General features: G+C 44.9%; 2 protein-coding genes across 2 annotated transcripts; one reads left to right on the forward strand and one right to left on the reverse strand.

Annotated features, from left to right (window-relative positions):
* Window positions 1-430: 430 nt before the first annotated feature.
* On the forward strand, window positions 431-11,092 carry CCSAP (centriole, cilia and spindle associated protein; the record flags this gene model as incomplete). Its single annotated transcript, XM_084261296.1, has 3 exons — window positions 431-734; window positions 8,831-9,117; window positions 10,919-11,092. 3 exons carry the CDS (start codon window positions 431-433, stop codon window positions 11,090-11,092), a joined length of 765 nt encoding a protein of 254 aa, XP_084117422.1.
* A 4,934-nt stretch (window positions 11,093-16,026) lies between these two features.
* On the reverse strand, window positions 16,027-35,148 carry RAB4A (RAB4A, member RAS oncogene family). Its single transcript, XM_084261996.1, has 8 exons — window positions 34,994-35,148; window positions 26,858-26,938; window positions 25,613-25,727; window positions 24,047-24,109; window positions 22,714-22,868; window positions 21,838-21,933; window positions 20,632-20,792; window positions 16,027-19,311 (listed from the first exon to the last, which is right to left on the reverse strand). The coding sequence occupies exons 1-7, from the start codon at window positions 35,022-35,024 to the stop codon at window positions 20,677-20,679; spliced, it is 657 nt and encodes a 218-aa protein (XP_084118122.1). The 5' UTR covers window positions 35,025-35,148; the 3' UTR covers window positions 16,027-19,311; window positions 20,632-20,676.
* Window positions 35,149-71,730: the final 36,582 nt, after the last annotated feature.

Raw genomic sequence — 71,730 nt, forward strand, 5'->3', positions numbered from 1 at the left:
GTCCCCAGCCCCTTGACAGGTCTCCTGCTGCCCCCTGTCTTTTTTTTTTTCCTCCTGCGGAAGCGGAGCTTAAATAAAGGAGTTGCTGTTGCAAATAGATGAATTGTGACGCAAATACATGAATTCTGACGCGAAATACACGAATGCGGAACGCATCGCGCTCTCTTGGTTTTGAATACCCCCGCGGCACCGGCGGGGAAGGCGTCCCGCCTCCACGGTGAGGCGGACACCTCCTCAGCAGGAAGGCGGGACGCCTTCCCCGCCGGTGCCGGGGGAGAGGGCGGTGCGATAGGCGCTGGGGCGGGCGGAGGCGGGGCCGGGCCCCTCTGTTTGGATTTAAACGTTGCAGCGGGAGGGGGTCGGGCTTGGCCGGCGGCGGATAGCGGTAGCGGCGGCGGTAGCAGCGGCAGCTCCTCGGCTCCGCCCCGCCATGGTGGTGCCGGCGCGCCGCGTGAAGACGGAGTACATGAAGCGCTTCAAGGAGCCCAAGTGGGAGTCGTGCGGCGCCTGCTACCTGGAGCTGCTGCGCTACCGCCTCAGCCGTCGGCTCCTGGAGCAGGCGCACCGGCCTTGGCTGTGGGACGGTTGGGAGCAGGATAGCAGCGGCGGCGGCGGGGGCAGCAGCACCGCCGGATCGCCCTCGCCACCGAGCGCCCGTAGCCCCGCGGCCGCGCAGGAAGAGGAGGAGGAGGCGCCGCCGCCAGCGCCGAGCGAGGCGGGACGGGCGAGCCCCGGTAGGGAGCGAGGGTGATGGCGGCTGCGGTGCGGGGTATCTCTGGTGAACTCGGGGGCCCGCGGCGGTGCGGCCTGAGCTCCGGCGGGGCCGCGCCGCTCTCTGTTGCGGGCCAGGCAGGTCCTGCCTCCCCTCTGCGGGGGCGGGGGGGACGACACGTCAAAGATGTGTCTGGCCAGGCGACGCCCGGCACCCCTCTCCCTCAATTTGCTCGTCTTAAGGGCCCTCGGGGCGTGGGGGTGCCCGCAGGGGCTCGGTGGCAGGGCCCGGGCGGTGCCCGAGGGAGGGCGATGGGTGCTGCAGGGCCGGTGTTGAGGGAAGTGGGCGTCTGGTGTCGGGCCCGACAGGCGGGGGGGGGGGGGGGGGGGCGTGTGCGAGGCTCCCCGTTTGGGACCCTCCGAACTGAGGCGGGGGGGAGACAGACCAGCGGGGCCTCGGGGGTGACCCCTCTCTTCAAGCGGAGCTCAGGGCCCCCGGTGACGCGCCGCCTTTCCGGCGTGCTGGACCTTCCTCGTGGAAGGCGGCGAGATGCTGTTGATCGGCTCCCGCTGGGCCTGCGGAGGAGCTGTAGCTGCGGCGTCGGAGGCGGCTCTTTAAAGAGCCGAGCGGTGGCAACTCTCATCCTGAGTCACAGCCCCTTATGTAAACTGTTGCCATGGGAGCGGAGCATCCCTGACATTATGTAAGCGGTTTCTCTGGCGAAAGCAGTGGCAAATTGGACTGTGTGCTGGTGTCCGGCTCTTAGCGTGATTGCTTTCCTGGGTCTGTGTGTGTAACCTGCCTCAGCTGGATGTTGGTTCCTAATGCTGCCTGAGGGTTGGTCTCGGGTTTGAGTGCAGATAGCTCTGTAGGCCTAGACAGGTGCACAGCTGAGAGTGTGAAGCTCAATTCTAGCATATCTTGCCTTTTGATGTCTCAAGAGTTAATTATGTAGCTATGGGCCGATAGGTAACAGTGCTGCCAAGCTTCTGAGGCTGGTATATTTTTATCCCATGAACTATTGTCTTTTACCTATAATGAAAGAAAACTTTATCCTGCAGCCATTGGTTGGTGTTTTGCAGCGTGTTGCACAGTGGCAGGGAAAATCCTTGAAGTGTTTGGTTAAGCCTCCTGCTGCCTAGTGTTGTTACAGGGCTGTGTGTGTGTGTTTGAAGTGAGGGGGGGGGAAATTAATCTGCTTCAAAATCCCTTGGGGCCTAGGCTTACCAGAATGATCTGTATTCTGATATTCAAGGCTAAATGGCATTTGTTGTCCTTCAGGATACAAAAAGCTTTAGCTGTGCTGTCATCTCTTCAAGAGGCCTGGTGTTTCAGATTGTGCCTGTGATGCAGGCTCTTGCAGTGAGCAGTAGCCATCGTGGCTGGGTGGGCCTGTGGTACCCCATGCAGGGGTGCACAGAGCTGCTGGCTGCCAGGGTAATGCACTCTACCTCTCCGAAGCTGTGCAGGGGTGGAAGCATCCCAGTTAACCAGCATGTAACAAAGTGTCAGTGGGTCTAATCTTGCTTTCTGCAAGCAGGCCTTGAAGCTAAGGTGTGTGTCAAAGTACCTACCTAGCATCTTTGTAAGAGTCAGCACTAAGGTACTGCAAAAGAGCAGGGAGCGGTTGCATGGGCAGAGGCTGTGTTCTGATGAGCAGCCTTGAGGCCTGGCTTCTAGTGAGAGGAGGGTGTAAGCTGTTGAAGCTGTACTTGGAGCTTGTCTTCCCACCTTTTCTGATGCAGTTTGAATGCGTGCCAATCTTGAGCAGTTGCAATAGGGACTAGATTTTTGTTCTGCTGCTTCCTGAGCTGGTGTGGTGGAGCAGGTAGCCTCCTGCCATCTAGATGGGGCTGGCAGTTGCCAAGGCTTGAGGCTGCTGGCCAGGGCACTCTGCTCAGTCCTTGACCTGTTCCCAGCTGCTCCCCATGACTCCTCTCTGAGATGAGATCTGGTTGGAGTTATTTGGTAACCTGGTTCTGGTGCAGTCTGTTTTGTCAGTGGATAAAAGCTTGATAGCTTTTGATGTCCTGCTCATGCAGGCACTTCCCTGTGGTCAGTGATGGTGTGTGTGGCTATCCAGTGAATGTGTGGCTGTGTCCTCACTGTATCCCAGTGGCAAGAAGATTGTGGAGCAACAGAGGCTTGCTCCAGTCTGGGTTTTTTTGACAATTGTGCTGATGCAACTTTGCCATGAATGTTGTATGTTGTATTAGTTCCTTGCTAATTACACTTAGAAGGAGAAAAATCTCTACCTAACATGCATTTCTCTGACAGGTCATTTAGGATAAATATTCTTCTAAGTTCTGCCAGTCTTCAAGGGCTCTGCCAGTCCTTAGCAAAAGGACTGAAGGCAACTCTGCTTAGGCAGCTGGGTTAAATGGAAATTTACTGTATGTTAGTGTACACACTAATATGTAAGCAAGCAACTCATTCAGTATTGGACAATTATAAGGATGTGTTTCTTTTGTTTAGTGGCGGGCTAATAAAAGGTGTGGAGGAGATAACATAGTAACTACCACTGACTCTCCCATTATTCAGCTGCTTTTTTTCTCTGGAAGAACTTAATTACACTGAAGTGCTGTGGGGGTAGCTGAGTGTGCTCATGTTGATGACATCTTTTGTCTTCAGTCTGACATCCACCCACATGCTGCAGCATCCTGATTGTTACCTGGCTACTGCACCTTCCCTCTGTTCTGTGGGGAGCCCAACTCTGCCTGAGTGGTATCAAGAGAGCTTGTAGCCAAGTATGTTTGGCCAGCACTGATGCTGCCCAGTATCTGAGGTAAAGCTGATCTGTAATGGTGTGTGTGGCCACAGCTGCTTCTTTCCCTCATTAAGATGAGCCTGTGTGCCTTTGTAAAGCAGTTTGTAAGTGCTTCTGGTGTGTGCAGAGAAAGGTAATGCATGTAGCTTGACTTCAAGGTTTAGTGGTGTTGGTCTAAAGTACTACCAATGGGAACACATGAGCATGTCAGGCCAATGCTTAACCTATAGCTGGGTGACACTGGCATGCTTCGTGGCAACTTTGGGTTAATGTTACCTTACCTCTCACTTGCATCAACTGTTTGTGGGACTGCTCTGTAGAACATGCCCAGGCACAGATGTGCTTTAAACATAATCCAACAACATCTTCACCTGAACCAGCTGGTCTAGTTGACACATCCTCAAAACTGTCAACAGAACCCAGTGGGCTGGTGAGTGAAAGACAGGAGCTCTTGGCAGCAGCACTGCTGTCAGACCTGTTGCTTGTGAAATGATACTGCTGCACACACATGCAGGGTGGAGGCATCTTTCAATCCTTATTGCCATTTTGCCTTCAGCATTTTGGTGCAGAGGTCTTAAATGACAGAAGTGACAAGCTGGTATCAAAGCAGGAGTTGGGAAGTGACTGATCTGGATTAGTGTGGCTCAACAGGAGATCTGATTTCAGACTTGCTCCCTGATCTTGTCTGCCATGGTGTTGCAGGTCTATTTGCTGGCCTGAGAACATGGGAAGGAGTAGCTTGTGGTGGGGGAAGAAGGCAACAGTGTCAGCTTTGGTGTTTATAGAGCTGTAATTCAGAGTTGCTCTGATTTTTTTTTTTGTTGTTGTTTGGAAACAAACTTTGCTCTCAAGCCAAGGCAGCCTTTGCTTTCTGAGCTCTGTTGCCAATGAAGCTTGTGTGACTGTAAAACTCTACTGCTATGTTGCTGGCAGCTCCAATACTGCCTCCCATAAGATCTGTCTTGAAGCAGTGATGTTGCAGCCTTTCAGCTGTAGTCAGCTCATACCCACAGCTGAGTGTGTGCCCCTTTGAAGAGGCCTTGCAGGCCTGCCCTCGTCCTCTTGGGAGAGCTGTTTGTAATAAGGTGGGAAGCTGGGTGCTGCCCATGGCAGTTCAAGCACAAGGTGCTCCTGCTGTACTCAAGGTAGTGCTGTAAGGAGCAAACATCTCTGCACAGAGACAATGCTGTGATCCCTGGGACCTGTGGGTCTAACTAGAAGGTTGTTGATACTTCTAGGAAGTCAGCAGAGCCTTTGATTCTGGTCCACTCTGTAGAGCATGCAGTACTGTGGGAGGGAGGTACATTCCCCTGGAGCTCTCTGGGCTTGAGCCCCGGAGGGGAGCTGCTATGCAAGCTGGGCAGTGCAGCAAGGGTAAGTGACCTCTCTCCTGGGCAGCAGCTTTCAACAGCCACGATGGGTGGGCCTGGCAGTGTTCTGACTGATAAGCACTTAATCCCCTCCTGTGTTCTCTGCTTAGCATCCATGATGCAGTTTTAAATGTTCCTAGCTTTCCCCCTCTCCTGTTTAATCCCTGTAATGCTGCAGCCAGTCAGTGCCTGTGTCTGTGTGAGCTGGCGTGCTGCATGGGGAGGAGGTGGGCAGGTGTTGCTGGTGGTTGGGCTCACAGAGCAGCTGGCCTAACTCCCTCCTCCTTGCTGCTCTTCCCTTTTCACAGGAAGGGTAGGTGCCTAACAAAATGGCTTGCATATAAGCTTGTAGCTGAAGTAATTTAAATCTTCCAAATAAAATTTATCTGCACTGTATAAATGCACTTGTAGGGGTGAATTCACTGAAATACCCACTCTGATAGCAGGTGCTCAGAAGGTGCCACAGCATGCTCCTGCATACAGCACTTGCTGTAAGGCTGTGTGCAGGACGCTGTGTGCCACTTACCCATATGCTTTCATTGCTATTTTGGGACAAGCTGGCTCAACCATTCCTGCACCAGCTGGGACTGTATCCTCGTGAGCAGCATCCCCAGGCATGGCTGCTGCCTCAAAGTAGCATCTTAGAGCTGAGTATCCATGCAGTGGCAGAACCCCCACTTCTCTGAATTTAAGTCTCTAAATGCCACCTCTGTTGCACATGAACTGTGTTGCTCTCTTTTCCTTTTTAGAGAAGGAAGATGCCACTTTCTTCTGAACAGAGGATGGGACAGCTTCCCAAAATAAAAGCACTTGTGTTTCAAGACTGACAGCAATATGTCCCCTGTCAGTGTTTTATTTTCTAAAAACAGTGCTGCTTTCTGATAATGGCCTCCCTTGCACAGAGGGTGTCCTAGCCAGCCCTGGATGATATTTTGCAGGGGGGATAGCTCCCTTCTGCCTGTGGCAGCGGTGGTGAATGAGCTGCCATGTTACCAGTGAAGCTCTATGTCCCAGAGCCCAGGACACTGTGGACAAGGTCTCTTGCTACATTGAGGTTATTGCTGCTTGCTTTTCTTCCTGCCTTGGTTATAATGTGTGTACCCAATATTTAGGTATGTGAAATTTGTCTGGACTTTTTTTGATCTGACTGTTACTCTCTTTTGTCCCGGACTACTACCCTTGGCTGTTTTGTGGGGATACTCACTTGAATTCTTAAATACAGCTCCAACTACTTCAGGGCTGCTGGATGCTCTTAACCAAATAGATGGTCTGGCAAAAACCTGCAAGTTCACCATATTTGTCAGCAGAATTTGAATGTATTGCTGTGTGTGCCGAGCAGAAGGCAGTATCTAATGCTCAGAAGTAGGTACTTGAAGGGAATCACTCACTAGTGGACTGCTGTGCTGTTAGGTTAATAAAAGGCTTCAGCTGCATCTTACAGAAAATGAGATGGTTGCCCTAAAAATCAGACTACAGTACTTAGGGGTCTAAGCATTAGCATACACCTCCAATTTGCCCACACTGCTGTTGAGGATTTGCAGGATGGAGAACAAGAACAGGGTTCTATATTTACTTTTTTTCCAAAGTCCTAATTCACTAATGTACTGTAAATGATATATTTTATTAGAATCAAAATCATTTAGGGTGGAAGAGACCTTTAAGATCATGGAGTCCAACTGCTGACCATGTCCCTAAGCACCACATCCACATGTCATGTAAATACCTCCAGGGATGGTGACTCAATCACTTCCCTGGGCAGCCTGTTCCAGTGACTGACAACCCTTTCAGTGAACAAATTTTTCCTAACCCCTTTGCAACCCCCCACCCTACCCCTGCCTTGGTGCAACTTGAGGCCATTTTCTCTTGTCCTATTTCTTGTTACTTGGGAGAAGAGACCAACACCCACCTGGCTACACCCTCCTTTCAGATTGTTGTAGGGACTGATAAGGTCTCACCTCAACCTGCTTTTCTCCAGGCTAACCAACCCTGGTTCCCTCAGCTGCTCTCTAGACCCTTCACCAGCTGCTTTGCCCTTTTCTGGGCATTCTCCAGCACCTCAATATCTTTCTTGTAGTGAGGGATGGAAAACTGAGCACATTATTTGAGCTGTGGCCTCACCAGTGCTGAGTACAGGGGGACAATCACTTCTGTAGTCCTGCTGGCCACACTATTTCTGACACAAGCCAGGATGCTGTTGGCCTTCTTGGCCCCCTGGGCAGGCTGCTGCCTCACATTCAGCTGCCTGCTGACCAACATCCCCGGGGCCATTCCTGGCAGGCAGGTTTCCAGCCACGCTTCCCCAAGCCTGTGGTGTTGCATGGGGTGGTTGTGACCCCAGTGCAGGACCCAGCACCGAGCCTTGTTGAACCTTAAACACTTGGTCTCAGCTCACTGATCCAGCCCATCTGGACCCTCCCCTAAAGCCTTCCTGCCCTCAAACAGATCAACACTCCTGCCCAACTTGGCGTAGCCTGCAAACTGACTGAGGGTACACTGATGCCCTTGTCCAGATCATTGATAAAGATACTGGTTTAGATTAGATTGGTGTTAAGAGAGCAATTCAAGACTTCTTGTCATCAGTTTGTGATGATAAGAGACCTTACAGTTCTCAGAAGTGGGGAAATTCTTTGGCCATTCTTTTCCAGTCAGTAATTGCTGGGCAATTCACAGAATTACGGAATATTTAAGGCTGGAAAAGACTTTGAAGATACCAAGTCCCAACTGTCAACCCAGCACAACCCTGTCTACTAAACTGTGTTCAAGAGTGCCACATCTACATGTTTTTTAACATGTCCAGGGATAGTGACTTCAACACCTCCCTGGGCAACCTGTTCCCATACCTGACCACTCTTCCAGTGAAGAAATTTTTCCTAATACCCAATGAATTTTTCCTATTATCCAATCATATCACTTGACTGTATTTAATGATATAAACCAGGCTTGTTCAAAACAACTTACAACTTTATTGTAAGGCTTACTCACAGCCTTTCTTACATACCAGCTTTTCCTCTTAGGTTTATGAAGTATTGCACTGCTATATCAGATACTGGCTTCCTTCATCTGAAATCTAAAAGCCATAACTTCTGTATGCAGGTAGTAGTATGCAGGGAACGTGACAAAGTGCTAGTTGTGAGGCACTGCAAAGGAAACCTAGTTTTTCTATAGCTCTATAATGCAAAAAGATTGGGTCTTGAAAGGTTGTTTCCCAGTGGTTTATTGTTTAATGCCTTGCATAATGCTGATTCAGCCTTCAGTGTCACTCTACGTCTGCAAATTGACAATAACACAGACCAAGTTCTACCTCAGACACCCCCCTCTGCGTGATGGATGCTGAGCCTTTGCTGTGGAAGGTTTCAAAAGCACATGTGGGGGATGTGAGAGTATTGCCTGCGGAGTGTGGTGCTTTAAATGTAAAACACCTCACAGAACAGACAGCAAGGGTGGTGCCTACCACTTCGCTTTGTATTTCCCTCTCCTCTGTAGCCAGGAATCCATACTCAAGATGTATGTATAACCAGGGAGCTTGAAAATTAATCACTTTTTTCTTTCAGTTGAAGCTTAGAGCATGAGGAATGGTGTATCCTCTTATCAGACTTCATCTCTGGCTGGCAGCATCTACATGGCATTCAGCAGTCCATCTGTCTGCTGTCTGGAAGATGGAAGGATGAGAGTAAAGGCAGAGTATCACTGGAAATAGTCTTCAAAATGCTGACTGGAGCTATTTGGTATCTGTAGCCTCACTAGTGAAAGGCCTGTTTAAGTATGTCAGAGCTGATGTACGGAGGGAAGAGCTTGGAAACATAGTCACTAGAGAAAGGATGAAGGCATTTAGGCGAGGTATACATCTGTTGCTAAGGAAGCAATTACTCTCATTTCTAAAAAAAGCACAGCTTCAATGATGCATTAGGAGAGGCTGTGCAGATCAGACAATATTATGCTTTAAGCTCCCAGTGACCACAGCTTTCTTTTTTTTTTCTTTAGAAAAAGAAAGAGAAGATCAAGAAAAGCAGCCACAGAGGGAAGAGCCAGAGAAAACTGCTGAAGACCCTTCTGCAAAGGAAGCCGACAAAGCCAGCCGTGCGGGACGACGCCCGAGTCGAAGTGCCTTGTCCAGCCGCAACGATCGGAGATCAGCCAAAAGTCCTCAGAAGACAGAAGCACCAAAGGAGAACAGACACCCCTTTGCTCTGTATGGGTGGGGGGAAAGGCAGACGGATACTGGAAGCCAGAAGACTCACAATGTCTGTGCTTCTGCTTCAGCCAATGAAGTAAGTCCAAGCTGCTGCTGCGCTAAAGTGCAGTGACTGTCTAGTGCCTGGAGGTCACGCAGGTCTGAGATAAAACTTCTCAGGGATGCCTTTATTTGCATGCATGGACATTCTAGCAATAAATCCTAAAAAATTCCCAGATTCTAGCAATAAACCTGAAGAGATTTAACATGTTCTAATCAAATAGCTCTTACCTGTTAATTGGCTTTGAAATGTCCCGTATTTGATTAATACCTGCAAGCTCTGATTAAAACTTGGCTATCTGGTTTCTGGCTGTTAGAGCAAACTGGCTGTTGTAAATGTTTCTGCTTTCTGAATTCCATGAAAGCAACAGAAAAGCAGCAGGCAGTTAGCACCAGGCATGCCACAGTAGGCAGGTATATAAACACTGAGGGTCTCCCCTTCTCTAGGGGCAGGAGATGCGCTGAGAAGGATGGATAGTTTGCTGCAGAGATGTCTGTCTAGCAGCCTGTTACAGCAGGCTGGCAGCAGGGAACTTTCTGATGACAGCAGAATGGTCTATAGGATGGCTGATGGACTGCAGGGGTGATGTAAATATTAGCAAAACAGCACAAACAGAACACTCATAGTCATGAGCAGCACCAGAATTCTGCTGTCATGGGTCTGGTTTCTGTCTCGGCAAGAAACGCTAAGGTTAGTGTTACAACAGATCTATTTTTTCTTTTACCAGTGTAGGAATGTTCTAGAAGACATGATCATTAATGTATCTTACTACTAAGTCTGAATCTATGACCTATACCTGAGGATTAAGGTGGGTGGGGGATTCTTGATGTACAAGACAGAGCTGACTTCTGATGGGCTGCTTTGGAAGGGTTTTGAAGTGTAGCCTTTTCCTGGACAGCTCAGTTTTTTGAGGGAGATGAGGGACTTGGGCCTTGCAGCTCTTGAAAGCAGCAGCTCCTCCTGATAAAGGATGATCTCACTGGATTGCTAAGCTTTGGTCAGCGGTGGAAGTAGTTGACTGGTGCTTTATGTTGAAGCCTAACAGAGGCTGATGCTTGACTTCAGCAGAGATATTTATACTTTCCAAGACTTCCAAAATTTCTTGTGCTACAAACAGTTACAGAACCACTAAGATCAGGTCTTGAGTTTGGGGTGTTGCTGAAACACTCACAATTCTGTGGTGCTTTGCCATTAAGGATGCTTCCATTGAGCGTGAACTGACTACGTACTGCCAGCCTAGGTCACTTACCTTTCAAACATTTAAGAAATTACTTTCCCCTTGTTGAGATGAGGCAGGATTTTAAAGCTGGGAATAAAAGCAAGCAAACATAGAGGCTAGCTTGTAAGATTAAATTTTGGAGAAATACGATGATTTACTAATATTAAAATGTATATATGTGTGCCTGCAGCATGTTGTCATAATTAAGTTCTTCAGTCCCTGGTGAGGAGTGTCTAGGGACTGGTCTGCCTACTATGGCTTACATTTTAAGGGTGCCTGGGCATACTGAGGGCTTTTTTTTTCTAAATTTAAAATGTAGGAATAATGTTAGAAATGGGAGAATTGAGGGCTTTAGAGTATATCAGAGTAAAATTGGGGTTTTTTTGGGAATCATTTAATAGTTTGAAGCAGACAAGATAATGCAGAATAGAATCTGAGGTATTTTTAATAAAAAACTGTGCTTCTCTTCTGTTAGTGGTACAAATTACAGAAGAAAATGTTTCTAGAAAACTCTGTTTCTTCAAGGTGGGCATTGAGGGAAGTACACAGTGACCCTCAGCTTTCCTGGGGGTGTTCCTAGGCTGTTTTCCTGCTGTAATACAAACTCTGGTCTCTTAGATTCACGAATCCGCTCTGCGAGCGAAGAACAGGAGACAGGTGGAGAAGCGGAAGCTTTCTCAGCGGCGAGTGCGATCGGCAGAAGCAGAGCCAGCCTGGCGAGCGAAGCCCTCCCCACCGGACAACCCCTGGATGACAGAGTACATGAGATGCTACTCAGCAAGAGCTCGGTGAGCTTGGGTCCCCTTGGGCGTCTTCAAAAGAAGTGACGCATATCAGGACACTGGTGCAAGGAACCAAACTACTTATGCAAGGTTTTTATAGGGAGTTTCCAGCTATTAAAATATTTGTTACAGTATTTTTATCTTGGCTACCTACCTCACAGTGGGGTGTATTGTTGGAGCCATAACATTTGAAGAGGCTTTTAGATATAGCTACCCAAACTTTTAACAGTTCCCCTTTTGGGAATCTTTCTAATGCTTCAGATGACTTGTTTTGGGGAGGGGTGTGGTGGGGGGGGGGAACATGAGCATACAGGGAGTGAAAGAGCAAATGCTTTTTTGATCTTGGTTACAAATAGTCTGTTGTCCCTTATTTTAAAAGTCCAAGTCACAGGGAGGTGGTGTTGGGGAAAGATCTTAAAGGTGTGATGGAGGTGCCTTTGCATTTATAGTACTATTTGATTTAATACTTCTACCAAAATAGATATATTAAGACAGGCAGCAGGAAAGCCAGTGGGTCTGGTGAATGGCACTAATAAATGTAGATGCTTTAGGCAGGCCAGTACCAAGTACTGTCTGTATACAGAAACTTTCAAAAAACCTTGTTTGATTAGTGACTCTGCCGATGCTAACTTTCATTGCTGTTTCTAAGGTCATTAGAATAAAATCCTAATTTTTCAGGGCAAGAAACAGCTACAGGATTGTTCTGCTGTTGCTGTGCCTGTTGTACCAAATAGCTGACGTAGACAATCATTATCTGATAGCTGCTGCACAATAAGCAGTTGGTTGTTCCACCAGTATCAAGTTGTACCACTGTGTTAAGCTTTTGGTCACGCTTACTCTACGCTTAATCGTGTAAATGCCAGTTAATTGAAGGAAGGGGCTGGCTCCTGTCTCGTGAAGTCTATTTTTAAACATTTAAGAATATCTGTTATACTGAGTGGGGGTCAGAGTGCAATAAGCATTCAATTTGCTGGTACCAAGGGAGCATACTGTTACAGGTTTTACACTTGAAAATCATGTTGATGAAACTTGTAGACAAAGTCCTGAGAAGCTTTCTGCCTCCCAAAATTGGTGCAGAACTCACTGTAGGGGGGTGAGTCCTAGGGAAAGAAAGAGGTGTACTCTTCAGTAAATGAGAACATACAGTGCAGTTTGAACACTCTTGCTTTGTAGGCCCTACTTCTACATAGTAAGACAGTCCCTGTTTGTGAGATCCTCAGTGGTGTTTTCCTTAGGCTGCTGTAAATGATTTTTCTCAGTTTGATAACTAAGCTTTGGGCAGATTATTGCTGTAGCCGTGAGCTTCGAAGTTGTGTTCCGGTGTGTTGTGTTAGTTACATGTGTTGGTTACCTCAGTTTAACCCTTCTGAAGCTTGTGATTCACAGACCTGCTCACAGGAAGCACACTTGCACTTCTGCAGCAGAAACCTGCACTAGTCTTAGCTTCATTCCACGACCTTGGTGAGTAAGCAGGACTCCAGAATTACTACTGCAACGCAGACTAACGTGCTTAGCGAAGTTTGATTGTGTTTTTGAGTAATCATGCAAAGGGACCAAGCACTGCTGCCTCCTAGTGTTAATTCCACTGCATCAGTAAAGGTTTCATTACTCTCAATTTAATCTTACACTAAGATGTCTTAGAATCCATGAAGCTATCATCTTAATTCTACCTGCCTTCTACGGACAAAGCTATAAAAATACCCACTAAAGCTCTTACAGCTTTTAAGTCTGGGTATGCAAAATATGATTAAGTATTTTTATATATAGCAAAATTACTATATTCCAATTTTTAAGTAAACCACAGGCTAGAACTTCCTAAAACTTTAGAGCAGCTCCCAAAACTGAGTCAAACTATTCCAGAGTATGCCTTTATTCCATGGATTCCTTTAATTTCCTTTTATGCTGTTTTCTTCACTACAGAGCAGCTGTAAATATGCTGGAATAGCATCCAATTCTGTTTCGGTGCTGAAATCCACCTTAGCTTTGAACAGCAGTGCTAAAGCACTCATTCAGAAGTGTTTAACAGCCTTATTCAATAAAAACTCTGCCAGATCCCGTTGCCTGCAGGCTCTGTAGGCTTTTTGTAACTGCAGCAGATGGACTGTGCCCTTGGTGCATTTTGCCATAATAAACCATTTCCTTGATTGTGTAGGGCAGGACTCATCTTGCCATGCTTTCAGGCTCCTGCGGTTCTCTCTTCCCACTGAGAACAGAGGGGCCAAGATGACTCTGTGCCTGACTTAAGCACCCATTTTTGGGTAAGATGGATCTTCCATTAGATGTTGGCCTTTCCAGTAATTCTGGAAGGCTTAAACACCTTCAGCTTTGGATGCTGGGTACCAAATTTAAGACGTCTCAAACAGGCTTCTTCAGGTGTTGCACAGAGCATGAGAATCTTTACACCACCTAGGTGTACTGAGGAGATGATCTAGTTCTTATTCTTCTCTAGTCAAGAGCTGTTCCCCACCAAAACTATTTGGTAGAAGACAGTAGCGATGCTAATCAGCTTGTGTGAGTCACTGTCATGCTTTTTCAAGTGGTCTGTAGCTAAAAGTAGTCCTGGGTGCTATGCTGGTTCTGTCTTGATTAGGTAGTGTAATGCCTCAAGCGAGGGGTACGTTGTTCTGCAGTCAGGTAGCCTTCCTGCATCTGGGCATGATTTGACTAGAAAAAGGCTAGTAAGTTTGCTTGGACTGTGTGAAACGGTATCGTTCTGACAACTGCAAGCTGTGTATGCAAAATATTTGGCATGTGCTAGGCTGAAGTCTGGAAAACTGTTATTTCAGTGTTTTGATGTTAAAAATGAAAAGCCAACTGACTTGGAAAGCAGAAGTTTTTAACTATATTCCATAGATGCTTACAGGAGGTGGCTGGTTTGCATCAAATTGGACTCACTTAAAATGGAAACCCCAGTGAATCTCACCCTGTCAGTTGAGGAAGTTCTGAACTCTGTCTTGCATGGACAAGCCGAGTGACGGACACTCCTCATTCCTGTTTCACAAGTAAAACCTTGTTGGTAAGAACACAGAACACACTCAGCTGTCCAGAGTCTTCATTGAAGTAACTGGTTATTCCTCTTCGTTTCCCAAAGCACTTAGCTAAGTGAAACAAGACTTTTACAATGTGTAATGCTGCAATGTAACTATAGTGTTGTGAAGACTAGTGGTTACAGTGTAAAATGTTACAATGAAAACTGTGTAAGAATGTCCCTGTAAACTACAGTAGCATGCGTGTTCTGTCACTGCTGTCACATCTTTGCAACTTAATTAGACTTTGTCACTGGAAGCTTGAGATAGACAAGGCAAAGCTTTTTATAGCCAAATTTAATGAAAAGGAGGGACAGACCTGAATTTGTGGTAAGGATTTTATCTGGGTAGCAAATGTACATTCTAATCACATTTTTAACCTGTAGGAAAGTGTATCTCTTATCTTTTTTTGGTTTTTTAATGGTATGATGCAGTGCCACTGAACTATGAAGGCGCCTCTGACATTTTTTACTGTGACAGGGACCAAAAGCTAGCAATCTGAGGGCCTTATGTTGATAACCTGGTTGTTCCAGTTTATTTTCCAGCTCAGTTTGTGCACTCAGCAGAAAGCCATATACGGAGCCTGATTCAACACCTCGACAGTAGCCCTTATAAAATTAGGGGTACAAGTGAATGGGAAGCTGCCTCAGCTATTGTTAGCACTGAATTCACTTTAAAAATTATAGGGAAATACCATCTAAGCTTGAAGCAATATGTGTTTTTTAAAGTTTTTAAACAGTATTTGTTTTTAATGCTTCTGTATTGTCTATAATAGTGTAGTCTCAACAGGTAATGTGAATAAAAGGAGTTATACCAAGTGCCTTGACTGCTTGTCCTGTGTTTTGAAGTCTTGGGATTTCCAGTCATAGTGCAAACTGGAGCTATGCTTGTCCCACATACTCTCTCCTGAAAACTGACAGGCTTCTCTAAGGACTGGTGTTGGATACAGGGTGGGTGACAGATAAGCATCCTGCTGAGAGCTGAGCATCTGATAGGACAAACTTGCAACTCCCACAGATGCTTAATGCCCGTTCCCCATCTGACTGGCTTTTTCCTGCCACAAAGAGGGAAAAAATGGAGCCTAAATTATAACAGCAGCTGTCTCAAGTGTGATGTGTGCTGAAATCTTTGGGCCTCTATTCAGAACTCTGGAAGAAGAGGGTAATAGAGGATGAAATCAGGAAGCTGCCTCTTGGAAATGGGAGAAGTTAAGCTATTAAAGGATGGCTATGCTGAAGTTCTGTATTGTGCTGGTTCTACAGTAAATGAAAGAGACTCATAATTTGCTCTTCATGCATTAAAGTATTTCTGTGACTGCTTGAGATCCCTATGGAGACAATTTTTTCAGTGTAAAGGACATAAAAAGCAAGTAAGTTACACAGAATAATCAGGGCTTTTTATAGCATCCATTTTCAGAGGCCATGGGGAGCTGTGTACTCCTGAGCTAGAAGGTATCCAGTTGAAAATAAAGAGTAGATGAGATTGCATTTACGGTTGACTTGAGATGCCTGATAGTCTGGAGAAACATCTTGCTTTGGCTTTCTTAAAAGCATTAACTTGCCACATTCTTCTCCAAGAGACCCAGACCAGTCATTAGTGCAGAAAGCCAGGAGGAGCTATGTGGAGCCATCACCTCAAGGACACACAGAAGGGGAAGAGCAGGGTTGGGGCCCTTCTATGCTACAGGTAAAACCAGCAGCAGAGGGTACAAAAGAGCCCTGCTCCTAGGAAATACACAGGAGCACTTTGGCACCTTCTCTCCCAGCCACACATGGACTTTGCAATGAATTTAGCAGAAGTGTCTTTTTTGAGTCATCTAAGGTTTGGCATTGTTGGACTTAACAGATAAAATCTGTACAGGCAAACAAATTGCTGTAAGAGACCTAGAAAATCAAGAAAGATTCTTTATTTGGTGCTGGATACAAGCATTAAATGAAACAGTATAGGCCAACAGACTCATTAAAAGGCAAGATATAGGCTTTAGTAAGACATTGGAATCTTTTGAAGGTTTTAACAACTAAAGCTCCACATCCAATAAATCCTAGGAAGTAAGTACTCAGTATTACTTCATGTAAAACTCCAAGCCATCTTGCTTTGGTAAAGTACAAATTTTACAGTAAAAACATCCATAATTTAACCTGTTTACCACTTACTATGTAGGTGAGCTACAATGCTAAAGCTAAACTCTATTTCAGGGCTGCTATTGGCATGATGTTTATTTTTAGAAATAAAAAAAAACCCTCAGGGAGAAGTAGATATCACTTGCACTGGTGAGAGCTATTGCTTCCAGCACTATTTCCCTCCCCAGTCACCATTTTAGAAAGTTTCTTATTAAAGTGTCATGGAGATCCGCAGCATAAAAGGTTGCAATACTACAAAACATGCCCATTAACCTGGTTAATGTGGATACAGTAAGAGTATGCATTAAAAAAAAGGTAAAAACATGTCAAAGCTCATTATAATGACATTATTTTTTCCTTCCAGATAGGAAGGGGATAGCTTAAGACAGCTGGTTACAGAAAGAATTAAGAGTGTGCTTACTGCTTCCTAGCTACAGACACCTGACCAGGATGGGTGTAAGAACTGAGTATACAAAAGAGGCTGCTCTTGTACATAAAGGGAAGAGCACAGGAAGCAGTGTAAGAAAATCCCTGCCAAACCCCTAAAATTTCTGTGTTAAAGCAACAGAATTAACTAACAGTCAACTGCTCCTTTCAACTGCTACTGTAGTAAGGGAAAGACAATTTGATCAACAGCCTGTGCCCCCTCAACACTCCTAACAGAGACAGGAGAGAGACTTGAAGCTTTACTTGGCCCAGCTGACCAGTGATCAGCTTCCACAATCTAATCATGTTTCTCAGTGTCTGTGTGGGGGAGTAGACTCCCCCAGATCCACCCTCATTTCCCAGCATTGCAAAATTGGTTTGGGGTATTGGAACCAGCCCCTCTCCCTTCCCTCAACTCTGGTAGAAACACAGCTCAGTTGAATAATATGCCACTGGGACCGGTTTAAGGCAGCTACATTCAACATCTGCTTCAGAGGACTTACTTCCAGTTCAGAGTAGTGGAAGCCAAAGTAAATGGAGTGAGGATTAAGACAGGTAAGTTTCTGTGGAGTCCTTTGATGTTCTTGCAAATGTACCACTAAGCTGCTGCAAAAATACTCTATGCTCCACAAAGCCAATCCTACATATAACAAGGTGTACAGGACAGACACACAAAGTCTTTTTTTAAAACTAAACCCAGGCTTTTTGAGTCCCAAGCAAACTTCATTCCTTTAAATCCAGAAATGACCCAAGGCATAGAGTTCTCAGGTGCACGTCCATTTGAACCAAAATGTCAGGACTCAGGAAATAGTTTTAAACATATACAATTCTAAACCCATGAGAGATGGATTTAGATGGATGGACCTCTGTGCAGGGCTCTGTTTTTGTGCTTTACCTACTCTAAAATCAGTGTGTCAGGTCAGTTTTCTGGTGTAGTTTTTAAGTGTGCATTTGACAAGTGACCCTTACATAGAAAAGATTCATAGCCATAAAATAATAAAGTTTTGAATTTCCTGATCAAATTAATTATTTTGTGTTAATTTGTACTTCCAAACAAACACCTTATTTCTAGTTATACAAGTAACTAAGTAAAAAACATCACCAGTTACTGCTCTCAGTGCAAGTGACACTGTCCCCCCTCAATCTGTGGAATCCAGCCCCCTCCAGAAACACCAGCTTAGTTTTGCAGCCCCTTATCTGTCAAAGCAGCAGGTCTCTTACCTGATCAGTTGTCACAGGACTGTAAAAATGACATGCAATGTGTAGCTCAGTCCTCCCTCTCTGGGCCTTCTGCAAGTCTCTTCCCCCAGCTGGGGGATGAGGACAGGACTCCTGATCTCTGGGCCCACGCCTCTAACCCACAATAAAGAGAGGGCAGTACAGAAAGTCTGTATTGTGTCTTTTAACATGGGGCAGAGGGCAAGTCAGTACCAAGGCTGAAACTCCCCTTGATGAGTGTCACAGGAAGAAAGAACTACGTAAGTAGTACAGTGCTATGCTTGTTTTTTTCCTTCCACCACACAAGCCTCCTGAAGCAATGTGGACACACAGCACACTCAAGTGCAAAGGTCCAAAGGTAGAGGTCCAGCAAGACAGACTAAGTTCTTAATTTTAAAGTTGAATTTTAAAATTCATGTTCTTAATTGTACTTCATGAATGTTTAAGAAAAAAGACATTAGTATTTTAAATGTTATACATTTGGGAGACTTTAGAACCACCCATTTGGTTTCAGTTTGTACCTCATCAGGTGTGCTTCAACAGAGGTCCTGTTTCCACAGCTGACTGCTCTGAGATAGGAAAACTCCTGTGATAGTTCTCCATAAGCCCCTGCCCCAGAATCATCACGTACACAGGAGATGCATAGTTCTGTTCACACATACATCCCACCTGCGCCATACCAGTGCTATACAAAACATCAGGACCAAGACACAACAGAATCAGTCAACAGCCATTGGAGAGACTCAGAAATAATTGTTTTTTGGAAGTTTGATAAAAGAGCTTCAGAAGAACTGTGATAAAATAGGATATGTGAACATCCACAAAAATGTGTTGGTTGTTGGGGTTTTTTCCAACTTGACATATTAGCCAACGTGAGTGGGGTCCGAACCACATGCTGAGAACCAGTCATGTCAACAGCATGTTAGGAGGTGGCAAACCAAGCAGGAAAAAAAACAATCCAACAACCCCTCGCTGACAGCGTCAGTGGTTTTGTAATTCAGGTCATAAATATGAACTATTGTGCAACAAACAAACAACGTGACAAAGCCTACCTCAGTTAAACTTGTTTATATGATAAAAAAATAAAGTATTAAACTGCTCATAGTGCAACATTCTATCAGCATACATCAGTATACCATGCTCTGTAAATTCACCGTTACGTTATTTACAGTATCTAGCGATGCTTTAAACTAGAGGTGAGAGAACCAAACTAGGCCATGGGGAAGGTTTACATACAGGCACGAGTCTTAGTATTGTCCACCGAATGACGAAGCTTGCTTTGCAGACCTGTGCCACGTGGACACTCCTGCCCCACACCACAGGATACTCCTTCCTGTCAGCAGTGCTCTGCTCTGGTTGTAGGTAGTGGAAAGGGGGTTTTAGAAATGTCAGGGCCTTCAAGCTTTTTCTGTTTCTTCAAACACCATTTGCAAGAACAACTGTAAACAACACAAGAGCTCCATCAATTATTTACATCTGATCAATCTGAGAACTCAACGCCTGAAATAAGATCAATATTCATGCCCACAGTCTTACCAAAGCTGGAGTAAATCCATGCCCTTTTCCAGCAGCCTCTAAGTTGAAGGATGATATTTTATAGGAGGAAAATATGGAAAGAAAGCAGGTCAAGGATTCCTATCTATTATTTAAAATTCTGAGCTTTAATTGGGAGCTAAGCTCCCAGAATACAGAACGAAACATGAGAACGTAGAATCATATGCAGCCTTATTTCAACATTCTGTAGGGCTGCTGCTGCTGTGCACTGCTCAAACTGTCAAAAAATGAATAAAGATCCTGCAGTAATCATGCCTGCAGTAATGGTTTAATTTGATGTCGCTGTCCTCGTGTTAGAGAAGTAAGGTTTAATTATATCAGAATAATTAACTACACAGGGAGAAAGGACTGTCCTAAGAGGCGCACACACGCTGGCAAGGAGTTAAGTAAAATCCACAAATACCGAGAGTTGTCTTGAAGACAGCTGTTTCTAAGACAGACTAAGGACCAAGCTGTTCTTAGGAGTAGGCTACATGACACTTCCCTACAGCTGCTGAAGGGAAAAAACCCCTGTTCCTCACTTTCTCTGAAGAACATCTTAGAAAGACTTCTCGAAGCCTGCACTCCTGTTCCACAGGCTGCAACAGCCCCAGGAAGAGCTACTTTAGATGACAAAAATGCTTAAGCAGCAAATACTTCTCCACTTCCGTTCATAGCAGACAGAAATCATAACTTCAGGCTGTTTTTAGGTAGGGGGAAAAAAGTTCAAACCTCTCAGTGGAAGTTTGAAATCCAGTGGTATCTTTCGTTTTCCCAGTCTCCACCTCTAAACTTTGTGTTTTCAGAAAAGATGACACAGTGGCTTTGGACAAGATGCTGCACTGTACGTTTTATGAATTCTCATTCCTAGCAGCATTTGTCCATGACACAGCAGAAATAAGTCACCTTCTCTACAGCGCATCAGGGAACCATTAGGGCTGTAATGCCTTTCAGGAATACAGAATCTGAAGATGTTTTCCACAGCATTACTCAGAGTCAGCAAAGATCTAGAAATACTTCAGCAAGAGCACAAGTCTTGCTCTAGTAGGCAGATGGTAGAAGAAAAAAATCAAAGTATGAAAGAATTAATCTGTTCTACTGTGCATTATTTCCCTAGATTCTATGTTACTTCATAGGTTAACTGTGAAAAAGCCAAGCACTAGATACTGCTTTTCATAAACATGCTGCAATTTACCCAATACCATTAAGATTTTTTGTAACCTTACCTTCTGTATCTAAAGTAAGTATTTGGGATTTTGTGTTTTGTTTCTTTAACACCCACATTCCTGAGCACTTTGTGCTTGTGCTCTACGTGGTGATCTCAGCTGTCTCAAGGCAGCGTCTCCATACTGAATACCTGAGCCCATTCTTTCCGGATCCAGTTCTCCTGATGAGAAACAAAATGGTCAGAAGGAGGTAGATCACTGGCAACATTAGATAAAGAACACATAATGATATTCTGCTCTAGTTACGGAGAGCTATTGCAATTCTGCCTACTTTTAGGGAGTTCCAAAGCTGTATCATTTTCTCCTGTGATTTCACCCACATATGCCCTTAATCAGGATGACAAAGTGGTTTGTCTGCAAATGACACTGCACCAAGAAATGCATTTCCACTGACTACTTCTAACACAGGAAGCATCCAAAATGTTTTCTGCTGACAGTGCTGAACACTACCTGCTTCCGGAGGCTAGTTTGCAAAGAAAGTAGTACATACCCTTTTAATCTAAAAATTTGTGTTTGGCATTCCAAAGTGTGTAACTAGGGTCTGAGACAGACTTCTCAGTACAGCCAACACCTAAAACTTTGAAGATATGGAACAACTAGGAGAGAAGAAAGACTGGAGTACAAATTAGCTGCAATGACAGCTAACACCTAGGAGCCTCGTCACCAGCAGGAACCTGCCCACTTGCACGAAGAAGCTTTGGGTATATTCCTAGGTCTACAAAAGTAAAAATGGCTTTAACCTAGAGGCAGGAAGGCTGCTTCATACAAACACGGTTGCTAGGGAACATTCCTGAAACATTCTGTGTTCTTGTTCAAATTTGCTTGCCTGTATTTCCTGCTACATACAAAAAGTGGAATTTAAAGTTACACCTGCCCTGATACCAGCCTTTTATTCTGCACTGCTAAACACCTAACGCTGGGCTTGATGTGTGTAGGGATACAGCAACCCACAGCCCACACTCGGAGCTGGCAGTTAAGGTAAACCCTGTGCCAAAACATCCATAATTCACAGCCCCACCTCTTTTAGATACACAGATCTGACTTAGATGTCCATTCCTATTAGAGCATATGGGAAGCAGCTATAAACCGCATGTGGCTCATTGGGTTGATTCTGTTAGAGAACTTTGGCAATATTTCAATGGTGCTTTTAGTTTTCGGGGGGGGAGGGGGAATCCAAACACTGAAAGAACATAAGACTCAATTTACCTGATTCAATTTTATTGAGTATTTTTCTTGCACACTGTACAAAGGCCTCTTCAACATTTTCTCCCGTTAGTGCACTTGTTTCCAAGAACATCAGCTCTGCATTTGACACCAGAAAAACAATCTTAAAACAAGTCTAGAATATCTGATACAGTAATTCAATGCACGAAAGCTAGGTTAAACTTAAGGAGAACTATAATCAAATAAGATGTTCTGGAAAAATTAGCTTTTGACCTCAAAACTCCCAAAACCAAATCAAAAGTTATATGCAAAAGGGCAGACAGCAGCCACAGCTGGTAGAAAAGACTATTAATAAATTGATATATACAAGTGAGACTGGATTTTACTGATGACAGGACTGCAGCACAGAAAGTCAGACAATCTGGCTTTAGCTGCCACAGAAACATGTCCTCAAGAACTGGATATTAAAGACCAGGTAACAGTCCTCTGGATCCATGCCATGCACTGAACTCATTCTCCACGAGTAAAATGCATTGCTTCCAACTGCAACGCACCCCATCCAACCTTGCCTATAACCCACAGAATCTGTAAGACACTGAAAACTAGGAAATTGGACTCTTAATTTTTCTTCTTAGCCCTTTGCAGGCAAGGTAATACCTGAAGTTGTATCACAGTCCCTAGGGAACGTATCTCCACAGCAAAGGTATTCCTTAAGTAGCAGCTATGGCTGGAAGAGTCACTGCTAATGAGGCAGTTCTCACTGCAGGCACTGTCCTCTCTCTATGCCTTGCATACTGACAGAAGTCTCTCTTCTGGAGCTATTTGACCTGGTACAGTGAGCACAGTACTCCCTAACTGCACACAAATATAAAGTATTAAGCATCTTTGAATGCTACATGAAGATTCTGTACGACTTACCATTTTCTTGTGCAAACCGGGATGCTTCTAAGAAAGTAACTTCGCGATCTGCATCAAGATCCTTCTTGTTTCCACACAGTATTATCACAATATTTTGGCTTGCTAACATTCTTGCATCTGTCAACCAATTAGTGAGCGCATTGTAGGTTTCCCGGCTATGGAGGCAATGACATCCCTCATGAGAACACACTCCTGTCCAGGGAACGGATCACTGAACTAACACTCATAAGGCAAATCTGTATTTGTGGCAAACCACAAATTGCTGAGTCAGGCAAGTTACCTACACATCTCAGCATGCCAGCTACGAACTGGGAAGGGTATCAAGTTCCTTCACGAAAGCTGAAAGTTTTCCAAAAGCAAAATCAAATCGACAACAGTATATATATAAACATGCACAATTACAGAACACTCGATGTGAAAAGCTGAAGTTTTAAGCACTACCCTAGTTTCAACCTTTTGTGCATGAGATTTTGGAATAAGAGTGAGTTATTTTTGAAAACAGAATTCAGCTGGCACTTAAGTTTCAGGTGGGACTGTAAGAATGTATTCCACCTGTAGAGCTGTGTGCTTGAATTTTCTCATTTGTGTCCAGACCAGTAACGTCAGGGGCAGTTAGTTACCCTGCACACACTGCTAGCCATTGTAGCAGTGGTCAGAGATAAAGCCTTCAAGCTGTAAGGCTGACAGGTCAGCCCAACCGACCTTAGGCACAAAACAGAGTTCAAAGACTGCTCAGAGGAGAAAAGCCCGCTCACGAGAGGAGAAGCAACAAGATCAAGCAAATCGCCATTAACAAAGACAAAACTTCTCAGACAAGCATCAGCCAACGGTGGCCAGGAAACATGTAATGGTAAGGTATTCTACTGGCTGCCTGTAATATTCAAATATTAGAAGATGCAGAGATGAATGGCATTCTGGACTACAGTTAAGGAATGTGTAGGTAGAGTCTCCAGAGAATGACTTGCTATACCAGCATACTAATAAGCAGTTTCCAGAAATAGTGGTGTACTACCTTGTGGCTGAAGTCTGCTCTTAATTTTTGTTGCAAGGCTTCCCAAGCCACTGGTTGCATGTATTCCACCACAGTTAGAACAGCTACTGGTGGGCCCATGTATTTGTCTAACCCTTTGAGGCTGTTTACATTTAAGACATTCACAGTATCTCATGTAGGCAAGTTTCAATACTTAAATATGCACTAAACCAGAAGTACATTTTATGTGTATGTTCTTTTCTTCCTGCCCATTCTCTATTAGAGGATTAGGCACTTGGGGAGATCGTTATGCATTAACTGTATCTGGCTGTCCATAAGCAAAAGCGCTGCTAGCCTTCTTACCTGGTAATGTCATAGACAAGCAAAGCACCTGCAGCTCCTCGATAGTAGCTCCTTGTTACAGACCTGAAAAAGAATCACAGGCACACATTTCTGCAATACCTTCACTGTTTCAAATCTGGGTTAATATAACGCAATCTATATTATGAAACAGAATTGTCATTTACATATTGAAAATAAAATGTGGGGTTTAGACAACATTATCAGCTGTGCAGTAGCAGACTATTTACTACTCGACTTCTGATGAAGCACTTTCACTAAATATAGCTGTACAGAGATTCTCAAAGTCCATCATGACCCATGTCCTGCTGAAGCTACACACACGATGATACTATACGGCCTGATACAGAACTGGAAGCTAATGGTAGTACCCAAGGCATGAAAACAGCACAATTAACTTATGTTTGGAATCTCAGCAGTGAGGAGGGAATGAGCAAAGTAGCTGTAATTGAATAACTTAAGACTCCTGAAGTTGAAGGGAAGGAGGCAAGGAAAGCAAAGCATCCTTTAAGAGGCTGAGGAAGAAGTAAAAAGCCCACTAAGTACGCGGAGGTCTGGTCAACCATAAAAAGAAAATAATTAAATTATAAAAAACAACAGAAAAAGAAACCTGCAAGTCTGCAAACACTGTGGACTTGAAAGAGGAGAATTTGCACATGCTCTGAAAGCACAGAGTCTCCAAGCTCCTCAGAATCCCAGGATGTCTGGCCAATGCACTGAAGGTATCTCAGTAATGGAGACTACATAGCACCGCCCAGCTGTACCCAGTCACGATGTATTCAAACGGCTTGTCCAGAAGAGGACATTAACCTGCGCTGCTGCCCGTTACTCAGACTTGTACCACCATACTCACCTTTGTCAACCCCTGCTCCTCTACCAAACAGAAGGAACCCCACACACATAACACTACCCCCCAAAATGATAAAAACTTGATGTCCTATTTAATGGTAAATGTACTCAGTAATACATTGGACCATTACTGAGTTTACGCCTCTGATGTATGACACAGTTAAAATGCAGCATTACAAGTGTACACTGGTAGTTCTAAGCTAACAAATACATTGCTTTCTCTTTAACAAAGATCTCAGTCTTTCTAGAAGTGTATTTAGCCAAGTGAACTTGACAACTGGTCTTTTTTCCCCCCCCCCTCTAATAAAATACGAAATTGTTCTCATGCAGATTGAATTCGAACAGTTTAAAACTTCATACTTATTCAAGCCAACAGAAGTCTTCTAAACACAGAGTTAAGCACAGTTTGTTAAAAACTATTCTGAGTTTGGCTGATGAACAAACTTTTAGTTGTATATTCTACTCATATACTTTCACTATCACAGAAGATACCCAAGGGAAGAAAGGGCAGAACCTCAGGTCCTGCGAGGCAGATTTGCCCCATTGGAATCAATGGGTCTATGTTGCTGTGTCCAAGTTGGAAGATCTGGGTTAGTTAACACGAAAGTAAACAATTGTACTGACCAAGAAGCTATGCCTACTTATAAGCAGGGATAAGTAATACCCAACACCCACAGCAACAATTTAATATACATTTAATAAAATGATTGAAAAGGTTACCTGAATCGTTCTTGTCCTGCTGTATCCCATATCTGCAATTTTACATATTTACCACCAACATTTATGATCTTTGAACCAAATTCCACTCCTATAGTATGATTTGAGTCATCTTTGACTGCAAAATAAAAGAATAATGGTGTTCTACTACTTCCTGAAGCACCAAATTCAGTACCACTCGAGTCCACTGGCACCATGCAGAAAAACACATTCTTAGAATATCTGAACAGTTTATGCAAATCAAAATTTGATTTTCAAAAGGCCTGCTGTAATCAAGTCATTCCCAGCTCACATCAATAAATGGCAGAATAACTTTTGCACACTTCCTTTCCCCCTCACCCCTGAGTGTGCTCTCTCATACTGATACACAATTTACAATTAAAATTCATGGCAAAGCAGAACGCAAAAGATAGAGTTTTGCCCATGAATAAGAAAGAGCAGCTGCTTCCTTACAGCAAGCACCTTTGTGCTTTATGTATGCTGTTGGTATCACAGATTCTCAGCAATACACAAGTGCCCTTGCTAGGAAGCAAGGTCACGGTTCGAGTTCAATCGCGGAATCACGTGTTCCTCAGTGATTATACTGTGGTACTGCAGAGCTGTTCCTCAAGAGATAAGGTGAATTACCTCTCAGCTGAGAAAGACACCAGTCACCTTGGGTTTACAAATGCTTCTAAATGTGTATTATTTTTGCTGAATCACAATGCTACATGCAGTACCCAACAGGAAATTTCCTTTTTTATCATCTCTTTATCTCTAACTGGTACAATGGAGTCTCTACCAGTATTTATCATAGAACACAGCCTTAAAGAACAGTGTCTATTTAGGAGACTAGATGTTGGGAGATACTGGTTCTGTCTGACAAGTTTTTTAAATCTACTCAAGCAGCTGAGCTTCTCTTTCATCTGCTCCCTATTTGTTTCTAAAAGTTCCAATTGTCCCGTATGTACCTAGCAAAGCTTACCTAGCAAGTTATAATTCTCACAAAAATTAAGCCCATATTTTCATCACCATCCTATTACATTTATTTGAAACTAACAGAGAATACTGCTCAGGCTTTTGATTAGAGGCAAACAGTGAGCAATAAATATTTACAGCATGGTTCCAAACCATGATAATTCTCAAAAGTCCTCATCTATACAAATAAGAGAATTACAGGGCTTCCATACAAAGAATATTCATGCAGGCAGAGTCTCCATCAGTTATACAAAGCAATGGAGAACTCTTACTGTGCTCACACATACTTACATTTCTTTTCAATAAACTGGTGTAGTAAACAGGATTTTCCAGTTCCAGCATTTCCTATGACCAAGAACTTAAACAGGAAATCTGAAGATTGAAAGACACACACAAAAGCACATTTTAATATGCACTCACATTTTTGTCACAAGACCGAGCACACAAGCCAGCTATTCTCTAGCAACTGTTATTTCAAAGAGAAGGAAACAGATGACAATGTTAGCAAAATAACAATAAATCTGAAGAGTAACCCAGCATATTCAATAGTAATGCTACAAAGTAGGAGCTAGAAACCCTGTTCATTTGTGGAGATACAAGAAGGACAAGAGATAGGCAGGGATGAATTTTAGTTCAGTTCAAATAGGCTGAATTACAGGCATTGTAATTGCTTATATTCCAGCAACCTGTTTTAAAGGTATGTACGCTATTAGCTATACAGGACATTTGTACTAACTATAATGATGCCATTTCTTAAATTCTATGGGTTTGTACTTTTTAAAATGCTTGGGTTTGGTTTATCCATATTAATTTCAACTTCTCTACATTAACTGCTTAATACTTATATTTTTAATACTTGTGAAGCTGGAACTAGAATAATTTTCTACAAAATTTGCAGGCAACAAGTAATTTTTATTCTGGAATGTCCACTTCTACACTTCCTCCAGCTGGTAAATTAAGATAGGGATACTTCTGGCACTTTATCTGTATATGAGACGTTTACATCAGTGTTCACAGAATACATCTATTCAAGTTTTACGGTCCATTTGTATTGTTTTAAGTTACAAATAATGCTTTGGTACTACCTCCCAAGATCTCCTTTCAGTTCAGCTAAACACTGAGGAAAGCTTCCTTGTCTTGCCACTCTGAAGCATATACATGGATAAACTGTGATTAGAAAGTTTACAGTTGCTTCTCCTAATGTACAGGCACTAAAGCAACCTTTACAGTTTAGGTAAGATTCACTGTTTTTCTACCAGCAGCAGTTTTTTGGGTGTTTGGTTTTGGTTTTTATTTTACAGTCATCTTTGCAACTTTATTGCACAGCTTCTTTTTTAAACGTAGCAGGTATCCAGAAGATACCAGGTAAGTGTACAGTGAAAAGGATTTAACATGACTTCATTAACAGTGTTCAGAGCTGTCAAATGGGAGGGCAGAATAATAATAATAAAAAATAAAGACTATGGAAAGCAAGTCAAAGCACTGATACGTTACTCTTACAGAACCTCAAGCTTTTACTTTTACAAATTAAATTCAACATGCACACCAATCTACATGCTCATTCCACTTCATGCAGGAATTGTTTGTTATGGTATATCATAAACACCCCCTAGCAATGGTAAAAGCAACAAGCAAATTTCTCATAGGGTAAGAAAATCTGCACTGTTGACAAGTCAATAGCAAAAAAAAAAAAAAAAGGCTGTTAGCCATGAGAATGTCCACCATCCTTTGCCGTCACCTTTGAAATCTGCCTCCGAATTGTATTCATATTTAAAAGGAGGTAGTGGATTATCATGGACTGGAGGGGGGGGGGGGGGGGGAAGGGTGGTTTACATTTTACCTTTGCATGTTTTCTTGTTTCAAGCGCTGTAACAGGCTTGATATAGATTCTATAGTCCACCCTTCTCAGGAAGGGATTGCTGTTTCTTGCTCACAATCATGACCATTTACATGCTCAAAACATTCTGTTCCAAGCTCCTCTCATTCTTCACGCCCCCACCCAGCTGCTCATGCTTTCTGGATGATAAAAGCAGTTACAAAAAGGATTTTGCTTCAGGTTGTGAAAATTTCGTGGGTTATGTCCTGTAAAGAAGGGCCCTTCATGTCATCTCAACTGCAGAACAGGCTGAAGCTGAATGCTTCATTGTATCGAAGCCTCACTGTTTGTATGAAATGTAGATATCAAGAAAAAAATTAATCTCTGAAAGAAAGCCAAGCTTCAGTACTTTTTATAGGCCAAATACCACTAGTTTGCTGCCTTGTGTTCCTTTTTGTATATTTAACCTACTGTGGGTGTGTGCAATCTCACTGGTTCTACCACTTTCAGAGTTCCTGAAAATGTGAGATGTTCTGAGATACTGTTGTAATTAAAGTAGTCTGCTTCTGGTCCCTGCATTTTTTTCCTAAAGAAACCTGAAATCCAGTTAAAACTGGTTCTCCTACGTATCTAGTGAATGCTGTTTATCAGATCTTGTTAAAAACCATCTCAAGAGTCAAGCCAACCTCTCTTTTTTCCCATGGAAGACTCCTATTATTGAGAGCAGTACAACAGCTGCGGTCAAACTGAATGTGGAAAAGACTAAGCCCAAAAGCTACTCCCACCCTGACTTGCTCTGTGACTGCAAGCGCTGGTTGGTAAGATGTGGTTGGGGAAGCCACACTTGGGCAACCCACAGGCCCGCACTGAACAGCATGTCTAACGCACTGCTCCCCAGCCCTGCACAGACAGGCTGCAGGCCAGGGAGAGAGCCTAACATCAGTGTCACTGTCAGGGATGGATCTGGAATAGCTTCAGCAGTGTGTTTTTTCCTGAGGTGTTTTGAGGGCTTTATATTTTACTCTGAAAGCAAATGTGAAGTTTGGGATTTTATATTCACATCCAAGTTGATAACATGTTCTAGCAGCGCTTAAAAACAGACTCCCAATCCCTGTACAGATTCTATTGTACCAGGCAACCTAAGGAGGGTCTCTTTCCTACAACATATCACTTCCACACCGATGCAATGTGCCTGCCTACTTAGACAGACAAAATACGTGTTTCCCTTTGGCAGGATAGCAAACAAGTTTTCTAAGGTAAAACTTGCAACTGTAGTTACAACTCCCTTGTTCACAGCATGAAAATAAAAGAAACGTGCTTTATTCTACCACAGAATGGAAATATCAAGATTTAATAATAATAATAATTAAAACCCCAAAACTTTTCTGCACCAAAGGCAGCAGCAATGTTTCCAAACACACACAGACTCGTAAAACAGATGACGCTTTGAAGTTACATTCGTAAACGCTTCCAGAAGTTTAAACTCCAGTTTTATGTAGATTGTTCAAAATAACAAAAGGCTCTGAGAATTACACTGACAGTTTATCCACAAGCACTGGATAACATATTTCGGGAAACATGGAATACTTTGCATATTTAATCAACTGCAAGGAAGGATGAGAAGAGGGACTTGCCAATACCAAATATTCATATTTAATGAGCTTTTTAAGTTCATAGCCTAGCATATTAAGGAGTGAGTTAATACCAGGTAGAACAGGAAGAACATTGTCCATTTTGTTATTCTGGAACATATGAAAATGAGAACCTCACCAATTACATCTATAGAACTTTTTGTTGATTGATTTAGGACATGAAATATCTTCTCTTTGAACTGTGCAACTGTATTGTGCAAAACAGTGCTGTTCCAAAACACAGAAGGTGAATGAGATTGGACAGGTACCTTATTTTAGCCCAACTGTAACACCATCACATACCCGCACTTAGAAAAAATTTTTCTATACTCACTCTTTGCAATTTCACCAAATGCAACTCATTCTTGGCACTACTGCTTAATTGCTCTGGTCTGTGTTTGTGGTCTCCTCTTCCCAGACAAGTTAAAGCACTTCATTTCATAGTGAGTTTTGTTGGGTTCCCCCACCCCCTGCGATTGACAAAGCAGCTCTGAGCTCAAACATTCCAGTTAGCTGCCAAGGCTGTCACCCTAGAGAAGTTTTTCTTTTGAATTCTGTTGTCGTTCCTTCATTAAAAATCTGCAAAGCAACATCATTCAGATGTTACAAATGCTTGCCACCATACTGCCAACTGAAAAGGTTTAGAAAAGTTAAAGTACTTTGCCTGCAAATAAGACCATCATTATACAGAAAGGGTTTAGGAAGAAAACTGAACTCTGTGCCAAAAGAAAAAAAAAAAAAAGGGTTACAAGAGAAAACAAAGAGGTGAAAGATGGCCTAGCACAGCTGTTTAAGGAACTAAGGTGATAAAAAGAATCAACATACTCCCCTCTGCGAGCTACATGCATCACCTGATCCCAAGGTGGGTAGGGGGTACGGGGAACAAAACTTATTTTCTACCATAGGTGAACAGGAGGAAAATTGTGGCTCCACCCCAAAGATGTACCAGCAGCTAAGCTGCATGTTGCAGGGGGTGTGGCGGTGGTGGGGTGAGCTGAGGGGAAAGGAAAACGGAGACAATTGTGGGCTTTGACTCAAGTACCAGCAAAAACAGATGGCTGATGTGGAAACCACCCCCAGACATCCTACCTCCTCCTCTGACTGAAGTTTACTCCAGCAGAAGGAATAATTGAACAGCTTCTGAGCTACTGCAGCTTTGTCTTTAAAATGTAATGAGAATTGCTTCTTATATGCTTGCTAATACTAGAGGAGAGGGGGAAGACCAAATTAGATCCCCAATCTCAGTTCAGTCTTCTTCCAACTCCCTGGTAAAGAACAGAATTGATATTCACTAATGCTGACCCTTTGGAAACTTTCTCATTCACACAGTGGGGAAAAAAAACCCCAAGAGTCTTCTAGGGGTTAGACATCTATTTTGGAGAAGGCTGCATAAGGAAAGAGCTCTCTGGAGCATTCCTGCTGGCATAGGCTGCCTCTGAATGACAGAAAAGAGGAGCTGTTCTCCCTGCTTACTGCTTTCTCTAGCAATAAGAGTTAAGATAAACAGGTAGAACAGATGAGCACGGCTCTATTACAATCTGCTTGACAAACGCTTGAAAAAGGTAAGATCGGTTTCCTTACAAGCAAAAGAGCTAAGCCCTCTAAGGAATCAAAACAGATTTGAAACAATCTGAAAGCCAGAATAAATGCAAAGACCATCAGATAAGGGGAGTGGGATAGGGAGAAAAGGACAGATCCAATTGTCCAGACCAAAAAGGAGTATCTTTCAATGGACAGAAAGCCTACACATTCTCTGGCAGTGACAGAGATTGATAAGATCATGTGACCAGACTGTAAGTAGTAGATACTGGTGCAAAAAACACCAGGAAGTAGGGACTGAAAAGATTTAACTGGAATTTTACACATCACAACTACTCAAAGGTAGCTCAACCTTTCTTCTCTCCTTCTACCATTTAAAATCCAAAGGTTGCTTTGCATTTACCTACTAAGGGTAAGCTATTTTTACATTGGTTTTTACCATTAACACAAAACTGCATATATTTTGCACTGGGAGGTGGGAAAACACATGCACATGTTGTTACATGGTAACCATCTACAGAGAGGCCAACATATCTGAGAAAATTTGAGTTAATTTTCCTGTAAGATACTCCTTTCCAATGTTACAAGATAAACCTTTTAAAGAATGACCCTTTTCTGCCAAAAGCAGCACTAAAATGTTCTTTCTACAATTAGTCTCAACATTCATGGATTTTTCCTCTATTCACTATTGGTTTGGTTTTGGCACTTTGTAGAGAAATAAACTTATCACATAGGAAAGGGATAAACGTATCAAAGCTAAGAACAAAGGACATACAACTGATGAAACAGATCTACACAACAGAAAACATGGAATGCTAACAAAGAATTTAGTGCTAAGACTGAGAGAGGTTTGAAAACAGGGAAGAGACAAGAGCCACAGTAAGGGACAGAAATAGCTGGGAAGACCAGGTGAACAGAAACGGTTCCAAGCAGACAGAATTTGACACAGAGAATTTGGGGAGGAAAATAAAACAAGAAGAGGCTGACAAAATTAAACTGAGGTGGATAATGAAGTATGATAGGCAGAAAGGGCAGACCCAAGGAAATACTGATTATTTCTCATAGATTGAGAATGGAAAAAATACCCCAGCTTTCAAAGGGAAGCAGTTGAAGCCCCCTAGCAAAATTAAAATCATATGAGTGTCAGACAGTAAACTGATTTAAAAAAAAAAAAAAAGCAATAAAAAGTCCCCTCAGTTGTTCTCCTGAGCCTATCTGTACGGGTTGAAAAGTTTGAGGTTACATAATTACAATGGTTCATAATCTGGATGATAAGAAGGAAAATCCAATTTGTGCGTAAGAGCCCACAAAGGACTCCAGCAGTGGGGTGATACCGTGACCACTGATCTCAGTCCTCAAGGTGAAACTGCCCTAATGCTTCTGTCATGCTCAATGATCACTGTAACGAGCTGGCAAGAAACAACCCCCCCTTTGTCAGGGCAGTGAGCATGTTAAATCTGAGAGTTCATCAAGCACAGAAGATCCATGTTACTGTTTACTTTGAACTATCAATTGGACTGCTACATACATGGACAGGACACTACAATATTAAGTTCTGGTTACTCTTATGGTCAGAGATGGCACAGCCATTGCCAAATTTTATTTTATAATTTAAGTTTTTAATTATACTGTCTACTCTTAACCCTTGACACACTCAAGTATTCTGGTTCTGAGTTTTTGTAGCTTGTGTATGACTAGAACAAAGGTTGAAACTCAAGAGAAAAATATACCAAGCAAAAATTAAACAAATATAAGGAACAGACCACAACTACTGCAAGCCTTCAATTTTAAGGGCTCATTTTCTAGTACATCAAAACAATCACAAAGTATCAACAGCTACAGCAGGCTTAAAATTGCTATTTTGCATCATTGAAACAATACAAAAAATGTTGAAATGTACTTATGATGCAATTGTCTATTTAGCCTGCTTACTATTACAGCATCAAAAAAGGAGCACTGCTGAAATTCTTAGGAGTTTCAGGCTGTCTACCCGCTCATTTGCTAAAAGACCAATAATCCCACTATAAGCACAGCCAGAGTGATCCCAGTTCTTGATCACGAGAGTTCAGAGCACAAAGAATTAGTTCAAACTCACATTTAGATCAAGTTTTCTGGTTTCTACATGCAAGATTTACACGTTTCAAGAAAGCATGGAAAAAATAAGCAGGGTCTCGATGACCTAACGTTTGCACTTCAAGGGCCGCTCCACTCTCCTGCCTGATTTTGCCCCTTACTTTTGGGCATTTGCTGTGCACCAAAGCACCGACCAGTGGGACATCTTATGCATTGATAACCAGGGCACTGAAAACAAACTGACTCACATCGCAGAAACAACCACGTAAGCTAGCCTACTAGCAAGAACTCCTGATTGCTGTTGCAGTTGGCAGAGTCGTGTCCAATTTTACTGTAATAATCCAAACTAGTCCTTATTTTCAAGGCTCTGCTCTAAAAGTACCAGCTCTGAAGTCTGAACAGCTACTGAAGATAAGATGCTGCAGCCGATTAAATGAGACAATTACAAGGGTTTATATCACAGTATTCAACTCTGATCTTGCTCCCCAACAAACTAACATATGGACGCTGAAAATATTGTTATGCTACAAAATATTACAGACCTACATGTTATGGAAAGCAGAGAAAAAGCAAATTGGTTCAAGCAGGCGGAATTGTTTCAGGCACCTTATAACAGAGAAGTGAATGCTATTCGGTCACTCCCCATCTCCACCTCGCCTGCAACACTAGCTCCGCGCACCTTTCCAACTCCTTTCTCTTTGATGCCTCGCTGCACGGCACGGACACACCCTGCCAGCGCCAGCGCTCGCTTACTTACTCACTTTTCCACTACTAGCAGTAAGCCGTCCATTCTAACACAGGGACACACGCACCTAACTCGCTGCTTTTTCTCCCCTCGCTCCCTCTCACGGCCAGTCCCTTGCGATACTCGCCCGCCTCAGGCCACAGGACCCCCAGAAGAGCACCTTCCCCAGCTAAGGAAAGGCGCCGCTTCTCCCAGGGGACGCTCGCTACAGCCTCCCTCCCGAATTCACTAGACCGCAAGCGCTAAGCGGCGCCTGAAGAAGCTCCCTCGCCGGGATGTCACTTCGCTGCGCGTCAGGGCCTCCGCACCGGGAAAAACAACCTCGGACCCTCGCTGCCTTGTCAGCCCGGGCAGCGGCGGGAAGGGGCCGGGCGCTGCGGTGCCCCGCAGCTCCCCAGAGCAGGCGAAGGGAAAAAGGCAAGCGCGGTACCCGGGGCAGGGGGGTGGGTGCAGAAACCCGCCCGAGCCCGGAGGGCCGCCGCCTGCAACTGCGCTCCTCACGCCACACCGGCTCGGCCCCTGCTCCGCCGCCGTCGCCCCGCTCCTCATGCGGTGACTGCCCGGGCCCGCTCCCCCCCCAGAGGGGAGGAGGAGAGGAGGGTCGCCCCGCCCCCGGCTCCTACCGTAGGTCTCGGACATGGCTGCCTGCGACATTCCGGGGAGGCGAGCCCCCCCCTCCCTTTCCTCCCCTGCCCGAGGACGGTGCTAACCGGCGGAGGCTCGCGGCCCCGCGGAGCGGAGCGGGCGGGCCGGGAGCGGAGCGGACGCGCCACCGGCTCCCCGGCCCGGCTCAGCCCCGCCGCCAACGGCCGCGCACGCGCAACCAGCCGCCTCACCCTCCGGCGGCGGCGGTTGGAGGGGAGGTGTGGGCGGGCGGTACAAGCCCCGCCTCTCTGCGCAGGCGCCGTCGGCCGGCGACCCCGCCCCCCCCGCCAATGGCCGCCACCAAAACAAGGCGCACGTGCGGGGCCGCGGAGCTGTCGGGGTAGGGGCGCGAGCGCGGCCTGCGTCACATCCCGCCGCCTTCCGGCCAGGGTGGGGCTGAGCCGTGAGGCGGCGGTAGCGGCCGCAGCGGCCGTGTCGTGCTTGGCAAACCGCCCCTCCAGCCGGGCGGGCCCGCTGCCGGTCCGGCGCCCGCGCTGACTGCCGCTTGGTGCAGGTGTGGCTCTGAGTGGTCCCCGCCGCTCGTCCTGCGAGGCGGTGGTGGGAGCGCGGCGCTCCTGCCCGGCCGCCCTGGGGAGGAGTGGTCCCTCGGGTCTGGCACCCGTCCCCAATCTGCCGTCGGCTTTCCCGCTGGAGAGCAGGCACCGGGCGGCTCCTCCTGAGAGCCGCACCCCGCTGTGCCCCCGCAATGGCGAACCGCACCTCTGAGAGAGCGGGGCTGAGCCTTTTGCTGTGAATCTCTGTAAGGGACGCGGTGTGTGTATGATGAGGGGCGGGGATGTGGTTGGGTTTTGTTTGGTGGTGGTTCCCGCTTCTCCCCTCCCCCCCCCCCCCCCGCCCAGCTTCTGACTTCACCATTGCTTTTCTTACCTCCAAGATAAACCCCAAGGAAAGTCAGACTGTTGAATAAACTGCCTGAATGCACTAGCTCTTGATTTATGTTATTGTCTCTTTTACTAACTCCCTGGTAATTCTGGTTACTCTGGCAGCGAGGGGCACTAAGAGGTCACAGAATTACAGAATTTTAGGGGTTGGAAGGGACTTCCAGAGATTATTGGGTCTAAACCCCCTGACAAAGGAGGCTCCCTAGAACAGATCACACATGTAGGCGTCCAGATGGGTCTTGAATATCTCCAGAGGAGACTCCACAACTGCCCTGTGCAGCCTGTCCCAGGGCTCTGTCACCCTCACTGTGAAAAAGTTCTTCCACATATTGGTGCAGAACTTCCTATGCTCCAACTTGAGGCCATTGCCCCTTGTCCTGTCTCCACAGACTGCTGAAAAGGGCTGGCCATTTCCCCTTGTGTCCCACACTTTAGATATTTATAAACATTAATCAGATCCCCTCTCAGTCTTTTCTCAAGGCCAAGCAGCTCCAGTTCATTCAGCCTTTCCTTGTAGGGGAGATGTTCCAGGCCCTACAGAGTTCCCCTGTCCATCTTTTCCCTTCCCAAACAACACTTCTGTGTGTCCTCTGCATTTGTCTTTCTGACAGTCCTTTTAAAAATTCCTCTTTTTGTTATTTCTGGCTTTTTAATCTTGTTGCTCATGACTTCCCATTCTTCCCACTTCTCCATCATGTCCCAGGCTGTAGGAAAATCCCATCTCTGCCTGTCCCAGCTACTTCCTTACCCCGGGTATTGCTGGTCAAAGGTCAGCTTTTAAGTTCCTATCTCTAATCAGGGAAACAATGCCCATTGAGCCAGTACCAAGAACCCCTCAGAGAATCTGCTCATTATTCTTGATGTGGTGGATACATATTGACAAAGAAACTTGCTGCAGTTTTCAAAGAACCAACTACTTAATGAGCTCAGACTATCAGCAGTAATTAGAGGTTATATACACAGGTTCCCAAAGTTATCATTAAACATGACATGTGACCATGTCTCTGGGGTATCTGCTCTCCATGACGCTGGAGGAAGCTGGGGTGTGGTGCCTTCACATGAGCTGCATCCCAGTTTGTCATGGACCAGAACTTTGTGGCTGAAAGCTGTCACGCCTCACACCCCTCACTCCCCCAATGGTACATTTTGAGGCGGAGGCAACGCCTTAAAAAGTTTGGTCTAATGTCACTGAATCCCTGATAGATGCTGGTTATTTTTGCTTTTACAAGAAACACCCAAAAAGCAAACAAACAAAAAAAACCAAAACAAAACTCCACCCCAAAAATTTTTTGACAGAAAATCCCCAAAGATTGGTTAACACAGTTGACGGATTTTACTAGTGTCAATAAGAGAACATTAAGATTTGGACTTCTTGCACTGTATATACAGTACTTTAGCCTAAGAGTCTTTTCAGATCTTGTTTTTATGATGTGTGTCTTGCAAGATGAGCTGGCCTATATGGAGGTTGCATCTGATAAATATGTCACTGTCCTAATGCCACACTCCGCCTCCAGCCACTCTCGGCTTGTTTACATGCACATGCCAATAAAGTTCCTTAAAAAGGTAAAGCTCTCTACAAAAGCTATTAGTAATACTGAAGAGGAAGGGGGGGTGTGTGTTGGAAGAATGGTAAAGCAAAGGTGGGAGAACTTGAGACACTAATAGGATTTTGTGTTTCAGTATATCTGCTCTAGAGAAGAAATTAGAATAAAGGGCAAAAATTCAGAAATAACAAAGAAAGATTACATTGGGTTATAAAATATATTGCTGATACCTCAGTGATTTGAGAATATAAGGATCATATCAATAAGATCATTCTTTTGGAGTAAGCAAAAAACAGATAGCTAGAACTGACCTCATTGGTGCCCATCTCGAGTATGAGGGTGAAGAAAGCCAAAAGCCAAATGTTTAATTTTTCTTCTGATTTATGGTTTCTGTTGTTTACACCTGCTAGAAACTTCTGGGTCATATAAAAATAGGTATATTATGCCAAATTATATCTGCAGATCTAAATACTATCATTTGTTTCCTGCATTAGTTTCACTGCAATGATTGTGCCTATAATTGGTTGTGGTTGTGAAATTGCTGCCCAGAAGGTCATGTTGAGGTTTCTCTAATATTGCTAATTGTCCTGGTTTTGGTCAGGATGGAGTTAACTTCTTTTGTAGCAGCGGATGGAATGCTGTGTTTGAGAGTTAAAATGGAAGCAGTGCTGATAACACCCTGATGTTTTTAGTTGCTGTCAGACAGTCAAGGACTTTCTCAGCTCTTCGTATTTCTCTACTCATGAGAAAGGAGGGGCGAAGCCAGGACAGGTGACCCAAACTGGCCAAAGAGAGTATTCCATGCCAATTACATCATGCTCAGTATAACGGGGGGCTGATGGGAGGAGGAGAAGGGGCGGCTCCAGGACACACGGTTTTTGGGGTACGATCGGGTTCCGGGACGGCTCTGGGTGGCACGGCCTGAGCTGTGAGTTCAGTGAGAAACTGCATTGTGTATCAACAGTTTCATAGGTTTTTCTGCTCTAAAGTCCTGTTAGCATTGTTACATTTTATCTTTCTGCTATTTTAGTAAACTATCCTTATCCCAACCCACGGGCTTTTGGTTTCTTGGTTTTGGGGTTGTTATTTGCCCCTTCCTTTTCCCTTTCCTTGCCTCACCCCCCACCCCCACCCCCCCTGCCCCTCTTCTCCCCCTGCTCTTTTCCTTTAAAGAGCAGACAGCTGCGTGGATCTCAGCTCTCAGCCAGGGTAAAACCACGACACTAATCTAATTTTTTACTAGTTTTTACTAGCCAGTATACCACAATATTGTCACCTGACACCTTAGGAACGGAAGAGGACCCACAAGATCTCCTTGGAGCCATATTCGGGACCTGGGCATTCTGTGAAAGCTTTTTTCCAAACTAAAATAACCGAACTTCTAGGACTTTGAAGATTTGGACATGGCTTTTCATGACCTAGCATCACAAGCGGCCAGACCCTTCTGTTTTCCTTTGCTGCCTTGTAGGGAAAGAAAGGCCAGTCTGGATCTGAAGTTGGGCCATGTTTTGGATCCACCTCCACCGCGGGCTGAGGGCATCTGGCTGGCGTCAGAGTAGAGCTGAAAGTGGGGTGTGGGCTGTGACTTGACAGAGTGGTGGGGCATGTCATGGTTTGGTCTGAAGGTGGCACTACAAGGCCATATGGGAAAGGCACTACGGTAGCCTGACACTGCATAAATGTTTTTTTCCCTGTGATTTAGGGCGGTGCGGCCTAAGTGCCAACGGTGAGTGTGAGGGGAAATGGGGAATAAAGCTTTGTACCGTCCTGTCCTGGTTTTGGTGGGCTGAATGCGGGAAGCAAGTCCCTATATGTGGAAGCTGCCGGCTTCAGCTGCATTTGGAGCAGTGATGAATTTGGCTCCGACAGCCTAACTGGAAGATGAAGTAGGTGATTGACGCTGTCAGAAACCCCTGAGATTCCTGCGTCCTCCTTCTGCTCAGTGTGTCATTGACCTGCTGACTTTATCTGAAAATAACTGACATCATCTGAACACAACAGCCATCATCTGAACACTGTCATCCTCAGCTTCCACAGAAACTGCCCTCAACCTTGAACATGCTTTCAGTTAACGTACTTGCAGTCATGCCTGGGAATTTATGGGTTGGATCACAGAATCACTGAATCACAAGGTTGGAAGAGACCTTTGAAGATCATCGAGTCCAACCATTCCCATCCTATGCTAAACCATATCCCTAAGTACCTCATCTACCCTTTTTTTGAACACATCCAGGGATGGTGACACAACCACCTCCCTGGGCAGTCTGTTCCAGGCCCTGACAACTCTTTCAGTAAAACATTTTTTTCTAATATCCAATCTAAACCTGCCCTGGAACAGCTTCATCCCATTTTCTCTTGTTCTATCTTCTGTCACCTGGCTGAAGAGACCATCGCCCACCTCTCTACAACCTCCCTTCAGGTAGTTGTAGGTGGTGATAAGATCTACCCTCAGCCTCCTCTTCTCCAGGCTAAACATCCGATACTTTAAAAATCATGGGCTAGTCCCTTAGCTGTTAGCCTGCAGTGCTGGGCGCTGCTGAAGAAGGCGACTGCGAAGGTACAGTGGTGCTGTAATCGAACTCCTTTATCTTGCCCCACTATGAACTTTTCCAAGAATAAATACAAAGCCTACAAGCTGCACTACTGTACTGGCAGCTGGTGATGGCCAGAGTCCGGCATGCCATCTTATTTTTCTTTCATCATGTTCGTTTCACCAGCAGCAGGGAGAAGGCTGCTACACTGTGCAACCAAAGTATTTGTGGACAATCACCTGAAGCTGGGACTAAGCTCATTTTTGCTATGCTGCAGAAGTACAGATTTGCCCTAATGTGGGATTGGGTTCCATCTCTTTTTGTCTAGCAGAATCCCATACAACTTTTTTAGGTGTTTTGTCCAGGGAAACACATGAATGCATTTTCACTAGCGAGAGGGTAGACAGAAGCCTTATATTTAGCAGAGAAATGCACGCTTCAGAAGAAAAGATTTTAAAGGAAATTTGGGGCATAGGCTATAGCTTTCAAAACATTTAGTGATTTCATTTTGCAAGAATCCTGTAAATAGAGTGGAGGGGCTTAAATACTTATTTCAGCTTGTGAAGAGGGCACAGGAAAATGAAGACAATGGAAATTTGGGACATGCTATAATAATACATTACTCACTGACAGTGTCTGGAAGACAGGCACGATTGTGAGACACTCACTTGTGCTTTATGAAGTTAGCCTGATGGTGTCACCAATTAACTGCTCTACTGGTGAAATACAGTGATAGTGGGATGTAATTGGCTGTGCCTGTTCACTTTTAACAGTAGGGAGTGGCTGAGGGGGTTGATATTTTTAATACCACCTACTTGAACTAGAAGATTTGTTAATAGAATTTTCAGAGACATTCAAGGCCACATGAGTGGTCCCCCCTTTGAGCTCAAAGCAGTTTTTCCTGCCAAATAAAATGGAAAGATGAATTAAAAGATTGCCCATTTGGGGTCCTGTTTCTCAAGCAGAAGCAGATGCAACATAGCAGTTTTCATTCAATTATTTGAAATGCAGCACCAGGAAGCAACCAAGGCTGGCTTTGGACATGGGTGTGAACCTGCATGGTTCACCGGGGTGGCTCAGCAAGTAGTGCCTTTGCCTGGGTGAGTGTGTGAGCTGCATACTGCAGGAGAAATTTGTGCCTTATTGTGGTGGGGAATGCAAGTAACAGTGCACATGAATGGACCCTGGCCCATGGAAGTACTCCCATGTCCCTTGTTCAGCTGTAGCCTAAACAGACACTGGTCATCTGGTCACCATCTGTGCCAGTGCGGAAGGAGAGGCACCTCCTGAGAGGGCTTCAGCCCAGGGATGATCATCATCACCTGCCTGAGGACAGAATGGATCTCTCCACTGGCTTTCTTAGAGAGGGATCCCAATGTAGGCTTTGAAAAATTAACTTTAGATGCCTAAATTGAGGAACTGTCAAACTCCACCTCAAGAAGTCCAGCTTCATTCTCCTCTTCTTCAGTCCTTGCTCAGATGGAGGAGGGATGAGGCTGGTGGGGAAAAACACTGAATCCTTCAGCTCTCCCCTGCCTTCCTGCCTCCCTGGAGACCTGCTGCTGCCAGCATGCTCACAGCAGGCTCTGCAGTTGGCTGATGGTATATTACTTTGCAGCTTCTAGGCCTGCTACTGACAGTTCATCATGGCATTAGAATTGTAATGGGCAACATTTTGCTCAGGTTTGGCAAGTAAAGCCAAGTTTTAATATGCTTATTTTCCTCTCTGAACTCTTACATACCTTTAAACATGCAGTCTGCAGTGACATCCTTGCCTCTGAAAACTGCTTTCATTAAATCATCTAAACAGACTGTGAAGCCCCTGAAATATGTTTGTTTTGTTGCATGCACAGATGCAATTAGAGTGAGACCTGGTGGGACACAGGCTGGCAGTGCTAAGCTGTCCTCTCTGGAGACAGCTCCCTGGCCAGCAAGGATCCTCTGGTCACGAGGTGCTGTGTTTTTCAGCTGTGGTGGTGTTAAAATAAACTGCAACTGCACGTAATGCTGGCCTAATTTTGCTCTCCCTCCTGAACGTGAGGATATTATGTACCAAAGAGGCCAAAGAAGGGTACATTGCACATCTGTTGTGGCTGTAAGGAGAGCTCAGCAGCTGGAAGAAGCCTGGGAGAAGAGTAGGCAGCCATGCATGAGGGGACATCTCCAGGGCTAAAATAGTGCTGTGGCTTTGCATGTAGATGTGATCTCTGCCAAGGTGGTTTGAGAAGTCTGGTGTGCAGTGCATCCTTAAGCCTTTCACTGCTAAATATGTGCTAAATATCTCTGAAGACACAGGAAATTTCTGTTCTAACAAACAGCTGCAAGATTAACAATTTCCAATTTCCTATCATATAGCCATGCAGCATCCCACAAAAAGAAAATCCCTTAGTCACTGGTCATCTATTAAGGGGTTGGTCTTTTGGATTACTTTTATTTTCTTTTAGACACACATAAAATGCAAAGCATCTAAGGTCTAAATTCGCTTTTGGTTTTTTGCACAGTATTTTTGGTATAAAAGCCAAGGAATTAACCTCATGTTTGCTGGGACAGAGGTGACTGAGCTGCCTGCCCCATGTGGATGAGGTGTGCAGGCTTCCTCATGGGACAGAGGAACACCAGGCATGCTCAGGAGTGTCCGAAGGAAGAAGCTGTGCCTAAATGTAGCCACATCTTGTAGCAAGTGAATCTCAGTTATCAAAATGCAAATCTGTCTAAGGCCATGACATCATTTTTCATGGCTGTGTTTCTGCCTGGCTCACCATCACATGTAGATAACCCTGTAGCTAGTTTTGCCTTGTAGCTCTTCTTTTCCATAGTATTCTCTGGAAAAAAAATGTTTGAAAATGCTTGTGATCTACAAAGAAGATTCCTTCCTTTCCTTTTTAAAAAATATTACATCATCAAACTGACATACTGATTGAGAGCAGCCCTGAGGGACTTGGGGGTGTTGATCAGTGACAAGCTCAGTGTGCGCCAGCAGCGTGCGCCAGCAGCTCGGAAGGCCAACCCTGTCCTGGGCTGCATCAAGAACAGCGTGGCCAGCAAGTCAAAGGAGGGGATTCTGCCCCTCTACACCTCTCTTGTGAGCCCCCACCTGGAGCACTGCATCCAGCTCTGGGGTCCCCACTCCAGGAAAGACATGGAGCTGTTGGAGCAAGTCCAGAGGAGGGCCACAAAGATGACCAGAGGGCTGGAGCACCTCTCATATGAAGACAGTCCGAGAGAGTTGGGCTTGTTCAGCCTGGAGAAGTCTCTGGGGAGACCTAATTATAGCTTACCAATACTTAAAGGGGTCCTACAGTAAAGTGGGAGAGGGAGTGTTTATCAGGGAGTGTAGTGATAGGACAAAGGGTAACGGCTTCAAGCTGAAAGAGGGCAGGTTTAGATTAGATTTTAGGAAGAAATTCTTGACTATGAGGGTGGTGAAGCCGTGGCACAAGGTGCCCAGAGCAGCTGTGGCTGCCCCCTCCCTGGCAGGGTTCAAGGCCAAGCTAGATGAGGCTTTGGGCAACCTGGGCTAATGGGAGGGTGTCCCTGCCCATGGTAGGGGGGTTGGAACCAGGTGGTCTTTGAGGTCCCTTCCAACCCAAAGCATTCTCTGATTCTGTGATTCTATGACTGAAATGAATGAACATGGATTTCCACCCAGCCTACAGTGCTTGTAGCTGGATATTGTTATTGATGGTCTTAATGTGTTTGATGGTCTTATCTAGCTTCTTAGCTGTTGCTGCCACACAAAACCCACACAAGTCTGTTGTCACTAGTTAGAGGAGAGGTGGAGGACAAAGGAGGCAGATATGTATTTTGGCAGATGTTACAGAGCATTTAAGTCCGTCAGAAGACTCCATCTTCACTATGTTTCTCTTTCAAGGCCAGCTGAATGTTCTTGTTCCTTTTAGTCTTTCAGGTGCCTTGTACTTACAGCAATGCCCACAGCTGGGTACGTCAGAGGCACCAGCTCTTCACAATACTGCTTGCTGCCCGTTACAAGTGCTCCAGAAGGACGAATAACCTTTCTGTGAGGGCAGGTACACTTGGCAGCATCTCCTTCTGTTTCAAAGCATGTGGTGAAACCCGATTCTCACATATTAAGGCCCCTCTGGATGACTTTGGCAATATAAATATCGTTGAAGCAGCTATAGATGAAGGACTCAAAGTCCAAAAATTCAGATTGTAGCTTTTCTGCAGCTGTGTAGTGACTGGGATTGGGTATGGTGCCTCCCTTTGGTCATAGGCACAGAAATTCAAAGCAGATGCCCGTTAAGACATCCCAAAACAGGTACTCAGCCTACGTCTGTCCATATGTCAGGGTGGTGTTGGCCCCAGGTTGGTTGGGTCCTCTTCATAGGCACTGGTGTTGTGGCAGACATGTGTTTTGTTCCTGACCTCTGTAACCTGGCAAGTGACCTCCTGACAGCACGACAGCTAGCACACATGCATCTGAATGCCATAGCTTAAACCGGGTGGCAATTAAAACAACCACACAGGTGTTTGCTTACACCCCTCAGTGAGATGGAGGACGAAATTGAAAAGGGTAAAAAGGTAAAATTCACGGATTGAGATAAAGACAGTTCAATAGGACAGAAAAGTAAGAGAATAATATCATCATCATTATCAACAACAGTAATAATAATAGAATATACAAAATGAATGATGAACAGCACAATTGCTCACCACCCAGTGCTAATGCTCAGCTAGTTTCTGAGCTGCACTGCCTCCCATACAACCTCCCAGTTATATGTTGAGCATGGCATCATACAGTATGGAATATCCCTTTGGCCAGTCTGGACCATCTGCCCTGGCTGTGTCCCCTTACAGGTTCTTGCATGCTCCCCACCTTCTCGTTGGCAGGGCAGTCTGAGAAGCTGAAAAACCCTCGACTGCTTGGCAACAACTAAAACATCCGTGTGTTATCAGCATGACTTTCATCGTAAATCCCAATCATAGCACTGCACCAGCTACTAGGAAGAAAATGAAATCTATCCCTGCTGAAACCAGGACACTGAACAATGTATTTTTCAGTCTTCACCACATTTGATGCCCTCCCCTTGAGCAAAAGAGGAACGAAGTTAGGGGCCATTTGTCAGGTATATGGGTTGTCTTTCAGTAGGCAGCTTGGAAGCTCTCACACCTCCTTTTAAGGTATGGGGAGTGTATGCTAGCAAAGCTCTTGGGCTGTTCCATGGAAGGTCATGCAAATGTCAGTCTGTGGCAATAGAAGGAAAATGTGTTTTTAAAAAGGGGAAAAATCATGCTGAGCTCAAAGCATAAATTGAGGCCTTGCTTTGCCAAGTGGATGAAATGTTGCCTGAGAATATAGGATGCTCTTCTGTATAAACAAAAGAACAGAAGACGTTTTCTGTGCTGGAAAGTAAAGTAAGAAAGAAATGGAACTGAGCAAAATCCTAGTAACAGCTGAAAATATCGGATGAAATTGCTTCTCTACAGGAACAACCCATCATCATGTAACACAATACAAATATGTATTTGCAGGTTTTTGTCAACTCTGCTGTGAACGTTCTGCTCGTGTGTTGATTTTGACATGGTCTAGAGGGCCAGAGTAAATTAAACCAATCCAGTGTAACAGAAGCAGTGTAGGTCACCTTCTTCTAGGAGTCTGGAGAGAGTAATTTTCTGATGCCACTTAGCTAATGGGGTGATGCCCATACTCTGCAGATCACTGACTGTGCCCAGAGTTTTGGTTCAGGGTTAAGTTTTGCTACAGCTGAGTGAGACACACAATCCCTCCTGAAGTTCCAGAAATCAGATTTAGGTCTGCATAAGGTCATTAAATATAAAGCCAATGTAAACAGCACAGGACTTAATGAAAATCCTCTAAAAGTATAAATCCAATGGATTTATTTCCTGAAGCAGTAGCAAGAGTTAGTTGTGCAGAGGCTGCTATCGATCCAGCATGCCTAACCCTGTATTTTATGGCACACCTTTTACGGAGGCATTTAAGCATCTTGTACATCAAGGAGATTCACATCGATTGAGACAGAACAAGACTCTTTTCACTCCCTCATTTGGGAGCTCATGCAAGGTTGTTCTGGATTACTTTCTAGGTGGTTTCTGCTGCATTACATTGAAAAAGATGGTTTGCATCATGTTCTGAGGGTGCATCATGCAAGCCCGCTCTTGTTTCTCATGGGGGAAAACTCCACCACCCAGGATCCTTTACACTGTCTTCTTCTCTCAGCCTCTACACATGTTTGGGGGCCTTTCCTCTTCACACGGGCCCGAGTGTTTTTGCTAGTAGTAACAAACTTGTCACTCCATCTGATACTGTAAAAGGAGATTTTTGGAGATTTTCCTACAGCCTGTCAACACTAAAATTACATTACAAGACTTCTAACAAGATTTAAGCTCTTGGGCCTGGACTTCCAGTTATGTTCTTCTTATAACGGGATCACTCAGATGGTGCTGATTGTTCATACTGATGAGAGAAGGCCCTGGGTCTGAATAAACAGTTTGCAGATACTTAAAAAATTCCATACACAAATCAGAAGTCCAGAGGCAGGAGACTGAAGCTTTCTCTGTTGGTGATATTAGTGATAGTGCTGGATTATCCTCAGATTAAAACCTGGCCAATTAATACATCTTGCATTTGCCAGCTTCATATCTAACCTGTCACATGAAAGTTATTATAGAAACTCTGGGGTCATTACAACTGTAATATAGAGATAATTATTGCTATAAGCAAAGCAGTTGTTTACCTGGGTTACCCCAGCACAGCCAGGCAGTAGTGTTGTGCTGGGCAGTCTAGAAGTGTTACCCTTAGGAGGGTTTAAAGGAGCCCTCTTCCTAAAAATGCTGTTTACACCCTGCTTTCTCTATTTCACAATTTGCTTTCCTAATTAACTTTTAGTCAAGGCAATTAATATCTTGTTGCTCTACAAATGATTTCAACAAAATATGTATCATCCCTGTATTTTCATTTTACCTTGTCTTCATGACCAAACAAAAGGAATTTTAGTAGAATGATAAACTCAACCCACTTCCATTTGCTTTCCTAACCAGGAAAAAGGATTCCTATAAACTTTCTGGGTAACATACTTACATGCCTACAGTGAAATTCACTGATATTAGGTGAACATCTCACCCCTAAATATTCCCAACCTGTATTTCTGCAAAATTAGAGTATGCCCAGTGACCCTCCTGGCTGGGCTGATAATGATTACACACTGATAAGCAACCTTTCTGTGACAGGAAATTTTAATACATTTTCAGTGTTTAACGTTGTTGGTAGCAACTTTGGGCCTGTAATAGTATCAGATCTGGCTTCTGTCGTGTCACTCTTAAATTCCATTACTAAAAATATGTCTATTCAATCAATTGTTAAAATCGTAAGTTAAATTATTACCTATGCAGATACACTTAGGGCATTCTGAAATTTGAAATGAAAGCTAACAGTAGCTACTGAACCTTTCTGTTGGCCATTGTTGTATTTTAAACAATAAATATCCATGTGCTAATTGTTCTTTTACTTGGGTGCTTTACTTTGCCTTTTTTTTTTGCAGTACATCACACACAGCTGACCAGAATTTTTCTAATTAATTTTTCTGATCATCATTTTTCTCTTAGCTTGCACAGCTTGCCTTTCAGTTGTCACTCTAAACCCAGCCCCAGCACAGCTATGGGCAAAATAAAGTTGTGTAGACAGGTTTTTATCTTCCTGCTATAATATATTCATTTGCCTTATATATAAAAGGCATTGAATTCATCCTGTCTTATAGATGTTCATATCAAGATGACCAGAAGTGCCTGGTTAAGCAGAAAACTCAGCATCTCATGAGTCACACAAACATACAGGTAAAAACTCCAGAACAACTCAGACAGGGTCTTCCTGCCCCAATAGCAAGAACCACGTTTGGATAAAGTGTGCAAACAGTTCTTAAACTATGTGCTGCAACACCATGGCAGGTAGTAAAACTGTGTGAGCATAATTGTTTGAAAATTATTTAAGTAATAAAATTAGAAACTGATCTTTTATTCTTAGGTTGCAAAACTTCATCATGCTAGCTATTATCAACTAAATAATTTGTTTCCCTGTCTATTTATATTTGGCTGAATAATTATTCTAATCCCCTTTCATCAGTCAGGTGACATGTTATAAACTGAATCCATTACGAGTTTTTCTTTTGTGGCTGATTCATTCTAGACATAGAACTTTACCTAACAGTTTTAATCTGCATTTTTGGGTGAGGTTCTTCTTAGCCATAAATGTATACATCAGGTGCTGCTATCTAAAAATCTTTAAGAATAAGCAAATTTATAGCTCAAAACCGAGCAAAAGGAGAATCTGATGTCTTGGTGGTTTTGCCTCAAACCTTTTGTAGGGTTAAAAGGAAACCCGCCCCTCAATGCACCATCCTATTATGAGCATCTTTTCCCATTTCAGTCCTTTTCAAGTATTTCCTAATTTATAGACTCTTAATACATGTTGTTCATATTTGGCAAAACACAGGAAACCTCCCCCCTGCCCCAGCTCACGCTGTAAAAGTACATTCCAGATTTGTGAATTTTTTTGCTTCCTTGGTGTCTTTTTTCTTCACAGCAACCATCGAAATGAATAAATTCAGAGAGGCTGCCCACTGCTTGCTTCAAGTAATCATCACGGAAATCCTTTGGGGTTCAACTTGCAAATCCTTGCAACATTCTAAACCAACTTCATTATTAAAAGAAAAACATTTCTTTATTTCTTTCCTAACAAACTGTAGAACTGTAGCCTCATTTCACTGCTGAAGAATAATCTTGCAGCAGCAATTCAGTCTTCAAAATTTCCACACCACCAGGCCAAGAGGCTATAAATCATAGCTGGTAGGGGCTGGATGAGACCGCTTCTGGGGAGGCATTCCCCAACTGATACTATTTCAATTAATTAACATTGGAAACATTATCCACAGCATTCATGCTTTTAATAGCCCTAATTGGATACATGTAAGTCTCGTGTATTAACAAGTCAGTGAAATTCAATCATTCGTGGACAATTCAGACTTAAAACTACATAAACTGGTAATGTTACAATATCCTTAGCTTTCCAAGCATTCTCCCACAAAAATGTGTCAAGATAAATATTGCTTTGGCTTCCCCAGTTTAGCAGGTGTGCCCTAGTCGGTTTATAGCAACTGCAATTAATTATCTAATTCTCCCTGGACCAATGCCCTGTGCGTGCAGTCACTGGTTTCCTTGCATTGTTTTAATAATATGATTAATTTGATCCATCCTTCCAAAAAATAAAGCTCATAGAAAACAGGTAATTTAAACTGGGCTTCCAGTAGTTTCACACATCTGCCCGCTATGGTTGGAATCAGGAATCATCAGCATCACCTATAAAGCTCTTCAGATGCTCCTAAAAATGCTCCCAAAGTTTATCTTTGGCGATGCCCTAGCCAGAGACAGAAGCTGCTTTTGAAAGGCAAGGCTTGCCTCTTCTAAGTATCAAACGTATGGATCTCCCCATGTGGATGCACAAAATTATATATGTCTTCTAGCCAACACTTCACTTTCAAAGCTGATCGTCAAATATAGGAATCGTAAATATATCATCGTGCAAATAAACCCTCTCTAGTGTCCTAGCCCACCGAAGAACCTCTGATGGCATTACGTTTATTAAGAACAAAACTACTGCTGGGTCTCCCTCTTGTTAAACAGAGGTGCTTTAAACGGGGCGTCCTTCACAAATCCGCTAGCTCCTGCTGTCTGAGAGGTTCCCAGAGAATTTGCAACTTCACAGCTATTTATTGATTGTACTGCATGAGCTGGATCTTCACACGCAGAGAGAGAAAAGCTTGAAATGAAATCTACCTCTCACTTCATGCAACTTTACTATTTAAGAGTATTTACTATTTAAGTCCTGGAATTCCTGGGAGCCAGTTTTCCCCTCGCGCGAAAGCACATGCAGCATACATGTCTGGCAGATTCACAGAGCATCTGCGTGTAGTCAGTTAGCAGTTTCTAGGGAACCCACCTCTGCAGGGGGTTTGGACTCCACGATCTATCTCTGGAGGTCCCTTCCAACCCCTGTGATTCTGTGAATCTCAGGAGTGGGGCCGTGGGGCAGCGCGTGCAACCTGCTGCTCCAGCGTCCCCTTGCTCCCTGGCTGGCCAGGTGCCCAGCGGCGGCCAGAAAGCAGCCTCAGAAAAAGCAAAGAAGTAGCAGCTGCCACTGCCCAGGAGGAAAAAAAAAACCCACAAATAACCCAGCGATTGTCTTGGAGGAGCTAAATTGGGAAGTGTTAATTGGTAAAACAAAAGGCTGTGATTTTCTGGTGGGTTATTTTCTGCCCTGTTGTATGAGGGACCTGTTTCTAACAGCCTTCCGCTTTGGGGACTGAGAGATACCTTTGCTGTCATGTTTGCCTGCAAGAGCTGGGGCACAGCAAGGTCAGCTTTGGGATGCTGGTCACTCATGGATGCTGTCAGTGACCTGAATAATCCAGGCAGATAATCGGGACAGAGGGCAGATCATTTACATCAAAGCTGAGAAAGAAGCAGCGTGGCTCTTGACAGGTAACTGCTTTCATAGTCTGGGTTTGGGCTGCACAGGCAGAGGGCAAGCTTTCTGTTTTCTGGTGGAAGCAATGTTTTCTCAGCCATGAGATCTGCAGATCTTGCTGGCATCAGGCCACCAGCACCCCTCAGAAATGTGGATGTTTCTCTAGCAGGACCTTGTGCAGAAGAAAGTATCAAGTGATATCTCCCCTTCTGTCTTAGAGGAGAACGCATCAGTCCTTAGAAGGTATCTTAGTAACAGTCTTGCAAAGGTTGGTACTTGGAACAACTACAGCTGTTGGGCTGGCACCGTGTAGCTGCTCTACCATTTTTCACTACAGCTGAAGTTACTGGTCTGTGATAACTTGCTCCTGTGCAAACACAATGATTTTTTATTAATTTTTTTCCAGTTCCTACTCTGTCTCATCTAACTTTTCTGTTGTGTGTATTCTTATTTCTCATGGAGAGAAACAGCTTGCAGGAAAAGTCATTTGTCTGAGTAAAATCCATTGCTAACGTAAATGCCAGTTACACACTGGGGGAGGAGACGGATACGTTAGGAATGCCATAAATTGTCTATTTCTTCTATCTTGACCCAGCTTCTCCTGGGAGGTTTCAGTTATATCAGAGCATAAATTCTTGAGGGGCTTGAGCCACAGGTTTCAGCTTTCTCTGCTTCATGGTAACGAGAGTCAAGATCCTTTCCTGCACTGTCGTTGATTCACTGCACCCTCCTTGTGCTTGAATTACATGCCTGAGCATCTGGTTTTCCAAGACTTGCAGCTTCCCTCCTCCTGGAGATGAGTGGAGGAGGCTTGGAAAACTTTACTGTCCCAAAAGTCCTGACAGCACATGAAGATAGACCCAGCCTTGTATTATCCCACCTTTTAGTGATGTAATACAGGGCACAGAGCCAGCTGCAGGAGGAAATGTGCTGTGTGAAGTCACAGAGGTACGAAGCAGCTATGTTTCTTTTCTTTTGCTGGGGACCTGGGAAGTCAGAGATGATGAACAGAGATGAGGCAAAGTCAGAAGATGAGCTCACAGGCACAACTCCTGGAGCAGAGTTTGTGCTGGAGTCTCTTTGGTGACCAGTGATAGAACCTGAGGTAACAGCATGAAGCTGCGACAAGGGAAGTTCAGGTTGGGTGTTACAAAGAGGTTCTTTACTGGGAGGGTGGTTAGGCACTGGAACAGGCTCCCCAGGGAAGTGGTTTCAGCCCTGAGCTTGGCTGAGTTCAAGAAGCATCTGGATGATGCACTCAGTCCCGTGCTCTGACTTGGCTGGCCCTGTGTGGAGCCAGGAGTTGGACTCAATGATCCTTATGGGTCCCTTCCAACTCAGGATATTCTATGATTCTATGAGTCCTGAGCCCATCTGAAGACTCTTACCTCAAGCAAGGGCAGCATGGGGCTGCAAAGCATCCCATGGGAGTAACTTTTCCTTGGAGAAGACAGCAATGCTGAAAGCCAGGAAGGATGTTCCAAGTGGCATGATGCCTTGTATGGTGGAGTTCCAGCTGCAACTGGGACCTCAGGGCACTATGGCAGTTGCCAAATAAAAAGTTGGAAGAATTTCTTCCATATCCTGTTGGATGTAGTGATTCCTCAGGCAGACTTCACTGTGATGTGAGGAAGAAAAAAGCCAAAGCATCGTAGGAGCCCAGGAGGACTCTCTCAGAGAGGTGTGAGTGATGCACTGGCATCTGTGTCCAGCCACATTCATCCTCGCCAGCATGAAGCCACTGGATCACACCCACACTTGGGTTCACTATTGTGTACCCCACATTTAGATTCGTGTGGAAAGAAAGAAGATTTGACCTCTCATTGCTCCAAAGGGATTTCCTCACATTCTCCCATGGCTCTTACTCATGTTTCTCGTAATCAGAACAACCATAGGCTGAAAAAAAGGTCTTTCAGTCACGTAAAACTCCCTCCCCTCTTTCTCTCTCCTCTAGGACTATGCTGGGCCACATATTTGGGTGAAATATATGTGGGGGTTTCTGTGCTTGCTTTCTGACATTCTCTGATTGCAAACCCATGGGTTCATAAAGTCTACTTTCTGAATGTGAACACATGCTGCTGACACAGTCATTGCTTTGGCCAGCAGCTCTTTTCCCATGAAAATAGGGAGCTTTCTCTCTGGGAGGTGCATCCTGAACTTTGTTCAACTACCTTTTCACATGTCAAAAGCAGGAATGTTCACTTCTGGGACGACAAGAATGAATGCTCCTAAAACACACACCAGGGTAGCTACGCTGAGCTATGATCCGCATGATGACACACTCTTGTGTAACTTAGGGATAGGATAAATACTTCATTGACCTTTACTCTGATATCTGCTTATTTATCTGCATTAGACAAACAGCCAATGGCTGTATCTCCGCCTCAGCAAACAGCAAGTTCTGTCAGCACTGCAAATACCATTTGTTGCTTTATTTTATGGGAAGGGAGGAAGGAAGTGAAGATGGAAGATTACCTTTTTATTACTGCTTTCAGGGATCCCTCACTGTGATGCCTTCTTTTCTCTGTCCTGGATGTTTGGAGCTTTTATACCCTTGGCCAAATTTTGCCTTCTGGTGAAACTCTGCCCTGTACAAGTCCTTGAGCAGGTGGCACATTTGACGAGACCAACAGCAGTCAGCTTCAGGCTTAAAGACAGAAATAGCAGATCCTTACTGAACTCCTGTGAACTGCTCTGGGAGGAGGAAGGTGCTTTGGTACCAGTCATAGAAAGAGCTTCCAACAAGTTTCTATGTCTGTCATAGTCCTGGTCTAAGAAGAGAGGAGGAGACAGCCTTTGACCAGAGCTTTGCAAATGGTACCTCCCTTATAATCTAAAAGGCTAGTGCAGTTAGGCCTTTCTTTGATTAGTTCCAGGGAGCGTACAGCAAGCTTGTCTTACACGAGCAGCTTCTCGACTTGACAGCACCAACCTGGCATGAGAAGGGTGTCTCCTTTTGATTTTCTTGGCTCAGTTATTGTGGTTTATTTCACACTCGGAAGAGCTAGATGCTAGAACTCAGCAGGGGAGAAATTTAATTTCAAGCTTGAATACAAAGTTTGGGATCTGGTTCCAATTTCCAGTTTGCTGTAGCTTGTCCTCAGCACCAGTGATTAGATTACTGAAAGAACCCCTTCTCAGTATTTCCTTAGGATGAATGTGAGACAGAATCCCAAACCCAAATGTCTCCCAAATTTTGAGGTCATTTACTCCCGGCTCCATTTTTTTTCAGAGCTTTTTCTCAGGAATAAAAAACTTCCCTCCAGCCTGCGTTCCGAAGAAGGTCACACCCAGTTTAGCTTGGTCTCTTAACACACCGGCCTGCCCGGATAGGGTTTCATTTCTCTACTGACTTCTGCAGAGTCCTTTTTCTGATCAGCACTTTGTTTGCATTTTGTGCCTGAGCCAAAGACCACAAAAACTTTACAGGGATGTCTTCGTGGACTTCAGGGACAGCTATGTTAAGCTACGACATGTGTTTCCATGTGCCTTCAATCAGGGGGTTTGGCGAAGTTGGGAAGAGATTTGGTTCTGTCTTACTGAAAACAAGAAATCCTGGATTCAACACAAGTCACTCTTTGCTTCCTTCTTCCCGTACTGAAATGTTCAGTAACTTATGGACATCTTCCTGAGCAGTGTTAACATTTGATCCTGAAACCTTTGGTGACCTGCTGATTGCTAAGCAGCCACGGGCTAAAAAAAGCCCCACTTCTCCTGGCCTCACTCCAACAGCTTTAATCTGTAAACTAAAGAAATTTGCAAATATTGTATAACAAGAAAGAGAAAGATATTTTTCATAACATTGATGAGATATTGTCCAAAATAAACCATCTCACACTAAGGAGATGACATATGAAATAGTAAATACACAGCAAAGCTAAATTGTTAATTGAGATAGGAAATTGGCTGCTTACCCTTGGGAATGGAAATCTGAATGAACCTAAGGTTTTAAAATGAAACAAGTCGGATGCTTTCAACCCTCTCCCTGGGGTGTGATAATGTCAGCATCACATCTTGATCTCTTTTGGAAATTAACTCTTTCTTTCTTTTCTTTCTTTTCTTTCTTTTTTTTCTTTCTTTTCTTTCTTTTCTTTCTTTTTTTTCTTTCTTTTCTTTCTTTTCTTTCTTTTTTTTCTTTCTTTTCTTTCTTTTCCCCTTCCTCTTCCTTTCCCCCTTCCCTTCCCCTTCCCTACGCCTGCAGCATATTGTTGTGGTATTGTTGCTGTCAGCTTGTCATTCTGATGATGTTTTCTGTTTCTCCCAAACTTAAGGTGAGCAGAATCACAATTGGGCAAGCATATACGGAGCGCTATACCTGCTTGGTATTCAGTGGCAAAGACAGATGGCTGCCAAATGGCTGGTGGGCATGGGCTTTCAATACCAGTGCAGTCTTCACAGACTTATTTTTGCACTCCGGTCTGTAGTCCCTAGTTTTCTTGATTGATGCTAAATGCAGTTGTGAACTGTCTCCTGTCAGGCTGTGCGTGTGTGTGTGTGCTCGGTGCTTGCTTGTGTGTGCCTGTGCATGAATGCATGTGTGTGCCTGTGTACATGCTTGTGTTGGGGAGCCTCTGGGGTGCCAGGACTCATCTTGCCTTGAAGCGGGGTTCATCACTCTTCTCCTCTCTTCAGAAAAATAGGATGGCACTGTGAGCAGTTGACAGAGAAGTCCTGGTCTCATGTGAGCTTTTTCAATTTTAAAGCTAGCATTAAAATGCGTATTCAAAGGCTACTTGAACTCATCTATATTCATTGTTCTTCCCTCTTTGCCAAGGCTTCTACTTTCTCTTCTTCCTGACAACCCAAACAAACGATGTTTCACTCCCTCTCCTCCCACTTCAGCCCTCTGGACCTAATTGCTAGCTTTGCTTCCTTCTGATCCTTGTCACCTTCCTCTCCTCCCAGCTCAATTTCTGGTTTATTTAATCCACTTACTACCAGATGTTTCCACTGTGTGAAAGGAACCTCTCGATACCTGCATGGGAAGCTCGTCTCACTGAAGCAAGGAAACCTGTTTGTTCAGGCAAAGGTATTAACTACACCTACATGTGCAGCCATCTGATCCCGAGCATGGACATCTGCAAACCATTCTGGAAAGTTAGTTCTTCATTTTGGTTCTGCTTTCTCCAACAATCTACAGTCAAAAAGACAGCAGGGAATGAAATGACCACAAAACAAGTTTATTTCTTGCAGAAATCCCCGAAAGCTGTACAGAGGTCACAAGCAGTCCCAGCGTGGAGGGATGGGAAGGGCAGTTGCATCTGATACACCTGGAAATTCCACATCTAGCAGGATAATCCAGATTTCTGGGTACTGGAGATGAACAGAATGGCCCAAAGCAGCTGCAACATGTCAGGATCTGTCCCATAATAAAGGCTGAATGTCAAGAAGGATTAACCATTTAGGCAGATAATGAAAACTGTTACATTTGATAGGGTAATGGGAAATATAAATCACTGTGCTACATGTCCTAAGGCAGCTACTAACAGATGAGAGTTTGGGAAAGACTTTCTCCATGGGCAGATGGGCAGACTGTTCTTCAGATTTCCGTGGCAGAGTCTCAGCTTTAGATCTAAAACACTTGCTACCGGAGGATGCGCTTCCCTGAGATTTTAAACTGGTGTAAGAGCAGGCTGTGATGGGATCTCACATTCAACACTGCCTACATTTCCATGCAGGAGTCTCCATTAAACTGGGAATAAAGGGGTTTCGTCTGTGGGGAACCTCTGAAGGGTGAGTGGAAAATGCAACTCCAGAGCTGAGGCTGTCCCTGGCACCCGTTCTGTAGAAAGCACATAAACGTCTCCATAATTTAAGGTGGGTGTTAAACACCTCTCTGTTCAGCACTGAGATGCTGCTTTGCCCTTAATCCACCTCCAGACTGTTGACAAAACGTTCAAGCCTGTTTACATACCCTTTGAGCCTGGGCTTGTTGCCCGGCTGGGGCTGCTAGGCCTGGGCCAGGGACTGAGTTTTGTTTTAATTAGATCCCTAATCTGCCCATTCTGCCATGTGGCGTGCAGTTCCCCAGTGACATCTCATGGCTCCTCCAGGTTTTATTTACCAACACTTGTCCCGTTTCACTCTGGATTCCTCTCCTGTGTCCTATGAGCCCCTTACTGCTTACCTACAGCCGGCTGGCGCCAGGGCATGGCTGCAGTTGCCAGGGACAGGGGACCTAGCTGACCAACAACTGGAGTTGTCCCCATCAAGCTCTCACAGGAGCCAGAAGAGCACTTCAAGGCTTGGTGCACTCCTTGCGCAACATGTTTGAAGGCTCTGTAGGTGCCAGACTGTCTCAAAAAGTTGGAAGAGGGGATCAAGCAGCAAAGAGAGAACTATGCCTCCTGAAGTGTGCATAAACTGATGTAACATCTCGTGTTAGGAACATGAAGTTAAACCCACACTTAGGTGGTTTGCTGAACTGGGCACCGTACCGCAGATCCGTACAGGGGCTGATTCTGGAGCCCCGGTGTGTGGGAATCACACACATACGTACGGGTGTAAAATGAGCAGACACAGACCCGCTAGGGGATGGCAGGAGAGGATGTGGGGGGAGCTTCAGCCCTTTCCACAGGTCACCTAATTCAGCTCATGCACACATAGCCAAGCACTGCAGCAGGCAGCACATGACTGCATAGCCATCTCCATCCTTGGAGAGGTCCAGCAGACTTCCCTCGTGCAAAGGAAGCACTTATATGTCTCACTTTCATATTTTGGGTGCCACATCTAAGTACTCACACTTCCACTTCTTCTGCATTAAAATAGGACAAAAGTGGTGCAAACAAGCACAAAAAAAATCAGAGAGTTTATTGCACCACCCAGATAAGGTAATGGAGAAGATGTTCCTTTCTATCCCTGGTTTATAAGTTTCTTTCCCTCCCTGACCACCTTGAACCAGCACTAGTGTGATTGTGTTATGAGCTGGCTCTGAGAGCTCAGCCGGCTGAAACCTAACTGTCCAAAAAACAAGCGGTTAGGTTTTCAGTCAGAATCATGTATGAAGAGAGCACCTCAGGCCTGTGCCCATGTCCTCCTGGGAAGGGAACCTCAGCACTGACTTTGCTGGTAGGACAATGCCCCCGTTGCTGCAGTCTGGACAGACCCAGATCCCACTGGATACAGATGCCCAAGCTCTGCTCTTCCTAAGGAGTTCGGCTGCTCTGTGCTGAGACAGTCTCAGTCCCGCTCCTCAGCCTGTAACATAAAGACTGCTCAGCATGGGCTAGGCACAGAAAAAAAAACCCAGCCCTTTTGCAGGAGTCAGGTAAGTGAAGTGCTCTGTACAGAAGCATTCCCGCTGCCTGCAAACCCACAGCACCCATTTTAACTCTCTGCTGCACATTAAACCCAATAATCACGCCAGAAGTCACTTGCTAGTTGCCTCTCTGATACGGAAGAGAGAAATTTCAGTTCTTGCTCAGAAGTAGCAGAAAATAGAGCAGTAAAGCAAGCTGTGCTGCAGGAGGTGAAAACGGAGCCAGCTGTGGGGGGCAGCTCTCCTTTGGAGTGGTGGCCTTGGCACTCCGGGAATGCCCACCCATGTCCCGCTTTCTCCCAAAGCCTTTCTGCAGAGTCATAAAGGAGAAGGAATGGTCCTCTGGTGCCTCACACCTTCTCAAGAGATGCCAATGTCTCCAACACAATGCAGGTATCAATGTGGAATAATAGCTACTGCCAGTCTCTGGCCTAGCTCCTGTTTTCTGGGCGCCTCGCCCGCAAAGGGAGAGCACATGTTGGCTCAGGGTTTGTAAAGCACTGCGGACATTATTAATGATTTTCAGTTAAAAAATAGCAACAATAATGTGGACAACAGCGCCTCTGGGAGCGAGGCTGCTGTGCCATATGCTGCCAGGAAACACCAGAGGAATCTCCACCCAGGGCATTGGGAAGGGGGCCTGGGCTGTGCCTCCTGGCTGAGCTGACATGAGGTGGCAGTGTTTCAAAATTCAGCTGCAGCACTCTTAGGACTACTTCGGCTTTCCACCGGCATCCTCCTACTTGTAAAGATCAGCAATACTCTTCAGAAAGGGGCATCTGCCTCCTCTTTGTTCTAGGGATTATTTAATAAGCCACTTCATAGGAACAGCCTCTAAAACTTACAGGAGCCGATTCTGAGTCTTTCTTTGAAATGCTGCCGTCTTGTTTAGAAGTAAGATCCTGGCACATAAACATGTTTGCTATAATTTCAGGTGTAAATTTATAGCAGCCTAGTAATATAAGCTGTTTTAATATAAGAAGTCCTGTGCTGTTTCATCCTATGTCAGATTTGGAGGCACTTAAGCTGAGCCAAATAAAGGCACTCCTGAGCTGTTGCAATTGCTCAGCTGGGAGGCTGTAGTGCGATAAAGCATCAATACAACAGGCAACTTGTCTTATGCTGACATTTTTCTCCTATCTGCACACAAGCACATTTGTGGAGCGATGCTATAACACATTTGTCTTGAGCATCACTGTATGCGCTCTGTGAGATAGCACTGCAGCGGGCATCACGGTGGGGGACGCATCAGATGTCTCTGGTGCAAAGGGCCATGGCTCTTGGTGGCCCCTAAGGAGTGAGCTGGCTTGTAGGGTGATACGTGGGGCAGCCCTTGCAATTGCAAGGCAGTACCTCTGCCACTGTTCCCCTTCATTATACAGGAAGGAGATGAAGTGATGGCAGATCGTATCAACACAGCCTGACGTGCAAAGCCCTGCAGCAGGAGCCTGCAGCAGGAGGCAGGCTGTGTCGAAGGGTCTGCAAAGGCATGAGCCGTGTCCCCAGCCCCGTGTCTGAGGTGTGAGGCTCGTGCCACTGGCTTCAGCTGCTGGAACTCATGCCTATGTGCAGGGTCCAAAATTAGTCACAACGTCTTACAGGGGCATGCTAGAGTCCTACATATAACATAGCACAAAATGAGCAGGAGCCTTTGGTGCTGCAGAGCTGGCCCCCACTTGCAAGTGGTCCTTCATTTTAAAGACCCCAGCATCAGGGAGATTTTCACAAATAACTTTTGTTAAAAGTAGACATTACCTGGTGAGGTCAGATTTGCTGAGTCTGGAGAAAGTCTCTGCCGGGCAACTTTAAAAGGAAGAGTTACAAAAAAGTCAGGGTACTTTCAGATTTCTTCTACAAAGGTCTAGGACTGCAAATTTGAATCAAATCTTGCTGTCTGAGAAAGCTGCATAGCTTGTAAATCAGTTTTCTGTTTACAACTGCCAGTGAGAGATCCCACTCTATTAAAGGTGATGTCATTTTGTAGTGCAGTGTCTGTTTTTCCCATGGCAAAGATGGATCTGCCACCCCAAATCAGACTGTCGGCTCATCACATCTTGTTTTCTGCCTCCAGGGATGGACAGTGGATGGTGCTGTAAAACACAGTGCTTGTCTTCACTCACGGTCCTTTGAAATTCATATACTCTGTGCAATGATGCTACCTGTTTGTCTCACCTCCTGCACATGCTCAGCTAATGCCCCAAAGCATTAGGCTTCACTACACCTTTAGTGTTGTGCATCATGTCAGATCTTGCTGACAGTACAAAACACACCGAACGTGTATATATTCCCACAGAGTTTTACCATCAAAGATTTAAGTGCCTAATTCCCTATTGCTCCCCAGTGTGCATGCAGGGCTCCCCAGGAAACTGCAGCTAGAAGGTTTTATTAGAAGCCTTTATAAAAATAACTTTGGGCACGATCATCAAGGGTTTTCTAATAAGCATGTTCAAGAATGGGTAAAAGTAAGAATAACTACATTTGATTTAGCCAACTGATAATGAAAGTATATTTCACACACTTAGAGAAAACAAGATATTGACACACACACATTTCATGTATATGTGTATGTATGTATCTGTCTACCTACCTATCTATCAGAAAACAGCAGCAGGCACACGTGAATAAAGTAACCATACATAGTCTGCCCATCAGCTGCATCCATACGAGCAGTCTGAGGTGGAGGTTTGGGTTGGGCCCAGCAGCGTGCCAGCAGCACCTTCCTGCCTGTCTTCCCCCCACTGGGGATGTGGGGTCACCAGGGAGCCCGAGGTTCCTGAAATCCTGGAGCACTGCTAGGTGTTAGGCTGAGCAGCTACATGGTGTTTTTTTCAATATCCAGAATGATCCCTGGAGTGTCAAAGGGAAAAGATATTTTTTGACTTATTGGCCTTCAGACTTCAGAGACGTTACTGTCACACCCACACACTATCACTGCAAATGGCTGCCTCTGGGCATGCAGGGAGGGCCTACTTCTTGAAGTGCCTTGATGGATATTGTAAAGTATCTGAGAATAAAAGTCACTGGGGGGGCACAGCCATAACTTCAGTCAGGCCAAACGCATGGGAGTTGAGAGTTGATTCTTCAGTGAAGGCTTTCCTATGTTCTGGCACTGGAAATGGCCCTTAAATACCTGCAGGCACTGTAAGGCCTCTTTCCACTGTGTAAATGAGAATTTGGCTCCTGGGAGCTCTGCCTGGGTAAAAGCATTTGGATTTAGCCTGTGTGTTAATATAAATTTAGGCTCACTGTGGTGCCTCTCTGTACTGAAAACTAATGCTCTTGCTGGTTCTAGCCCTGACTAGCCACTACCCTCTCCGCAAAGGGACTTGCACCTCATGCTGCAGATGAAAGACACACAGAATAATACCTCAGATAACTTTGAAATAAAGCCCTTTGCCCCAGCACAGGAGCTTGGAGGTGGTAATTGCAGCAGAGAAAACCCAGGCCGCAACAAATTGGAAGACAATATGCAAATGAGAGAATAAGAAAATTGGAAAAAAGGAAATGGAAGTGGCACTCCAAGGCAAAATCCTTTCAACAAGACAGCTGAAATGAATGCTTAGTGTCTTGCGGATGTAGCTGGCTGATAACAACATTCACTGCTGAGAAATGTCATTACTGTGAAAAAGAAATAAAGATTAATACTCAGGAATGAGGAAAAGGCTGGAAGTCCCTGGTGACTGAAAGATGAGGAACAGCATCGTTTACGTTTTGCTCGTTGTTGTTGCCAACTCTCCAGGGAGGCCTGGGGCTGTGCGCTTTGTAAGCTTTATTGGAACTGCATTGGCATTAATCATGTGCCTGAAGGCAACATGGCATGTTATTTGGCAAACCATACTATGTGATATAATGGGAGGGAAGCACGTGTTTTGGGTTTTTTTTCTTTAATAATGGTCACCGCAAATAGACCTGATTCTGATCTCACACTGGGTTTATGTAGTGATTTCACTGATTTACACTGGCATGTAAAGGAAAGTAAGGCCAAGGTGTTAGAGTGGATACATATCTAATCAGCTGTCATTCATCTGAAAGGGTTCTGTGAATTGCATTTGGGTAATACTAATTGCAAACCTGAAAAATGGAGAAGAAAACAAAATGAAAAAATAAATCTTCTTTTTCCTAGATGCCTCATGAATAGAAACTGGCTTGTACCACACGAGAACAGGGCTTTATTCATTGTTTCTTGTGCTCATGCATTATAATATTGTTTTACACCATTATGGATGGAGATACAGTTCCAAAAGGTCTGTTAGCAAAAAGGAGGTGTAATCAAAGTGCTCATGTGAATACTTTTCCTAGAGTTATGGATCTACCCAAGGTGTGACTTAGGATATGGATGTCCCAGATTATTCCCAGCAGGCAGTTTGGAGGCAGACATCTTGTTTTCCTGGAGCAGAGGGTTTAGCCAAGGAGATGTGGGCTTTGTTGGGCCACTTGTTCTCAATGCCAGAGAACAGTGTTTCATCTTGTTTTTTTGCTAATCTGGATATAGCCTGGATTACCATAATTTAGGGAACTAGTGCAATCTAAATGGGAGTCACAGAGTTTCTTCTGGGACTGCACTATTGATGCTGTTGCAGAATAACCTGGGCAGCTCAGGCAGAATGCAGGACAAGATGGTATTTCAGTGCTGTGGAGGCAGGGTACGGTGGTACAAGCCCAAAGATGGGGAAGCCTAATTACCCTGAAAATTTAGATTACTCAAGGCTCATTAACACTAACCAAGCAATTCACTGGTATCATTTTTTTTTTCTGGATGACAGTCATAGGCATCTGCCAGCAGTTCAACAGGTAGCAGCTAAAGGGTAAATGGCATTACTACAACTCCTGCTCCCTAACTGTGGAGTCCAGCAGCCAGCATTGGACTCCACTGCCTTTCACCATTGCTGGCCATCCACCCGGTGTTTCGTCTTGGCATACCTCACTCTGGGAAGGAGCCTAAGCCCTCTGCAGCTGCATTATGTGCAGGCTCCTGAATTTTGCAGGTATTCCTCGATTGCAGGCATATTTCTAGCTCACAAGGCAAACTTGTGCCAGTGCTGGGAAGGGAGAGAGCACAGTCTTCTGCTGCTAGTTATGATGTCTTGTGCCACCAAGGAAAATTAAAGGTTCTTGATGATTATCCAGGGAAGCTGTCATTGAACCTTGCCCAGAGCACTGGGAGATAGGCCTGGGCCCATTCCAGTGTCTCTGGGGATAGCATAATCCCCTTGACATGAAAGACCTAAGTGAAGGGCAAGTTTTGTGCTGGGATGATACAGACCATTTTTTAGCATACCTAAACTTTCAGTGCACTTGGAACCGTGACTGCTGTACACTAGAGCTGTTTTTTTTTGTACTAAGCCTGCTCCCAGCATGTAAAAATATCTTCTCATTTTATGTGGCAGCACTGTTATGCTTCTTTCCAGCACCTCTCTTCTACACAAAATTCATGCTGTACTTTGAGGCATGTTTATGTCATTTTTTCAGAAACCTTTAAGTAGCTAAAAGGCACAATGTGGTGATGTCTTTCATGTCTTTCCATCAGATGCCTTGGTTGCCAAGAGTTCAATAGTGCAGGACTTTTAAAAAGATGGCAAACAGAGCACTAGTGTTGGATGCCTGGGAGGAATTTGGGTCCCTTGGCATTTTGTTGCTCTGCCAGGCTCGGCACACCTCTTCCAGCCTTCCCTCTTTTCAGAAGCACCTTCCCTGGACATGGCTGCCAGCACGGGTGGCTGGGGGGACAGCAGTGGCAGCAATACCACAGCAGCAGGAGGGCAAACCAGGCTGCCACAGGCCAGCATCAAGGAAATATCCACAGGTTGGAGGGGAAGCACAGAAGGCAAAACCTCAGATTGTGTCTAGATGTTCAGTGGGACAATGGGCTGAAGGTTTGGAGTCATCAACAAATTCAAATAGTTTTGCTATTCTGAACCAGAGTGACCAAGACCTACAGATTGGAGCTCCATCGGTTGCTTCATTCAGACAAAAAGGTGTGTGAATATAGCTTCAGCTTTGCCAGATGAAGGCATTTCCTGGGTTTTATTTTATTTCTTGTGCGTGTTTGGGGGGATTGTTTGTTTGTTTTGAGCTTTTGGGCCATATTTTAAAGATTTGCCTCATAAAACATAACCCCACACTTCCTCCCTCAAGAAGTGAAAGCCCTGAGTCTGGTACACTCACAGGACCCCAACTGAAAGGTCTTTAAGGGAAAAAGCAATAATGTAGGATTGAGAATTAAACTATGAGCATTGAGAATACTGGAACTGACATCTTTAGCTCAATAAATAAGAAACCTCTGATTGTCTCACCAGTAGGGAGCTGGGAGTCAGGAATGCTACAGCCTCCCCACAGCCTCCTCCTGTGAGTCAGAACATCTATCTACTAGGCACTTCTCAGGAACTTTTATGCTGTCAACTCTTTCCAAGGAAGCTGTTAGCATTGATTGTACCTTCCAGAACACAGTGGTGATACTTTTTCTCTAACAGAACTTCGTTGTGTGCCTCTTTGCTCATGCAGCTTTTCTGCTTAGACACCCTTGTCTGAACAGCAAGCTGCAGACGTGACAGAGGACAGCAGCAGACAGAAGTTAATCATATGGTGCCTTCCCCTTTTTTCAGCCCTCTCTGGGCTTACAGTAAACTGAATGAAATGTAATAATCTTAATAAATAAATCATGCAGGGCAAGATATGTGGGGAGCAGAATAAAGAGAGAAAGTGCCTTGTCTGCATTTGGCTGGCAAGCTTCAGAGCATGCTGGCCTAGCGTATTTCATCACTGCAGAACCATACAAGCAATGCCTCAACTCCTTCTACTCGTGCAGGCTTGCATTTATGGTTGCAAAGGAAATCCTTTCAAGTGCAAGCAGCACATAAACGTGCTGTCTAAGAATCTCTCTCAGAGGTACAAGCTGTCTCTGTACTTGCTGCCAGGGTATTAGCTCTGAATCTTAGCGCTGGCACATAGCCAGAAGTACGGACATCTCTCATAAGTGTGTCCTAGTTGTACCTCATGATTTTGGTCACTAAGCTGTTTTCAAATGAAACTAAAGTGTCACTTCTATTGGACCTGATAGATCCATAGGCCCTGACTGAGGTAAAAAGCACATGTCTCTATAGTTTCCCAGCCATGCCTTCATTTATTTTCATAAGTACTGAGCATCCATAGTGCAGGGGGGCTTCCCTCTGGGCAATAGCAAGGAGGAGGTGGCTGATCAGAAAGCTTTTGCTTCCACGTGATACCAGCTGAGTCTGATGTGTGCTGCAGGCCAGGAGACAAGGAGCAGCTGTGCCAAGTCATGCTGCCCTGTTAATGTCACTGTCACCGTCCCAGAGCTCCTGCAAGTGAGCTGCAGAAGGAGCAGCAGGTTCTCAGCACCCTCAAGTGTCCTGGCATCTCAGTGGGTGTGAGTGGCACTCACTGGTAACGTGGTGCATGGGCATCACTTTGGAACAGGCCTTTCACAGAGGGCATTTCTACAGCGTAGCTTTCACCACAGGCAGCGGCCAAGCTTGAGAGCATGATCGTGGGAAGTGGATCAATAAGGTCTAAAAGGCAAGAAAACAAAACCTTTAGGACAGCTGATCATTGTTCTGCTGATGTGCAATTTCATCAACCAGAGACAGCAAAATACTGCTCTGTGTCATGGCAGGCTTGGAGAGGGTTACTTATGGTTCTTATGGCTTCACAGAAAGCAATAATAATACTCCTGGTCCTTTTCCTCTGAACAGACGCTGTGTGAATCTGATCTAAAACCTGGGTGCTGGGAACAGCTGCCTTTTGGGCTAGACCTAAAACTGCATTCTGCCTTTCTGCATGGCTAAGACTCTCCTATCCCAGAGCAAGTCTAACAACCCTACCTCCTCTTGCCATTCTTGCTGCTGCTGACAGCTCTCCTTGGCTCACCTTGTGGCCATACATTTCCAGGCAGTGCTGTGCTTCAGCTTTCCAGGACAGTCACACTCCAAGTCCTTTCTAGAGGAGCCAGCCACCCCAAGCCCAAGCTGTGCAGCCCCAGTGCTCCTCTTCCTCATCATGACTGTGTGCAGCTGATGTTAGACTTTAGCCCTGCAGTGGGAGGAACAGCCAGAGAACATCTGCACCATCACAGACAGCCTTCTCAAAACATGCCTCCCTGTCACTCAGCTGGGGGGCACGAGTGGGACAGTACAGTACAGCAAAGCTGACCCAAGAGACCATTTAACATCTGCTTCTCCTTCTCTGCAACATACGAGATGCCAACCCTTTCTCTCACCATAGGGGTGGAAAGCCAGCCAAGCTCCACCAGCCACATGTCCAAGTCTATGCAGCACAACCTGGGTATTTGCACCTTGGCTTCCAGTGACCCAGCTAGGTACATCTGGTCTGACTGGAAGATGCACTTCTGTTGGCAACCTGGGATGAAATGCTTTCATAGCCTCACCATGGCGTGTGTGTTACATGGAGGGAGAACTCCCAAACTTATCAGGTCTGCAGCCCCCAGCTTCTTTTGCCATCATCTGCTCTCATGTTTTTCTCTTCTCTCTATAAATGAGGATGTAGCCTTTGAAGCTGGATGTAAAAGAGTTATTTTCATTTGGATCCTATAGGGCTGTTCTGTAGGAGGAACAATAAGGCACTGTGCAAAATGTGTAAATAGTTATATCCCTCTGATTTATGCTGAAAACACATGTTTTAGTTATAGCTACAGGAACTATAAAAGGCAGTTTGAAATACTCTCAGGGCTTCCTTTCCTTCATGAGAAGAAGTGTTTCACAACAAAAATAAAATAGATGCATTTGCTTGTATTTCATTGTGTGTTTTCTAGAGAAGGGAGGAAGGTAGCTTAAGAAATTGTGCAAGAGAAAGCAAATGTATGCAGATCTGGTTGTTGCCCAGAATTATATTTTGTACCAGATGGAAGGTTATTTTCCACAGATTTTTTTTTTTTAGTTAAAAGCACTGTACTGTGAGAAACCAAAAAAAAAAAAACCCCAAAAACCAAAAAACAAAAAACCCAAAAACCCAAACAATCTATATTTACTTCATTAGAGTCTTTTACTAGTCACTGGCCTTAAACTATCACTAGAGTCTTTATGGAAAAGTCCTACACAACTGTTGACAAATGTCTAGGAACCATTAGAAGTGACTCTCATGCTAATAGGTAATACAAGGTGAGGTGCATCTAATATCTTGTAAATCATGCTGTCTTTCACTCTGTTATAGAAAGGGGCATCTGCAGTGAACATTTGTCCTTCATTGAAGCTCACAGAAATGTCTGAAGACTGATGGTAGATTGCTGATCACAACTCAGAAGACCTGTTCTTCCCCAAAGTCTTTTTCTCTAGGTTTTCACCGAGTCCTCCTTGTTAGGCTTAAATTTGGCTTGGCTAGACTATGGACAGGTTATCTCAAAACAAATCCTTCAGTAATGTTATTAAATAGCCATTACACGATGACAGGACAGATGGAGATGGCTGGAGGAGTGGAGGGAAGGGCAAAGTGCAGAAGCAGATGGATAAAGGAGTACGAGGCAGCAAGGTAAAATGGGAAGTTTAGGGGAACAGGCATCTGATTCCTCATTTGCCTGCAGAGGGAAACCAACTCTATGCTGGTAATGTATTGCAGTGATTTGTTTGCAGAGCTAGCGACTTTGTCACGCTAGAAATAGCACTGAGATGAGGCAGGGGTAATTGATAGACTCCGTGAATACTGTGTGAGAACCAGGGGTGGGTGCAGCAGCCTCAGTGTAGGAAGGGGAAGGGGGCTGTTGTAGTGCTGTCCCTTTAAAAAGAGGTCCAGAGCATGCACTGTGTGCGGGGTAGGATGAATGCAGGGCAAGGGAGAAAATGCAGTCCCTGCAAAACCACGCAGGTACATGCACTCCTCCTCTGCCTTCACTCCTCCTTCCCTGAAAGAGAAGCAAGAGAGGAAATAAAATGGCTACTTATCTGGCAGAAGGGCTTGGCCCTCTGGCACAACAAAGATGGAGGTCAGCATTACCAGAGTACCCACACAAAGCCAAGTTGTTACCGGGCCTTGGCAATACGGTGATGTGAGGTACAAGGGGTAATGAGGCAGCCCCACTGGCAAGCCAGGACTTTCCCCTGGGAACCTGCAGGAGGCAAGGCTATGTCTGCTGGGGCTAGGGGCATGCCAGTAATCCAGACCCCAGGTGATAAAGGCCTGGAGGAAAATCTTGGAACAGAAGCAGAGAGGAATGGTTAAATCCTTAAAATGGTCTGGAAAACAGGTGGGTGTGCTAACACAGGGGCTGAGTCCCAGCAGGCCCCAGCCTGTGGGTTTGGTGGGCAGCATGAGCTCTGCTGCTTGCAGGAGGGATGTGAAAGTTCAGAGAGGGGAGGTGGTGAGGAGGAGGTTCAGCAGTGCAGTGGTGGCCAATATCAGCAAGGAAATGTCAGATGTCAACAAGAAACTGAACTACTGAAGGGCCAGGTAAATTTACCTTTCGGTAACACTTGGGGTGGGCAGCTTTGCAGCTCCAGGCATGCAGCCAGAAAGTGGGGGTCCAGGCAGACCCTGGGCCAATTCCAGTTCCCTCTGACTTCACTGGCACCCAAGGGTTTACTTCAAAGGAGGAGGAAGCAGAGTGCTTGGCTGAAGAAAGACAGCAGTGCTGGGTGGTGCCGGAGGAGTGCCTCTTGCCCTCCGTGCCGCCCTCCTCTGCCACCCATCCTTGAGTTGGAGCTGCTCCCGGCTGAGTCAGAGTGAGGTGCTGGCTGGTGTCAGGCACTGGGAGTCACTGCTTGATGCATGACTTCAGCCTACTGGGAAGGAGCGGGGAGGGGGGAGGGAGCAGCGGGGGAGCAAGAGCGAACGCGGCTTGAATATTAAGTCAGAGCGACGAATGCGCATTTGTGCTGAGGCAAAAGCCACAAACCCCAGAGCCCCCTCCAAGGCTTTCGCTTGAGAAAACCACAAGAAAGGATCTGACAAATGCGAATGGCTGCAAGCCTGCCTGAGAAGGGCTGCAAGCCTGCCTGAGAATGGCTGCAAGCCTGCCTGAGAAGGGCTGCAAGCCTGCCTGAGAATGGCTGCAAGCCTGCCTGAGAAGGGCTGCAAGCCTGCCTGAGAAGGGCTGCAAGCCTGCCTGAGAAGGGCTGCAAGCCTGCCTTAGGATTTGCGGTCCTTAGCTCACATGCAGCCTCTTCGTTCTCCTGCACAAATGGCCAGTGGTGTCCTGCCTGCTGCGTGCCAGAGGGCAGGTGAAGGATGTGGCTGTGCCACGACCCCGGCTTTTTTTGATGGGGCAGCACAGTATCTCTTCTCACCCATTTACGGGATGGAGGCACTAAATGTCTGGCTTTCCCGCCCAAGTGGCGGAAAAGGCTTTCAGTGTCCACTATTCCTGCCTAAAGACACAATATTGCTTTTTCTATCTTTAATCTCAGGAAGAAAGGAAACAATTACAAGGTCCAAAGTCTTAAATAACAGCCCATAACTCAGACCACCTTCTCCGTGATTGCAGCGTGATGGCCCTCTAGAAATACCCTCAAGCACCTCATACAACACCTGTCTGCTTAGATGAGAAACAGGGCACCTGTTTAACTTTTACATCTCTCTATACAGTGTTGTTTCTTGCATTTTTTTGTTTTAAATCAAAGACCACACACAAGTCTCATCTGGTTTCTTGAAAAGGCAATGACAACAAAGTAAGAGCCAGAAGCAGCCCTTGCCAAGATGCTCTGGTATTAGGAAAAGTTCGCTCAAGCAGCAGCACCCCTTCGAGGGCAAGAGGCAGGAGGGCATCCTTCACTCTTGAGGGGCTGTAACAGGGGCTGTAAAGCAGGCAATAAATGCACTGAGTTACAAATGGGCTTAGTAGAGGAGCTGGTTGAGATCCTGCAGGTGAGCCGGTCAGAAAGTCAGTCTGCAGAGTGGGAGCTTCATCAGAGGTAACTCATTAATTGGAGCCTGCAGTTGGCTGGTACTCTGCACACCTTCCAGGTGCAGACACTCTTCATGGGGCAACGGGAGGTATTTTTCTCTTTAGAGAAATGGGAGATATTTTTTTCTTGCACTCTGATTGCTTTCTGCAGTGATTAAATTGCATCCCTTTGTACTATTCTGAGCACTGTAATAATTTGGAGCCATACTACTCTGGCCAGAAAATGCTGGATTTTTCCTAATTCCCATGGTATAAATCTTCGAGCCTCCAGTTTGTGGTTTATACATCTGACATCTTCAGTACGGAGGTGCATGTGCAAGGATACGTATGTGTACATGTGCATCTCTCTACTCCAACAACCAAGACTTGTATAACAAGCGTGAGCAGCTACTTAATCTAATGCTGTAAGCTTGCTTTCTGTCTCCCTGTTTCTGTAGTAGCGCTCTTTACGTACGCTATATCCTTGCTCTCAGCCCTTCAAAGCCAGGGAATTGTGTCTCCTCCTATCTGAAAAAAAAAAAATAGGACCTACCATGTTTTAGAACCCTGTGCCAATAAATAAATCAAATAACAGCTTGCACCAGAGATCTGGGACTCTCCACAGGCGTTTTTATCTTCAAGTGAATGATGTGGTGGAGAAAGCTGCTGAGCTTGCAGCTGCAAAGATTGAAGTCCTTTATTTACCCGCTGAACAGATAAAACAAGGGTGACAGCAGAGCAAACTTCCTTGTGCTGCCCCATGCAGGCCAGGACAAACCCCTTCCAGCAACAATTCAATCTCCCAGCTCCGTCTTTGGTATCGCGCCAGCTGTGACAGCGGCTCTTTGTGGCAGCAGCTTCTTATCACCGAAAACTGGCCACAAAAGAGTCTCTCTCCCAAAGGTCAACAAACAGATGTGCATAAAAAGGAAACGTTGCAAATGTTTGAGTAGTTCCTGATGTTTAATTGTACCCGAGGGCTGCACCGTTGGTGTCAAGCAAGTGTCCCCTTTCCTACAGAAGCACAAGAGGGCCACATGCAGCACTGTGATTGACCAAAACAGAGCAACGTGATCAATGTCAGACTCTGCTACTTAAACATGATGGCCTGGATGCAACTGCCCACTCAGTAAGGCCCACGGTCACTGTGGCTGCAGCCTGGCGGGTGAAGACATCACTTGCAGACACTGCTTGTGTCCTCCGTGACTTCCCAAAGTGACTGCACCCCATGAGGTCAGGGCCTTGACATGGGAATGGCTGTCCTTCTGCCCTGGTCCTGGGCTTCTCTGCCCTGCAGAGTGCAAGATGCCGTGTCAAATCCTTTTCATAACCTGCAGAGCAGCCTTTACTCTCTGCGCTTAGTTTGGCTAGAAGACACCTCCTTTGCCTGTAATGCTTTTGGTGAAGTAACCTTGCTAAATCCAGCAGATACCTGTTCCAGCCTTCCAGCTCGGCACAGGGTGTCCTTGTCAAGCTTGGGCAGTGTTACACCTTAATACCTGGAAGCAAAGTGTACATTGGAGTGTTTTGCTACATGGGGAGAGACTGCACACAAGTTCTGACCTTGTTTCCAGCCAGCAGAGCAATAAAGTCAAGGCCAGCAAACAGAAAGGAGGCTGAAAGAGGGCAAACTTTTATAGAATAAAGACAATCTGTGGAGAAAAACGGAGTGTTTACTGTAAATTAGATGAAAGGACACACACATATAATGAAAAAAAGAAAATTGCTGGAGAGCATTTCTTTCCAGAGGGATGAAATTCTCCTTTTTGCCCTCCGGTGATCAACGGTAAAGCCACAGCGTATTTCAGTGGGAACAGCAAAGCATGCCCAAAGACCTTCCCAAGAGAAAACAATAATCTTTAACAATTTGCACTGCAGCAGCAGAGAAGGTCACTCGCTCTCTCTGAAGGCTGGGGGTAATGTGAGGGTAGGTCAGGTACAGGTCATGGATTGCTGTTTAAACACATCCAGGAGCCCCTGTACTCTGCAAAACTAGTGGTGAATAACAGCCAAAATACCATAGTTGTTATTCCAGGTCATAGGCAAGTAAGTATGTGCATTATCTTGCTTCTCTGCCAGCGCTGTGGTCTGTCTGTGCACCCCAAAGCCTGATTTTGTGGGGTTAGGAAACTTC

Source organism: Gallinula chloropus (genome assembly GCF_964237585.1).
Source record: "Gallinula chloropus genome assembly, chromosome: 3".
Taxonomy (NCBI): domain Eukaryota; kingdom Metazoa; phylum Chordata; class Aves; order Gruiformes; family Rallidae; genus Gallinula; species Gallinula chloropus.

Bases quoted from the DNA above. Each gene is read 5' to 3' on its own strand.
- RAB4A (XM_084261996.1), bottom strand. From the start codon at position 35,024: ATGTCGCAGGCAGCCATGTCCGAGACCTACG. The intron at 22,869-24,046 runs GTAAGAAGGCTA...TTGCCTCCATAG, and splicing joins CTTGTCTATGACATTACCAG to CCGGGAAACCTACAATGCGC. The intron at 21,934-22,713 runs GTAAGTCGTACA...TGTCAAATGCAG, and splicing joins CCGGTTTGCACAAGAAAATG to AGCTGATGTTCTTGGAAACA.